Raw genomic sequence first — 72,089 nt, forward strand, 5'->3', positions numbered from 1 at the left:
CTACTACTATTGCTATTATGGTTTAAAACTTAGTTAATGGATTTTATAAACTATTTAATGTTGGTTTGGGCCTTGATGGTTCCAGTTTGTTTTAATGACCATTAGCTATTTAATACATTATGAAAGTTAGTTAAATTCCGCTGCATAATTCTGGTAAATAGTCTTAACCGTTATCACGGTGGCGGTAATATCTGGGTAATTCCTTCATTTTAAGTTAGAAATGTTTTATAAAAAGCAAGGAATTATTAGGGTGTTACATTTAGAGTCCGATAAGATAATTTTATCTAAGGCTGGTTCCTTCTCGTTACAATGGATCACAACCTTCCCTTCCTTAAAAGTTACACTTCTTAAAAGATCAATATCAGATCACTGTCCGCTTCTCGTTCACTCTCATGAAAAGAATTGGGGGCCTAGACCGTTCCGTTTCCTCAACTGATGGCTTTCCCATCCTGGCTGTGCAAAAATCATAAAGGAGTCATGGATAAAACCCAGATAACGATCGAACTAAAAAATGTTAAAGAAAAAGTAAGAAGCTAGAATGCAACTGAATTTGGTCAAACTGATGGAAAAATCAGTGCTTTGGATCGAGAATTGGATTCATGATATTGATCGAATTGCAAGTGAAAGAATTTTACATGACACTGACATTCAATAAAGAAAAGCTGCACAGTTGGATTTATGGAGTTGGTTAAAGAGAAAGGATTCCTACTAGACTCAAATCTCTCCTACAAAGTGACTCAATGAGGGAGACAAACATACAAAATTCTTTCATAGAATGGCAACAACGAGGAAGCGGAAAAATAGCATTAACAGTGTCATGGTCGGAAACAATTCTATTGAAGATCCTATTGCAATAAAAATGAAGCAGTTAATTTTTTTGAGAATATCTTTAAAGAAGATCATCACCATAGACTAGTCTTTCAAGGACTCCACTTTAACACTTTGACCCCCACACAAGCACAACAACCAGTGGCGGACCCAAAAATTTTAGAAAGGGGGGTCCAATTTTTCTCTTATTTTATAATTTGCTTATGCAATCTTTCTAATTTACCTTTTTTATTAAGGAAAAATAGAAATAAAAATAAATATATTATTCCAAATTACAACCACAATTTACAACGATTCGTTTATATGAAAAAAATATTACGAGTGTACATATACACCGAGTTTTTTTACGATAAAAGAAATTTGATTCTTTACAATTACACTTGACAAGTAGCAAAAAAAATGACAAAACTACAGTACAAAATATTATTATTTTGAAGAGTGCTGCTGTCGAGAATCAAACTCAAGACCTTTGTGCTTGAAGGCTTTATGTTTAAGCAAGACCACTAACCATTGAGCTACAAGATTCTTTGTTGCTCTAAATAGATATTAATTACTAATATATACTTTTGCAGTTTTTTCCCAGAAAAATGGGGGTCCCTTTGATCCCCTCAGAGGACATGTAAGTCCGCCCTTTACAACAACTTGTTAAAAAATTCTCCCTGGATGAAATAGATGAAGCAGTGGCTTCATGTGATGGCCCCACCGACTGTTTCAACTTCAAGTTTGTCAAAAGATCATGGGATGTGAGTAAATCTGATGTATATGACCTATTCTTGGAATTTTGTGAATAATCCCGCTTGCCTCGCGGATGCAACACTGCTTTCATAGCCCTTGTCCCAAAATCAGAAAAACTAAGTGGCTTCAAATATTATCATCCTATTAGCATGGTAGGATGTATGTACAATATAATTGCCATGATTCTTGCTCGCCGACTCCAAAGATTTATAGATTCTCTCATAGGTGCTCAACAATATTCTTTCATCAAGGGCAGGAAAATTCATGATGGAGCCCTAATAACAAGTGAAATAATTGGCTCGTATAGAAGGAGTAAGGCACAAGCAACCCTCCTAAAGCTCGATTTCCACAAGGCTTTTGATATTATCTCATGGGGTTATCTTGACTGGGTGCTTGCGCAAATGAATTTTCCATCTCAACGGAGACAATGGATTCGGTCATGTATTATGTCAGCTTCAACATTAATGGATCCCCAAAGCACATATTCAAACTTCAAAGAGGGGTCCGCCAAGGCAACCCCCTATCCCCTTTTCTCTTCAATCTAGCAGTTGAACCACTAAATTTATTGTTCCATAAAGCTCTCTCTCTCTCTCTCTCTCTCTCTCTCTCTCTCTCTCTCTCTCTCTCTCTCTCTCTCTCTCTCACTTGATTTATGGCACGGTATTGAAATTTGCAGGAATGGCTCGATAATATCTCACTTCCAATATGTGGATGATACAATAATGTTTTGCATCGACATTTTCAACTTTAAGTTTGTCAAAAGCTCATGGGATGTGAGAAAATATGATGTATATGACCTAGTCTTGGTATTTTGTGAATCTTCTCGCTTGCCTCACAGATGCAACACTGCTTTTATAGCCATTGTCTCAAAATCAAAAAAAGCAAGTGGCTTCAAATATTATCCCTATTAGCATGGTAGTATGTGTGTGCAATATAATTTCCAAGATTCTTGTTCGCCGACTCCAAAGAGTTATAGATTCTCTCATAGGTTCTCAACAATCTTCTTTCATCATGGGCATGCAATTTCTTAATGGAGCCCTAATACCAAGTGAAATAATTGACTCGTGTAAAAGGAGTATGGCACAAGCAACCATCCTAAAGCTCGACTTCCACAAGGCTTTTGATAGTATCTCATGGGGTTATCTTGTCTAGGTGCTTGAGGAAATGAATTTTCCATCTCAATAGAGACAATGAATTCGGTCATGAATTATGTCATCTTCTGCACTAATGGATCCCCAACGCACATATTCAAACTTCAAAGAGGGATCTTCCAAGGCGACCCCATTTCCCCTTTCCTCTTAAATCTAGCGGTTGAACCACTAAATTTATTGTTCCATAAAGCTCTATCTCTCTTGATTCATGGCATGGTATTGAAATTTGCAGGAATGGCTCGAAAATATCTCACTTGCAATATGTGGATGATACAATAATGTTTTTCACCCCTGACTTGCACTCACTGTTGAATATCAAGAAGACACTTATCCTATTTCAACTTTCTTCGGGTCTGCAAATTAATTTCCAAAAGATCTCTATTTATGGATAAACGTAGACCCAACATGGATACATAGGGCGCTGCCGACGAACTCCTGTGAAAAGTCGGATATCTCCCATTTACATACCTACACCTTCGATTGGAGGTAATACATCGAGAATTAAAACATGGGACCCTGTCATGCACCAGATGAGAAACTTGCTACTTGGAAAGGGAGCCTTCTCTCTCTTGGAGGTCGGGCAACCGTTATTAAATCTTCACTCTCAAGTCTACCCATGTACTACATGTCCATTTTCCAACTCCAAAGGGGGTAATTGATAAGAAAAGAAGGATCCAAATGCAATTCTTTTTGGTGCGGAAACACAGATAAAAACCACTTCCCTCAAGCTGCGTGGCACCTCATTGAACTCCCTAAATTTCTTAGGGGATTGAGCTTTGAAAATGTACAACTCAAAAATCTTGCTTTTCTTGCAAAGTGGATATGGAGATACTTGACATACCCGCAACCTCTATGGCGGAAACTGGTTTAAGAGAAATTCAAGTAGGGGCCTCTCTTTTTTATCCTTTATCTTCAAATTGTTAGGTTATGAACAATCCAATGTCATGCGGAAAAACCATAAATGCCAGAATCCAAATTAAATGCACATAATCATTTAGCATAATTTAGTGAACACACTTTGTGATGTGTGCCTTCCCTAGCTGCTCCAGAACCGAACAAGAACAAGTTAGAACGCCAAACGTTGTCCCTCCGTAGAAAGTCCATAGTACGTTCGGATCCGCCTTAAATCGTACCAACTAGGATATAATATAAGGTTTATGATTTCGGGATCTCACTTTTAGGTGATAGGCAAATTGTATTGAATTTTATTTCAATTAATGTGTTTATTCATGACCATAGGCCATGTATTTATAGGAAATAGGAAAAAGCCTAGGAGCCAAAACCCTAAAACGTTTTAGGAAAGTTTTAGGAATTTACCAAAACCAAAAACCCTCAAACACTAGGGTTGGTCGGCTGCATGCAAGGAAAGCAAACCGACCAGCTACGGCCTTGCATGCACGGCCTTGTGCACACGGCCCAACAGCGCTGGCCAAGCACAAGCCAGCATCGCTAGCTGACCCGCGAGCAAGGCACAACTATGCTGGCTCATGCGCGCTGGTCAGCAACGCTGGCCTTGTGCCTTCCGATTCGTTTAATGGGCCATTGCTTCGTGTAATGGCCTGTCGCTCGTTTCGTGCTTCCGATTCGTTTTTCCGATTCCGGAATTTATTTACGTTTCCGATAATATTTCCGATTTGGATAATATTTCCGATTTCTACAATATTTTCCATTCCGGTAAAATTTTCGATTCCGGTAATATTTCCGATTTCGGCAATATTTCTATTTCCGATAAAATTTCCGATACGAACCATATTTCCGTTTCCGGCAATATCTTCGACTTTGATAATATTTATATTTCTGTTATGAACCATATTTCAGTTTCCGGTAATATCTTCATTTCCGGACAATATAATTTCTTTCCCTTTTGACAATTTGTTTAACTCCCACTGAAACCAACATCTGTCATTTCCGAATATCCATAATTAGACTATTCATTGAATATAACATTCAACTAAATACTTGATACGTTCACGTACTATTTGTATGACCCTACGGGTTCTGTCAAGAGTAAGTTGTGGCATTAATTATACTAATTCCACTTGAACTGAAGCGGCCTCTAGCTAGGCATTCAAATCACTTGATCTCATGAATAACTAACTTAATTGCTTCATTAATACTGAACCGCATTTATTAAACTTAGCATTAAATGCAAACTTGGACCAAGGTCATTATTTCCTTTAGTCTCCCACTTGTCCTTAGGGACAAGTGTGCATTTCCTAATTCCTTTGTTGTTCGATGCCTGCTCATAAACATAAGGTAAGACTGGTCATCCTTATTACGTTCAGAGGTATTTCTCGGCGTCAGAGTTCAACTGGTCAAATAAACATATAATCATAGCATACGATTCATCTGAGGACGACCATGCATTTTACAGTTTCTAGCTCTCCGAGTGGCCTCTATACAACTTTTGGCATCTCTTCCCGATTTATGGGAGGACAATCCCAATCTTGTGATCTTGATTTTAGACTTCATTTGATAGGTGATTACCCGAGCGCTGCCGTTATGGTCTCCTTTTACGGTGCGACGGTTGACAGCGTCAAAGCAACCAGTTCTCAAACAAGTAAGCTCAAATCACTCAGGTATTGAGGATTAGTGTCTAATAAGATAATTAAATTTAGTTATGGCAGATTTTGATCTCTTACAGTAAAGTGTCATAGGTCTTGTCCGATACTAGTCTTGTCAAGTAAGTATCTATGCAAATGATTTTGACATTGTCATGTCTTCATAGTTCAAGAAACAGAACTACTAGTCATCTTGCATTCTAATCGTCTACCGTTTTCTATGCGTCCACCTTTATAGAAAACTTCCAACCAGGGACCATTTTCAACTTTTTACATTCAAGTTCAGTTGATAGACATTTCTTAGACACGTGACTGGTCCTGAAAGTCTAACTTGAATATATTGTCAACTTGAAAGGACTCATCATTTAATACTAAACCAAGAGTGAATGGAATATGAAAATTCATTTTGTATATGATAAATGTTCAACCTAGGTGTTTTATAACCATGAGCCTCCAACCAATCTTTAAAACAATTAATGGAATTCAAAACTATGTTTGACTTCCAATGCCACAATGTGAGTGTTTCATCTCACTTGTTGCATAGGTTTAGTTATCATGCTTTGCCAATCTGAATATCCTTTTTATCGAATGTCTTTCGATATAGAATGATAAGATCTTTTGAGTATGTTTATTTTGTGATCTAGTCTTTCTTGCTTAAATAGTGGTTCTACACATTTTTCAATGAAGAACCATCAAGTTAGCAGAAATGTGATTCACATAAGTTCAGTGAATAACTCTTTAACATAAACAACTCTATTTTATTGCTTCTTAGGAAATAAGTACTTTACTTCAACTGTGTAGGTTGTTAGTGATGTTATGTTTGATTTTGCTTATCCAAGAAGTTCACAAATATGTGGAATACTTTCCAGCTGTATCTTAGAACATAGAAATATTTAATTTCCCAAGCAACAACTCATGGTCTTCAATCCATGTTGCCATTTCAAAACAAGATGCATTGTAGCTCGTCCTTGCCAATGGTTAACTCCAAAGGGATCTTGCTTGATCCTTTCCCAGTGTTTATGCGTGTAGCATCAATAATTAGCATATCTTCATTTCCTAGAGTCAAGAACTATTCCTATTTACCTTTTCAAGTACCATAGGTTTCTCTTGATCTCAATCTAGTTGATCTTTACTTATATCAACAGAGATTGGTACATGTTCGTCATGTCTAAAGACATATGATACATTTTTGATGATCCTTATATTATATCATACATGATAAATTATTTTTCAGAATAATTCTCAATTGAATTCTATCCATGTAACTTTGATATGTAATGTAGGTGAAGAATCTCATTTATATTCTTTGATGTTTAACTTAGTAAATGCTTATACATAGTTCAAACATTCATTACTTAGATTTATTCACATGGGTCGAATATCTCTAGTAGAGTCTTTCGTGTTTGATTTAGTAAATACCATTACTTAATCCAAAATAATATTCTAAGATCTTTATAAATAGATCTTAATACCCAGTATGTACTAAGTCTCGCCTTGGTCCAACATTGATAAATAATTTCAAATCTAAGTCATTAGCATTTGAATGTTATTTCACAATGGTGAGATATGTGTGATACACATAGGACCGATTGAGTTTTACGTACTCCCACTAAACATCTTATACATCCATAAGAATCATGTATATTTTATTAAACTAAAATACTTATTAGCTCCATTAAAATACAGTTCCAATTCCCAATTGCTTGCCTAAATTCATACTTGGATTTCATAAGCTAGCATTCATTTCAAGCATTATTTGGATCCCTATTCCTATGACATTTCATGTACATAGTTTCTTCCAACATTTGATTGAGGAAAACGTTATGTCATCCAATTTCCATATGTACCAATATGCAATCATTGCTTGATTTATAGACTTGAGCATTTCGATTGTGCATGAGATTTTAACACTATCCACGTCGTGAATTTGCTTGTAACCTTCAGGAACTAATCTAGTTTTGTGTGACAACATAATTCCATTTTTTGATGGTTTTTATCCTAAAACCAATTTGCAACCAATAGCTGTAAACCATTCTTGCAAATCAACAAAAAAAAATTAATTTTGTCATCAAAACATTGAGTCTATATATGGTCCCTAACCATTTTAGGGAATTTGAGTTTCGTCATAGCTTTCTTACAAGTCACAAACTCAATAATGATAATAGTTTGACTGCAAGTTGTTGGTTTCTTCGTTATCTAATAGATAGCTTCCGTTACCTGAACTATATGTGTAGACACCTAATTTGTGTCTCCCCTTTGGGATGATGACGATACCATTATCCATGTTAGGCGATTGGAGTAACTCCAGGCGGAAATCCCAATTGCTAAGAATACCTCCGAAATCCAAAGTCCAAAATCCAATCCCCGAGACCGTTCCCCTCCCGGTACTCGGTACAAAATACAACTTCCAAAATCAAATTTCAAAATCCAAGTTCAATCTCAATTAGTGGACCATCCCATTGGTCTTACTAGGCCTTTTCCACTCAAAATCATATAAGGCAAGTCAAATTCGGGCACCGACCCACAAACCGAGCGTGTCGGGCCACGCCCCGTAAAACCGGAATTCAAAAACCCGAGAAAGGTTTGTTTTTAGACGCAAATTCAAGCCTTAACCTCCAAGCAAACACTACGTGCCAAACATCGTAATATTCGTACGAAGGTACACCAATACAAGACAAATCAAGGACGGCATCTTTCCGTCCTTTTTGGCGGCATTCAGCCCACGTCAGCAGCGCCCAGCGCTGGCCTGGAGCCAGGCGCTGGCGTGTGCTGGCGCTTTGCACCATTTCCCTCCTATAAATACCCCTCATTTCCATCGAAAAAAGGGAGAGCACAACACATACAACGTCGTAATTTCGACATTACTCCTCACAATACAAACTTCAAAACTCTTCAAAACACATACAAAAATTCCAAAATTCAAGAGCAATTGGGAGCTCGTGCCTAAGCCTAAATAGGTAAATCCGAATCCCATTTCAATCAATCATGCTATTTTGATTTCAATTGATTAGCAAGTTGGTGTTTTTTTGTCATAAAAAACACCACTTGCAACAATCATACATGCTTTTTCAAAAATACAAACTTTTTCAAAATACAAAATACAAATTTTCAAGATTCAAGGATGTTCAAAGTTGTTTGCATTCATCTCTTTGGACTAGAATCACCTTCAAGTGTGGAGTAATCAAAGATGACACCTTTTAGCATTTAAAGGTTTAATCTTTTGAGATTCAAAACTCCATTTTTCAATATACAAGTTCAAGTCTTCAAATTTCAATATACAAGTTCAAGTTTTCGAATTTCAATCATTTCAAGTTCAAGATTCAATCTTTTCAAGTTCAAACCTTTCAATATTCAAGATTTCAATTTCAAGTTAACTATACAAAATCTAGGACATTTGGGTTGAGCAACCTCTCCCAAGTTGAGATTTTTGGCTTTGAATTCGTGTCGGGCGCACTTATTTTTAAGGAGCCGCTTGGCGTTCGAATCTCATGTGCCCAAGTACAAATTTCAATTATGCACCTTTCAATATCGCAATTTCAATATCGCAATTTCAATATCGCACTTTCAATATCGCACTTTCAATATCGCACTTTCAATACCGCAATTTCAATGCCGCAATTTCAATATCGCAATTTCAATTTCGCACTTTCAATTCCGCACCTTTACTTGCCTTGTCCATTTTTAGGCAATGTGGACCTACTCCCTAGTCCTTTTCTAGGGGGTCTTGTATTTACTAATTCCGCACTTTATTTAGTATTGTGATGTTGCTTTATGTGCTTTATTGCTTTCATCACCAACATGCTAAATACAACAAAATACAAAGGTTACATCACGCTTAACGAAGATATTTTTGGACAAAACCGGCCTTAGGTTCCTTAAATCAATCTTTAAAGCAAAGTGACCACCGTACAATTAGAAATTCTATTTTGTTCTAAATTTCAAACCCACATAGTCTAATCTTAGGGTTTATTTTTGAAAACAATGTTGTGCCAACGTACTTGAATATTTCTAAAGCTCGCCGAATAAGAATTTTCGTTCCCGAGCCCGGATCTCACCCATCCGTTTCAAGGATTCAAGCCCTTATCCAAAAATAGAGTCATTGTGCGGTCTTCCCAAACAAGACCTAAAACAAGTTTGGTGGCGACTCCTTCGAGGTGCAAAAACAATTCAACGGTTCTCTAAACGAACCGCAGCGTGCCAAACCCCCCATTGTAAGAAACGGGAAAAAAAGATCCAAAAAAAACCCCCCTACAATTCTTGGCGACTCCACTGGGGAATTTTCTAATTTCAATTTCAAAAATGAGAGCAGATTTCGAGCAACCAGCCACTCATCTGCCGAAGTACTGGATGCCAGCATTGGCGCCAGGCGCAGCCCCTACGCTCAACGCCGCTGCCTGCATCCAGGACAGTGGCTCACAGTGGCTTGTCGCCCACTTTTGCTCAACTTTTCGTGTTGGGAGTTAGTCTGTTTTTGCATCTGGAAGGACGCTCCCAAGCCTCGTGAACGAGTGCCGAAAAACGGGCTTTACAAATACAAATTCAAGTACGATTTCAATTTCAATTTCTAGGCATTTCATGCATTTTTCGAAGACCATATTGTGCAAAATGAATTTCTACCTTTGCCCAAACGGATGTGTTCTACATTCGGGCTAGCCCCGGGGGCAACGAAATGGTGACTCTCCATACGAGTGCCGAAAAAAGGGCTTTACAAATACCAAAGCGTGTGACCATTTCCGCGCCTACCGAAACTTGGCATTTGCTTGACATTCCCGATGTCAAGTATGGAGGCCGTCTTCCGACACACACTTTCCTTAGGCGGAACGTGAAAGCTTGTCGCCGGATCCGTCTCTCAGCCAAGTACCTTTTTGACACCCAAAGCCGACCACTTGCATCATACAAAACTTAGACCGACCTTAGGTTGAGAACTTTGCATGTCGCATTCATATTCATGATTAGTGTGACAACGTGCTTCTTGTGCATTGTGTGGGCGTCTTTGCAAGCGTGAATGGCTAACCTCGAGTTCTAGCTTGCCAAAACCAATTAGCCTCCAACTAGGAAACCAAACCCCTAGGAGCATCATTCAAACCTCATGCATCTAAATAGCCGATTTTAGGGTCTTTAGAAGTGTCACTCCATTTGATTCAAATCCCTTAAACACGCCTCACGCACAAATGCCAAATTCAAGTTAAATCCAACGGCGTCATAATGCCGGATTTTCCATTTCCAAATTCCAAGCTACAAATTCAAAATTCAATCCAACGGCGTCATAATGCCGGATTTTCCATTTCCAAATTCCAAGCTACAAATTCAAAATTCAATCCAACGGCGTCATAATGCCGGATTTTCCATTTAAAAAATTCCAACTTTCAAATTCAAAATTCAATCCAACGGCGTCATAATGCCGGATTTTCGAGTCAAGATTCCAAGTTTCAAGTTCAAAATGCAATCCAACGGCGTCATAACGCCGGATTTTCTATTTTCAAAACCTCAATTTTCAAGTCCAAATCCAACGGCGTCATAATGCGGATTTCCTAGTCTTCAAGCTTCAAGTTCAAATTCAAACATTCTAGTCCAAAACTTCAATTTTCAAATACAACCCAACGGCGCCATGATGCCGGATTTTCTAGTCCAAATTTCAAGTTTCAAGTTCCATGTCAAGACTCAATCCAACGGTGTCTTAATGCCGGATTTTCTAGTCCAAATTTCAAGCTCCAAACTTCAAATTCGAATACCACAAATCCAACGGCGTCATGCCGGATTTCCTATTTCAAACATTCAAATATTCAAGCATCGAAGTCAAGTTGCCGATTCCAAGTCTCAAAACCTCAAAGTTCAAATGCCAAAATTCATGACCGGCGTAATGCCAACTTTTCAACCCCAACTTTCAAACCTCAAAGTCCATGTCAATCTTTCGAATTTCAAGTCCTATGCTCAAAACTTCAAATTCCAAATATATGTCGTCGTAATGCCGATTTTCCGTTCCATATTTCAAACCTCAAGCTCGAAGTTCAAAAATTCCAAACCTTCAAATTTTAAATCCTACACTCCAAGTCCACGGCGGCATAATGCCGGACTTTCAAGTTCCCAAATTCAATGTCTCAAATCCACGACAATATAATGTCGGATTTTCCAAATACGAAGCTTCATGTTCTACATACAAAATGCATCCCTTTCTGTGAGGGGGTCGAAAAAGCACGAGGCTAATGCATGACCTCGTCCCTCGTGGGCGTGACGTTGTCAGATCAAGTGTAGTTAGATTTCCTGTGAGTTTACACCCAATCGACTAGTAATATAGGAGTCACCATTCAGTTTTTAACGACAACGAGAAAAGCTGACAAAACCCGGTTATCGTGACATAAAGGGAGTGCAATTATGTTCGACCACGACGGCCATAGGTTCCCTTGTGATCCCTGGTGTGGGGATCGCTCAACGTACACCCGCAGGGCAGAGATTGAGAGTTCGGGGGACTGTAACTACCGAGAGGAGTGCTCATCGATAACTCCAGAGGCAGGTTATCCTTACTAGCTCAGCATAAATAATTGAAGGGACATGCGTTTAAACTATTAAGCTACTGTGAATTGATTTTAGCAATATGCAACACATAATACTAGATCGATCGTGATTATCTTATTTAGATTGATTTAAGGTACCTAGCATGATAGTTCAATTGTCCAAGATATTATCTTTATTAGGCGTGATAGATCAATCAAATTAATAGTTTAACAATTTTATAAAAGGGTGATGGAAGCGATTAAATCATGCGAAGGGACAAATTACAACGCACCCTTGAGAGGTGCATCACGGTTCTCAGAAAACTAACCACTTGGCTTTGCTATTTCTCCTTTTATTTAACGAATCTCGGGTTTCTGAGCAGTGTTCCAGTATTTAGGCTTAATACATCAGCTACAAGGGACAGGATACGTTCTGTTCGACTTTTGGGTCGATTGCGACAGAACGCGGGATCAATTTCGCAGCGTGAGGCTTAGGCTTAGGGTTGGAGTCAATAGTCAGCTTATAAATTGTGTCCTTTTTTCGTCGATTATGAGGCTGTATTTATAGGGAAAGAGTTGGTGGAAAGATAGAACTTTTAGAATCCGAACCCAAAGAGAATTGGGAGACAACACGGCCCAGGTATTTTCAGCGCCCAGACACAGGCGTTGAAAATTGGGTCTGAGCCGAGCCTTTTGTCAGATTTGGACTCTTAATCACGGAGCTTTTGAGACTAATCCGAGTTTCTTAGTGCGTATCAACTTATCACGGAATGCGTCTGGGCCCGTTACGAACTCTAGGTTCGTTAGGAATCTAATCAATACGTAACTCTTATTTTCGAATTATAACAGGAATAGAATTCCTTTTGCCAATTCTATCTCTTTTAGGACTTATGTTGGAGTGCAAAACCTAATTCTGACAGATTTCTATCTTTTATGTCTTGCCACTTTTAACAACTACTTCTTACGGCAGTTACCATTTTTAGCAGGATTCTATTAATAGCAGGTTTGGCTGAAATGAAAAGGGTGATCGAGATTCGTTATTTTATAGGAGATGCATTGCCAAGCGGAGATTTATGTTCTCATCATCGAACCTTCTGTTAGGTTATGATACATATGACAGTTCATAAATCATGCGGAAAATCCATAAAGCCAGGAAAGCATATTATTTACACATAATCATTTAGCATAGTTTAGATGCATACACTTTGTTGCGTGCCTTCCCTAGCTGCGCCCGAACCGAACAACAACAAGTCTTTAGGACTCCAAATGTCGTCCCTCCGTAGATAGTCCATAGCACGTCCGGATCCGCCTTAAGCTTGACCAACTAGGATCGCCCTTAAGGTACTTAGAATTTTCGCATAATATAGGCAATTGTATGACTGAATTTTTGCTCTCAAAAATCACTTTGAATACTTGAATACACTATAAAAAATAATGACCCTAGGCCTTTATTTATAGAGGTATGGAAAGGGAATTGTAATCCTATTAGGATACGAATTAATTAAACTAGAATCCTAATAGAATTCTTATTTAATTAATTCATCCTTTTAGGTTTAGGAATTTAATCATATGTCGAAACCTGATAGCTTTAGGATTCGTATAGCACACCAACACACACACGCACGCACAGCAGCCCACGAGGGGCGCCATGCGCGCGCGCGCAGCCCGCGAGCTCGCAGCCCATTGCCACGAGGCCCACACGCTGCCGCAACCTTGGCGCGCGCTGGGCCTGCCTTGCGGTGGGCCTGGCGCAGCCTTGGCTGGTGCGTTGTGGCGCGCTGGCTTGTTGGGCGATGGCCCGGCTTCGTGCTGGGCCTTCGTCTGGCAGGCCTCGTCCGATGCTAATTCGTACGATACGCTTCCGATTAATTTCCCGATTCCGGAATTCATTTCCGATACGAACAATATTTAATATTTCCTATTCCGGAATTAATTTCCGTTTCGAACAAATATTTAATATTTCCGTTTCCGGAATTTTTTTCCGATTCCGATAATATTTCCGATTCTGACAATATTTCCGTTTCCGGCAATATTTCCGATTCCGGCAATATTTCCATTTCCGATAATATTTTCCGATACGTACCATGTTTCCGTTTCCGGCAACATCTACGACTTGGATAATATTCATATTTCCGATACGATCCATATTTCCGTTTCCGGCAATATCATCGTTTCCGGAGTATTCATTTCTTTCCTGTGACGATCTCAGCTCCCACTGAAACCAAGATCCGTCGATTCCGAATATCCATAGATGGAGTATTTAATGCCATTAAATACTTGATCTGTTTACGTACTATTTGTGTGACCCTACGGGTTCAGTCAAGAGTAAGCTGTGGATTAATATCATTAATTCCACTTGAACTGAAGCGGCCTCTAGCTAGGCATTCAGCTCACTTGATCTCACTGAATTATTAACTTGTTTAATTAATACTGAACCGCATTTATTAGACTTAACATTGAATGCATACTTGGACCAAGGGCATTATTTCCTTCAGTCTCCCACTTGTCCTTAGGGACAAGTGTGCATTTCCTAATTCCTTTGTCGCTCGATGCTTGCTCTTGAACATAAGGTAAGAGTTGTCATCCTTATTATGTCCAGAGGTGTTCCTCGATTTCAGAGTTCAACTGATCAAATAGACAGATAATCATAGCCTATGATTCATCCGAGCACGGCCATGCATTTCACAGTTTCTAGCTCTCCGAGTGGCCTTGTACAACTTTTAAGCATCTCATCCCGATTTATGGGAGGACAATCCCAATCTTGCGATCTTGAGATTAGACTTCGTTTGATAGGTGATTACCTGAGCGTTGCCTTTATAGCCTCCTTTTACGGTGCGACGGTTGGTCAACGTCAAAACAATCAGTTCTCAAACAAGTAATCTCAAATCACTCAGGTATTGAGGATTTAGTGTCTAATAATTTTAATGAAATTTACTTATGACAGATTTTCATCTCTTACAGTAAAGTTTCATAGGTCTTGTCCGATACTAGTCTTCCCAAAGTATGTATCTATGCAAATGATTATGATATTTCCATGTCCACATAGTTCAAGAAACAGAACTACTAGTCATCTTGCATTCTAGTCATCTAACGTTTTCTATGCGTCCAATTTTATAGATAACTCCGACTAGGGACCATTTTCAACTTTTGACATTCAAGTTCACTTGATAGACATTTCTTTGTCACAGGACTGGTCCTGACAGTCTATCTTGAATATATCGTCAAATTGAAGGGACTCATCATTTAATACTAAACCAAGATTAAATGGAATATGAAAATACATTTCATATATGATAAATGTTCAACCCCAATGTTTTACAACCATGGGCCTTAAACCCATCTTTAAAACAGTTCATGGAATTTCAAAGCTATGTTTGATTTCCAGTGCTACAATGTGAGTGTTGCTTCTCACTTGTTGCATAGGTTTAGTTATCATGCTTTGCCAATCTTAATATCCTTTTCATCGAATGATTTTCGAGATATGATGATAAGATCTTTTGAGTTTGTTACTTATGTGATCTAGTCTTTCTTACTTAAATAGTGGTTCTACGCATTTTGCAATGAAGAACCATCAAGGTAGTAGACATGTGGTTCTACGCATTTTATTGCTTCTTAGGCAATAAGTACTTTTACTTCAACTGTATAGGTTGCTAGTGATGCTTTGTTTGGATTTACTTATCCAAGCAGTTCACAGATATGCGGAAGACTTTCCAACTATATCTTAGAACTTAGAAATTTAATTTCCCACGCAACAACTCATGGTCTCCAATCCATGTTGCCATTTCAAATCACGATGCTCTATGGCTCGTCTTTGTCAATGGTTAACTCCATAGGGTCTTGCTTGATCCTTTGCCAGTGTTTATGCGTGTAGCATCAATATTTAGCACATCTTTATTTCCTTGAATCAAGAACTATTCCTATGTACCCTTTTAAGTACCATAAGTATTCTTGATCTCAATCTAGTTGATCTTTACTTAGATCAATAGAGATTGGTATATGTTCGTCATGCCTAAAGTCATACGATACATTTTTGGCGATCCTCATATTATATCATACATGATAAATTCTTTTGCAGAATAATTCTCAATTGAATTGTATTCATGTAACTTTAGCTCATTCAATTTCAGTAGATACTGAATCCAGCTAAATTCTTTGACATATAATATAGGTTAAGAATCTCACTTAGATCCTTTGATGTTTTAACTTAGTAAATGCTTATACATAGTTCAAACATTCTTTTACTTAGATTTATTCACATGGGTCGAATATCTCCGATGGAGTATTTCGTGTTTGATTTAGTAAATGCCATTACTTAATCCAAAACAATATTATAAGATCTTTGTAAATAGATCTTAGGACCCAGTATGTACTAAGTTTCGCCTTGGTCCATCATTGATGAATAATCTCAAATCTAAGTATTTAGCATTTGAATGTTATTTCACAATAGAGAGATATGTGTGTGATACACATAGGACCAATTAAGTTTTATGTACTCCCACTAAACTTCTTATATATCTATAAGAATCATGTACATTTTATGAAACTAAAATACTTATTAGCTTCACTAAAATACATTTCTAATTCCCAATTGCTTGCTTAAATCTGTACTTAGATTTTATAAACTAGCTTTTCTTTTCAAGCATTTATTTGGATCCACAAATCCTATGACATACCATGTACATAGTTTCTTCCAACATTTGACTGAGGAAGATGTTTTGTCATCCAATTGCCATATGTACCAATATGCAATCATTGCTTGAATTATAGACTTAAGCATTACGATTTTGCATGAGGTTTCAACACAATCCACATCGTGAATTTGCTTGTAACCTTAAGCAACTAATCTAGCTTTGTGTGTGAACACAATTTCATGTTTGATGGTTTTTATCCTTAAAACAAACTTTGCAACCAATAGGTGTGAAACTATTCTTGCAAATCAACAAAATTTCAATTTTGTCATCAAAACATTGAGTATGTTTTATGGCCTCTAACCATTTAAAACATTTGAGTCTATATATGGCCTCTAACCATTTTAGGGAATCTGGGTTTCGTTATAGCTTTCTTACAAGTCACAAACTTATTAATCTACATGATAATAGTTTGACTGCAAGTTGTAGGTTTCTTCACTATCTAATAGAAGAATTGCATAGTTTCAGTGACCTGAACTCCATGTTTCTTCACTATCTAATAGAAGAATCTCATAGTTTCAGTGACTTGAACTCTATGCCTACAAGGGTATAGAACATCAAACAACAGAATATCAATAGCCACTTAAAAGTCCTTTGAATATTCTGTTCTCCTTGAAGCACTTGTAAAGTCTTCTAAGAGATGTCTATTCTTTAAAGCTACTTCTAAAGTCCTTAAAGAATACGTGTTCGGGTTTTCTAAAGAACTTCGAAAAGCCTCCGGAATGTCCGTTTATGTTTGTTGTTCGCCTCGAAGACTTTCGAGGTCTATTTTTCTCCCACTTGTCATTTTGGAAACGAATCTCCAAAAGGACATTATTTCGAGCAAACAAACATTATGTTCTCAAAAATTCGTGGTAGAAACAATACCCTTGTGTCTCATTTGAATAAATCACAATGAAACATATATCTATACTTGGGCCTTAGTTTGTCGAATGACAAACACTAAGCTCCCACTGAGTTTTGCAACTCTCTAGATTTATTTTATGAAAAGTTATTCTGAAATTTCTTTTCAATAGCTTTGACGAATTTGGTTTAGTTTGGTGGTAGTTGAGCATTTTGTTTTAGAAATTTTAGGAAAAGTCTTTATGATTCATCATTGATCGAATCAAGTACTAATTGACTTCGATCATTCCAACGTAGATATGCCATATCTTATGGAGCTAGATTGTGAAATTACAACACACAATCATTGATGATCATATTTGGTCTCAAGTAATCATCAACATGATCTAACCTAGATCTTTATGATTTCTTGCCAAGTGGATTTTATACTTCTGAATCTTGGAACTACCCAAACAGATTCAACTTATATCACATTTGAGTCAATAAACCTATATTCACTCAAATCCATGTGAAATAATAAAGTCATAAAATCTTTCTTTAGCTTTGAACTCTATTGTCTAGGCGTTCTAACAATAGTTCATATCTTTTGTTACTTTCAACAAGTAAGACTATTCGTCTTAAATTGATCTAGAAATCAATGAACTTTCAAAAGTCCATTAAAATAGAGCTTTTGAATGTTAACTTGTTGATATGGTCTAAGCAACAATGCCAAAGATTAGTGGAACTCAAATCAAGGGTTTGATTTGAACCTAGTAAAGTTTTTTAAAGAGTTGTTTGTTTTAATCAAGCATATTGACTCAACCTGTAATTGACCTTTTCATTCAAATAAACAAACAAACATTGTTTTTGTTTTTCTTGAATGTGAGTCTTTCTGTGTTTGAAAACAGAAATTTTGGTATGTTGATTATGGAACAAAATAGCCATTAAGTTCCAGCCTTTGAAAGGACTTAAAACAAACTAGATGACCCTACAACTAATGTAGCATTGCCATGCTTCATTTCCCACGTGTAGGTCATTAGTGTATCCTAGCTTCCATTATTTTGAGTTATTACCGAAGTAAGAACCTCAAGCGGTATATGATACCAAGGAAGTTTGATTGCTAGGTCACTTCTCTTTAAACATAAACTTATAGGTAGAAACGGAATCGTAAATTCCTTTCATTTGTTCCTTGTTTTCCTATTTCTTGTACCCTTTCTTATAGTCTTAAGAATTGAATTCTATAGTGTTGACTTTTATACTTTGTTAGACATGTCCGATGTCATTCCAACATAGTTCTTACCATTTTATTTATGTTGAATATTCTGTTTCAACTAGATGATCTTACCAGAAGCTTCTAAAGTTCTCTAAGCATCAATCTTATTCGACTGTCTAGGGACTAGACTCATTCGAGAATTAAATGGAAAAAGATATTAGGTTGTTAACCATTGGTAAAGCTGAGTGTTTAAACTCAATGCTTTATGATCTCAAAACTACATTGTATTTTGAATTCACAAGCACCAATCGGTTTCCCATTCGACTTTGATACTCGAAAACAACCATAAAAGTCGCTAAAAGAAACGTACATTTTAAATCGCTCATTTTCTCTCATTTCCGTGAATCGTTCTTGAATTCACTACCAATCGAGGAAATTTACTGTTACCTTTCTAAAAGGATTTACTGCAGTGCAAGATATTTAATTATAAACAATAATTAAAACATACATTGAAGCATGCAAAGTCTAAACATTTATCATGAATAATAACTTGAAAATGAAAGCAATCATGCAATTTAAACAAGTCATTAGCATTTTATTCGAATTATGTGTTCCGGAGGTGTGAATAAAATGATTCCAAGACCCTAAAACCATTGAAGAATTAAGCACAGTTTGTCGACTCAATTCTAAAACATTTTAGGTAAGCAAAAGCCTTTTGCTAATAGTCTAGAAACTACTCTTGGTTGATAGGTACGTCTAAGAACTTATTAGGTAAACCTATCGATTTTGCCACGACATAAAAGGACTCCTTACTTATATCGTTGAGTTTCACCAAAACTAACGTGTACTCGCAATTATTTGCGTACCTTGCCCCTTTAGGACCAATAAGTAACACCTCGCTGAGCGAAAACTATTACTAGATTGATGTAAAGGATATCCAAGCAAGTGTATATTTTGGCATGGCACCTTTTAACTCAATTTTTTAAGTTTGGAACTTATGGCTCTTACTATGTTGGTTAGATTTTAAGTGAACTAAAATCCTTAATCATGCAACATAATCAAGCTTTGATCTCATGCATTTTAAGACATATTTAAAAGCAATAAATAACTTAAAACATGCATAAGATAAATGTGATCTAGTATGGCCCGACTTCATCTTGAAGCTTTAACTTCAAAGTCCGTCTTGAAAATCTCCGTGGGAGGCACCATTTTCTTCAAATAGGATAAGTTATAATTAAAACTAATTACAACTATTTGATGGTACGCAGACCATATTTGAATTGAAAAACAACTTTGGTACTTTAGACCAATTACATTCAAATTAATGGTTCGCATACCATGTTTTCTATCCTATTTGGGCCATACTAGTCACTTCATAACCTGCAAAACAGTACATATACAACATATACCATTCACCCATTCATTATCATGAATGGCCCACATAGCTGGTTAGTAAAACACATTATGCATCACATAAACATTTGCAGCAATTAATCAAGGGCACCAATAATCTACAAATTATTCAGTCCTTATTAATTCTAATCAAGTTGTTTTAACCTTAAGGATTTGTAGACCTAATCAAGAGTATATGACTAAAAGGGCTCCCACTTAAACCAATAAATTCATATGCTTTACTAATTTTAAACATAAAAATGTATTTCTAGTCTAACCGGAAACATACAAATTTAATTAAAATTTAAAGCTCATATAAATTTATAATTGAATCCACAAATTTAATTTAATTTCAGTCGTATTTAAATTAATTCGTGATTTTAATTTTAGTAAAATAATTAGAATAAATAAAATTTATTATAATTACAATATTCAAAATTAAAATCATGGAAAATAATTTAAATTATTAATTTTAAAATTAATTAAAATTACGAAAACTGAAAATTTCAAATTAAAATTCTAAAACGATCTAATCGTAACGTAACAACCCCACGCAACGCACGCCCATGGGCCACACGCACACAGCCATCGCTGGTTATGTGCGCGCAGCCCATGCGCTGCGTCGCATCGCTGCTGCTCACCATCGCAAGGCATCACGCGAGCTGGTGCTCGCTGCGCGCGCCAGCGCTCTACGCAACAAGCATGCTGCCGCAGCCCATCGCTGGGCGCAGCGCTCGCCGCACGTCGCAACAAGCAAGCTGCTCGCCATCACTGGGCGCAGCACTCATCGCACGTCGCAACAAGCACGCTGCACGCCATCGCTGGGCGCAGCGCTCGTCGCACGTCTCAACAAGCACGCTGCACGCCATCGCTGGGCGCAGCGCTCGTCGCACGCACACTAGCGCTCGCTGCGCGCGAGGCTCCGCATGCTTGCGCGAGGCAGTGCGCGCTGTGGCGCAGATCGTTGCTGCCCACACGCGACTGCTCATGCCTTGCTCTCGCCCTCGCCCATTCGCCCATCGCACACAGCCCACGACACAAGGCAGGGCTGCTGCCTTGTGCTCGTGCACAATGGCCTTGCTCATTGGATTCGTACCGCATGGGCGACGAGCTCCCTTGCTCGTCGTCACATGCCCGCACTATACAACTCCCCTTAAGGGTAACACGTAGCGTCCATTGCTTTGTGCGTGCAAGTTATATGAGCGAATCGCATAAAAATTTAAAATATATATTTAAAACTAATGACAAATTAATAAATAATATTAATTTCATAATTTTAGGGCGAAAAATCGAAAATTTATTATCTAATTGATTTCCGATTAACATGGATTCAAGTCTATGTCATAAAAATTTAAAATTTAACATAAATTTACAATTTTTATGGTGGTTTTTAATCATAGGTATCTAATTAAATTATAACTAATTATGAAAATCAAATTAATTCTAAATTATTCCAATTTTCAACAAATTAATTATAATTACAAATTAGATTGCATAATTAACAAGGCTAGACATTCAAACTTGTTAAACATATACAGTAGGTCAATCAAAAATTCAAGATTTATCAACAAGAATCGCAAATATTTAATTTAACATCTTAAATTTACGAAATTTTGCATTCGAAAAACTAAAACCTCCGAAACGTCATAGTTAGGCTTCGAATTTGAGAATTCTGGGTTAGGCCGAAAAGTACTTTTTTTTGTCAAAATTTTAGAATGCCTTTTACATGCGGAATTGACACAAAAATCACTCGATTTGGATGAGTAACGAAGAAACTGCCGAGAAACTGCGTACGTATAATTAAATAAACGCAATTTGCAATTAATTAACAATTACGAAAATTAATCACCCCTTTTAATTCTTGCAAATTTGTAATATTTAACCATGTTCATGCAATTTAGATTATGAAAATAATAAGAGGCTCGTGATACCACTGTTAGGTTATGATACATATGACAGTTCATAAATCATGTGGAAAAACCATAAAGCCAGGAAAGCATATTATTTACACATAATCATTTAGCATAGTTTAGATGCATACACTTTGTTGCGTGCCTTCCCTAGCTGCGCCCGAACCGAACAAGAACAAGTCTTTAGGACTCCAAATGTCGTCCCTCCGTAGATAGTCCACAGCACGTCCGGATCCGCCTTAAGCTTGACCAACTAGGATCGCCCTTAAGGTACTTAGAATTTTCGGCTAATATAGGCAATTGTATGACTGAATTTTTGCTCTCAAAAATCACTTTGAATACTTGAATACACTATACAAAATAATGACCCTAGGCCTTTATTTATAGAGGTATGGAAAGGGAATTGTAATCCTATTAGGATACGAATTAATTAAACTAGAATCCTAATAGAATTCTTATTTAATTAATTCATCCTTTTAGGTTTAGGAATTTAATCATATGTCGAAACCTGATAGCTTTAGGATTCGTATAGCACACCAACACACACACGCACGCACAGCAGCCCACGAGGGGCGCCATGCGCGCGCGCGCAGCCCGCGAGCTCGCAGCCCATTGCCACGAGGCCCACACGCTGCCGCAGCCTTGGCGCGCGCTGGGCCTGCCTTGCGGTGGGCCTGGCGCAGCCTTGGCTGGTGCGTTGTGGCGCGCTGGCTTGCTGGGCGATGGCCCGGCTTCGTGCTGGGCCTTCGTCTGGCAGGCCTCGTCCGATGCTAATTCGTACGATACGCTTCCGATTAATTTCCAGATTCCGGAATTCATTTCCGATACGAACAATATTTAATATTTCCATTTCCGGAATTATTTTCCGATTCCGATAATATTTCCGATTCTGACAATATTTCCGTTTCCGGCAATATTTCCGATTCCGGCAATATTTCCATTTCCGATAATATTTTCCGATAGGTACCATGTTTCCGTTTCCGGCAACATCTACGACTTGGATAATATTCATATTTCCGATACGATCCATATTTCCGTTTCCGGCAATATCATCGTTTCCGGAGTAATCATTTCTTGCCTGTGACGATCTCAGCTCCCACTGAAACCAAGATCCGTCGATTCCGAATATCTATAGATGGAGTATTTAATGCCATTAAATACTTGATCCGTTTACGTACTATTTGTGTGACCCTACGGGTTCAGTCAAGAGTAAGCTGTGGATTAATATCATTAATTCCACTTGAACTGAAGCGGCCTCTAGCTAGGCATTCAGCTCACTTGATCTCACTGAATTATTAACTTGTTTAATTAATACTGAACCGCATTTATTAGACTTAACATTGAATGCATACTTGGACCAAGGGCATTATTTCCTTCACCTTCCCTTTCGGGAATGGGGACAAAATTAGGTGTCTACAGTTAGCCCCCACTTTGACTGAGTCTTGGAGTAAGACGATGGTCAAAGTATTAGACGGAGTGCGTCATACAAGGAATGCTGTATGTGACCTATTTTGCTAAGGTCTCACGAGCCCCCGAGTGATAACATTTGACTTAAGGGTCATCACTTGAAGTGTTAACATATTCCTCACATGTCATTGGAATTTGTTAAGTATAGGAACTCCCTCACTTTGTCATTGGAAGTACCTACAGATGTATAGAAACTCCCTCACTTTTTCATTGGAAGTATCTACATACGTTTTCGAAATCAAAGCTATCAAGTGCAACCAGGCCTGGCCAAGCCCGATCACGAGGTTAAAAAATGTCTTTAAAGATTCTCATTTTCAGGGTTAGCTAAACGAGAAAACCCCTTTTGTTTTTATAAGACGTAAAACGAAGGAAAATCCAGCACATCGCTCTTTTTTGGAAAAGCGTAAAACCAATCCTTTGATTTTTGGAAAAGGGAAACCATCTTTTGATTTTTGGAAAAAGATAAACCATCTTTTGATTTTTGGAAAAAGATAAACCACCTTTTGATTTTTGGAAAAAGATAAACCACCTTTTGATTTTTGGAAAAAAGATAAACCACCTTTTGATTTTTGGAAAAAGATAAACCATCCTATGATTTTTGGAAAAGGATAAACCGAGAAAAGTTATTGCTGCGACAAGTAAGGATCTGCGCGGTTAGTGGCGCAGACCCCGCCCGCTGAAGGTGGGCGAGCCTGTTTTTCTTTTTTTTTGAATATTTTATTTTTGAAAACTGAGGACCTGCGTGGTTAGTGACGCAGACCCCGCCGGCTGAAGATGGCGAGCCTGTTTTTTTGTTTTTTGGAGAATTCATTTTCTTTTTTCTTTGCCTATATATATTTTTTATAAAAGGCTTTCATGATTTCGACCTATTTGTGGGTCGCAATATTTTCCAAGTGGTCGTGTCCTATAAGTGGGTCCACGCCGTGTATGTCTCTCGTTAATAAATAACGAGATTTTTGAAATACCGTTGTTTTTCCGCGGGAAAGGAATATTAAGACAACAGGTAATTCTTTCAAAGGGAAACTTGCGCATGCCCCGACAGCGAATATTCGCTGTCTGGGGAAACATTTTCAGCGCCCAGAACTGGGCGCGAGAATTTCTAACGCCCAGAGCTGGGCGTTGAAAGTGCAAGGGGGAGGCTGCCCTTTAAAAGCGCGGTCCGTCTCCTTCTTCCTCCATTCTTTCGCCATTTTTGTTCAAGCTTCTCACTTAATTTACTCATTTTCCACTCGTTTCTTTCACTTTTCTTCACTAATTCTACTCCAAGTCACTTCCTAATCCTCCCAATGTAAGTAATTTTCAGCAATTTTAAGCTTTTTGTCAATTTCAAGCATTTTTTGTTGAGTATTTTTGAACTTTAAAATTGATTTGGGGGTTTTTGATTTCGTGGCCCTTTCTTTCAATTAGATAGCTTAAAATATTCTATATGACATGTTAATTAGTTTGTGCATGTTAATTTTTGCAAGTCTGTTGGTTTTTGTTGAATTTGAGCATATTTACACTAGCCCCCAAGTGCACCTACGATTCTAGTGTTTTCTTGTAATGTAGGTGTTCTTGGTATACGGCTTGCGTTCTTCATAATTCATGAGTGACAAATTATGAAAGAATTTTGATTTTGTTGGAGTTAATTTTGTTTAGGGAGGTATTTGCTCAATTTGAACTTAGTACCATGTTTTTAGGGAACAAAATTGTATGACTCCATTTTATGAGCGGGATGCACCATTTTAGGGATGGTAAGTGCCATCTTGTCAAAGGTATAATGCCTTATTGTTGTGTCGTTGACCAGCATGTCCCGCGAGTCATCGCCGTCCTCTGGTGACCATGCGGAACGTGGCATGACACGTCAGTCCATTGGTGGGGGACCCCTATGGGTGGGTCCGGAGTACTACGACGGTCGGGATCTGCACTACGACCTGGAGCATCACGTGACCACCCGTCTTCACGCGAGGAGGGATACTACAGTCCGTGGTTACGGTGCGTCGATGAGCGAGACCGTCTTTGGTTTCCTGAGCTCGGACGCCCAGGCTCTGGTGAGGGAGAGTTCGCTATTCCCGGTAGTTGAGACTTTCTGGGAGGTACTGCGACTCAACATCTCCCTATCTTTCTTGCGGTCGTTCATGAGATGGTGGTGGGATACCACCAATACTTTCCACTTTCCTTGGGGCGAGATGACGATTACTCCCGAGGACTATACTGCTTTGACGGGCTTGACCTTTACAGGGATTCCCGTTCGTCTGAGGTCTGATGGCCCGCTGCCGACTGTTGCTGAGGGCACTAGGCTCATGGGCTCGTGGCTAGGTCAGAGATTGCCTTCGTACCATGCCCGTGGGATACCCTATGCTGACTTGATGTGGGGCCTGGAACGTGGGGTGGAGGAGTCGCCTTTGAGACAGGCCCGACTATTTTACCTCCATTTCATCACTTCTACCTTTCTGTCGGGTCCTACTGACACCTTTGACCCGAGGTGGATAGACTGGGTGGAGGACGTGTCTTTGCTAGGCGCCTACTGCTGGGGCGATTTGGGCTATGCGACGCTCGTGGGCCAGATGAGTCTGGCGGTGCGAGAATCGGACCCCCGTAGACATCATTTCGTCATCGCATTGGCGGGGGTGCCGCGCTTGATTTAGGTATGTGCCTCGCTCTCTTTTTTTGCTTTCATGTCTTTATTGGTCTCTTTGATATACATTTTGTTTTGCTGTCCATTTTCTTTCTTTTATAGCTTTGGGCCTTTGAGCATTTACCTTGGCCGGCTCCCCGAAAGGGGAAAAGGCCTTTGGAGTACCCTGCTGGTCGTCGTTGGGGCTGGAAGAAGAGGTTGACGGCGCGTCCGCCGCCTGATACCGTGTGGGATCTCATTCGGGACGGGAACCCCGAGCATGTAAAGAACCTCTTCCCTATCTCGTTTATTTATTTATTTTTTTGTGCGAGATCTGATTGTGTTTGTTATTCACAAATAGGTGGTCTGGACCCCATGGCTCTCTTTTAGGGGTGCATATGCTTCGGTCAGGGATAGTTATGCCCTGAGCCAGATGCGGGTTTTATTCGTTGGTCGCCGTGACCCCGTCTGGTACCTGGGAGAGCGGGTACGTATGCAGACCGTTGGAGTCTTCTCGGTGCCTCATCCTCCACCTGCGACCATGTTGGCCACCCGTTCGATAGGCGAGGCATGGAGGGTTCATTCGAGGGCGGGCGTCCCGACGACGGAGTTGGTGATAGCGGGAGCTAGCTACCATCAGTTCATCCTGGATTCTCTTCGTCTCCCGGAACCTGGCGCTGTAAGTCCCTCTTTTTATTCTCATTATTTTTGTTGTATTCCCACGCTCGTGCCCATGTATTCATGTTTCGTGTTTCGTGCAGGAGCATCCTGATCCTTTGTTAGGGGGATGGGTGCCTCCCGATGCTCGGATCTCTTACATTGGGGAGGGTGGATCCGAGGTTGTGGAGATTATCCCGGCCAGGTTTTCCATGCTCCGCTCCCTGAGGGAGTACAGGCGGTATGCACCTTTCATTTATTCATCTTTCTTGTTCTCTTTTTGTTTTCTTTTGTTACTGACATTCCCATTTCAGGTCCCGACCCGTACGGCCAATGCGATGGTGGGGGTGATCAACCGGTTGAAGTCTGCATTGGTTCGGGCCCGATCCGCACTTTCTTGCAGGAGCCCCCGCTCTACTCAGATGATGTGCCTGTTTTTGTACATTTTCTTTGGTTGTCTTATTCTTGTCACTTATTTTTTTCTTTTTGTTTCTACAGACGGAGACAGGGCGAGCCAGGGCCGATGACACAGGGCCGCCGGGGTTCGGGGGACGCGGCCCCGAGGAGAGAGAACGGGAACGGCACTCGCCCTTACGGCATCGCCGTTCTGACGTGGGGACGAGTACTTCTGGGGCACGACCTGAGCGGGAGCGTTGACGGCGTTCCATGTCAGTGGCTCGCGAGTCTAGCCCCGAGTTGCAGCCGCAGCCTCAGCGTTGGGAAGGTTCAGCCTGGGGGTCCTTGCACCATGGGGGGTGGACGGGATGGACCGGTGAGGCTTGGAGGGGTGAAGCCGAGGACGAGCCTTAGGCTTACTTTCACTTTTGTATTTTATTTATTCTTGTATTTCGCATGTACATACGATTTATTATATATATATACGTTTTTTTTTTGGGAATCTTTGGTGCAAGAATGTTTGAGCCTTCATTGGGCTTGCTAGGTTGCCTTTATCACATGAGGTCTCAACACGTAGCATTATGACGATACTAAACTTTCAAACCAACGAAAATTTTTGAAAAAAGAAAGGATTCCATATCTTGTAAACAAAAATGAGTTTGTACAAGAGTGCACACGTACTAGACTAGCCGACTACTTGGGGGTATTACATATGTATATTTTTTATGTCTATATTTGGGGTTTTTGTCCTTGTCAACTCGTGTCATACTCCTCTGTTGGGTTTGTGCCTTCATAAGTTTCTTTTGGCTATCCTTTTCTATGTATCTTTGGACTTTTAGCTTTGCTCGTGCATGGGTCGGGGTATAGTGCCCTTTGTAATGTCTTTCCCTCTCGATGACTTTATTATTCCCTTTTTTTTTATTGGACCGAATCCTTGGTAAGGATTGCCTACGTATCTTTGTCATAATCAGGTCGTGCGTAGTTCTTCCTATATATGCTTTTTTTTTTTGAAAAGGGTGTTTATTACACGTCTGCTACCCCCCCAAGTGTTCGTGATTCTTTTGGTAATTCGAGAAAGAAGTACGAACACTTGCAGAAGCGGCAGCACTGGTGACAGAAGAGAATGACGCCCAGGTATGGGCGTTGGAAAGGATCGGCGCCCAGGTCTGGGCGTGACAAATTATGGCGCCCAGCCCTGGGCGTTGAAACTCAGTTCTTGCGAGCTTCTCGTTTTCGTTTTTTTTTTTTAATTTTAGTGAGTCTTATGCCGTTTTGCTAGAGTAGTGTGCAGAATGCTTGCTTATGAGTTTAATGTATATTATTAAAATGCCTTAACTCCGGACTGAACTTTATTAAATATAATATTTTTTCAATTGGTCTAAATTCGTGAGGTTAGCGAATTCCGCTCCATCTATGTCAGCCAATTGGACTGCACCGCCTGGCAGGATGGTTTTTACAAAGTATGGTCCGGTCCAATTAGGCCGGAATTTTCCTCGGGGGTCCGTCGTAGGTGCACGGACCTCTTTTAACACGAAATCACCTTCATTTGATATTTCGAGGTTTGACTCTTTTATTGAATTTCCTTGCGATACGCTTTTGATACACTTGCACGTGATTTAAAGCTCTCAATCTCCGTTCGTCTAAAAGGACGAGCTCATCGTACCTAGCTTGGGCCCAATTGGCCTCGGGTAGCTTGCTTTCTAGGACGATCCGGAGGGAGGGAATTTCCAACTTGATTGGTTGGACTGCTTCCATTCCGTATACCAGGGAGTAAGGTGTTACCCCAATGGAGGTGCGGATTGAGGTTCGATAACCCCATAATGCAAAGTGTAATTTGTTGGGCCAGTCTCTATAGTTTTCGGCCATTTTTTCAATTATGACTTTAATGTTTTTGTTGGCTGCCTCTACGGCGCCGTTCATTTGTGGCCTGTAGGGAGAGGATTTATGATGTTTGACATGATATTTTTCGAGTAGGTCTTGGACTTCGGCCCTAAAGTGGGAACCTTGGTCGCTTATGATTTCGTGTGGAACCCCGTACCGACATAATATGTTCTTTAAAGCGGGCTACATGCTTGGCCGTTAATTTCGCGTAGGAGACGGCCTCAACCCATTTAGTGAAGTAATCAATTGCGACTAAAACGTACTCGTGTCCCCCTACACCTGTGGGTGTTACTTTTCCAATTATGTCTATACCCCAGGTAGAAAAGGGCCATGGGGAAGTGAATGTGTATAGCTCTGAGGGAGGTAAGTGGTTAAGGTTACTGAAAATTTGGCATTTTGGACAGGTTTTCACAAAGTGATGGCAATCGGTTTCCATGGTGGTCCAATAATACCCTGAGCGGGATATTTTTCGGGATAGCATTTTGCCGTTCATATGAGGTCCGCACACGCCGTTATGGTATTCTTCCATTAGTTTTTGAGCTTGGTTTTGGTGAACACAGAGTAGCTTGATTTTATTTGGTGTGTATTTGTACAATTCTCCCAAGATTACCCTATATTGTGATGCGAGGAAGCGTAGGGCCCTTTGTGCTCGCGGGGAGGTGTTTGGGGGGAATTCCCCACTTGTTTTATAACGAAAGATGTCCGTATACCATGGTTCTTCTTCGGTATTTTTAGGTTCGGAGTCTATGGCACAGCAATAAGCCGGCTCTTTTCTTCGTTCGACCCGAAGGGTCATTCCGTCCCACTCATTCGGGATGTTGAGCATCGAAGCTAACTTTGCTAGTGCATCCGCAAATTGATTGTCGTCTCTTGGTAAGTATGTATACTCGATTTTTTCAAATTTCTCGACTATTTGGTCTAAGTGAGCTTGGTATTTTGAGAGACTAGTGCTTCGGACTTTCCATCTTTTGGATATGTGGTTGATTATTAGGGGAGAATCCCCGAAGACTTGTAGATGTTTGACTCCGAGGCTAACCGCGGCCTCTAGCCCGACTATGCAGGCTTCATACTCGGCGGCATTGTTTGTGGCCTCGAAGTCAAGTTTGACGGAAATTGGTATATGGGCCCCTTCGGGACTGACTAGGAGAACTTCGACTCCGCATCCCTTTTGATTGGATGCTCCATCGAAGTATAGTGTCCAACAGTCGTCTCGTACCATCAAAAGTTCCTCGTCAGGGAGGAGGTAAGCTTCCGTGGTTTCCTCATTTGTAGCATGTTCGGCCAGGAATTCGGCTACCACTCTTCCTTTGATCGTTTTTTCTGGCATGAATTTTAGATCGAATCTGAGAGCATGACTAGCCATCTAGATAAGCGACCGTTTAGTGCGGGCTTTTCGAACATGTATTTTAAGGGGTCTAGTTGTGACACTATATGAACGGTGTGGGCTAATAGGTAATGTCTGAGTTTTTTGGACGCCCAAGCGAGGGCGAGGCAGGTTTTCTCAAGTTCTGTATATCTCGTCTCGTACTGTGGTAGATGGCTCAAGTAGTAGATGGCTCGCTCGGATCCATGTACACACTGTGAGAGCATAGCTCCCGCTGCAGTATCGGTGACGGTGAGGTATAGACGTAAAGGAATTCCGGGCAAAGGAGGGGAAAGGACGGGTGGTTTGCTTAGGTATTCTTTGATTTTATCGAAGGCAGTTTGGCATTGTTCATCCCATTCAGCTTTTTCTTCTTTTCTTAACTTTTTAAATATTGGCTCGCAAGTCATGGTAAGCTTAGAAATGAACCTACTAATGTATTGCAGCTTTCCTAGGAAACCCCTTATCTGTTTATCAGTTTTTGGTGGGGGCATTTTGGTAATGGCTTTAATTTTGGATGGGTCAATCTCGATTCCCCGTGTACTAACCACATATCCTAGTAGCTTTCCGGAGGTTACGCCGAACACACATTTTTGTGGGTTTAGTCTCATGTTATATTTTAGGATTCGGGTGAAGAATTTCCTAAGTGTCAGGAGGTGACCGCGCCGGTCTTTAGATTTGACGATCATGTCGTCTACATAGACCTCGATTTCTTTGTGTATCATGTCATGAAGTAACGTGGTGGCTGTTCTTTGATAGGTGGCCCTCGCGTTTTTCAAACCAAAAGGCATTACAGTGTAGCAATATGTACCCCAAGGGGTAATGAAGGTTGTTTTTTCCATATCTTCTTATGCCATAAGTATTTGCTAATATCCTGCGTACCCATCCATAAAGGAGAGAAGCGCATGTTCCGCTGTGTTGTCTACTAATATGTCAATGTGAGGTAGAGGGAAGTCATCTTTGGGACTGGCTTTGTTGAGATCTCGAAAATCTACGCACATTCGCACTCTTCCGTCTTTTTTAGCTACGGGGACAATATTGGCCACCCATTATGGGTAGTTGGAGACTTTTATGAAGCCCGCGTCTAGTTGTTTAGTGACTTCTTCTTTTATTTTCAAGGCTATTTCCGGCTTAAGTCGTCGTAGCTTTTGTTTTACTGGCGTCATTTTGGGATCCAGCGGAATCCTATGCTCAGCGATTTCCCGATCTATTCCGGGCTTGTCTTTGTAGGACCAAGCAAAGACACCCTCGAATTCCCGTAAAGTGGAGATTAGATCGGTTTTTTCAATGGGAGTTAAGGTGAGGCCGATTTTAATGATTTTAGGATTTTCTTCTGTTCCAATATTTACCGATTCTGTATCCTCAATTATGTGGGTTTTGAGTTCTTGTTCATTTACAGCTTTTATTCATTCGGTATATTCTTCTTCTGGCTCTTTTTCGTGCTCATTAGTGGCGAGGCATTCTGCATTACTACTCGAATTTTTAAGCGGCATATACTCAAAAGTTTTGTTCATCTTATTAAAGTCGTGAAGCATTACATCAAAAAGATCTCCCGGAGTGGATATTTCCGGGTCTAGACTAGTTTTGGGAGGGATTACAATTTTATTAGGTTCAGACTCGGATTCAGACTCGGATTCTTCACACATTGGGCCTTCTCCCGCAGATATCTTGAATTTCATTCCACGAGCATTAGTCCATTTGAAGGGCTTGCGCCACCCTTGTTTGGTTTGGTCGATCTTTAGGGGTGATGGGGCAATCAGTTTAGTGGGATCAAATAATTCATCTTGAAGGACCAATGCCATGATTTCTGTTTTGCTCCTTGTTCTTTTCTTCTCTAACCCAAACAATAGCCCAAAAGCATGTGTGTTGGGGAAGGCTTTTGGCATTGTGTAGCTCTTTGAGGCGAGTAGCCTTTTAGAACGTAGAGGGTCGTATCCCAGAGCATGCATCTCTTGGGTTGTGCGACCTCTAGGAGTGGATGTTCAGGATATGCCACTTCCATTGTGATCTTTGATGGCTATCAAGGGTAGGTATTTAGGGACTCTGTATTAACATTATGGAGTAGGAGACACATTAGTTTATTTTATGAGTTGGTCTTCTAGACACTTTATGACGACCCTTAAGTCGGACTAGTACATTTGGACTATTGTGTGTGCACTCTATATTTTCGAAAATCTTTACCCGTGTGACATTCAAAGTTATTTTAATTAGCTTGCTCGGTTTTGGTGCCGAACATTGCCGTCATAGGAGGCCTAATGACGACACAAAGAGTCGTTTATTTCATAAGTCGTTCTTAGAATCGAGTGCTTTTTCATACGTCCTCGTAGAAAATTTGTTACGAATTTTTTATTGCTACGTATATTTTGTGTGCGGGCACCGAGGCTGCGGTGCCTGGCCAAAAGCCCAAACAACAACTTCAACGCCCAGCGCAGGGCGTGAAAATGTTTGGCGCCCAGCCAGGGGCGCTGAAAATGCGTCCCTGACTGGTACTCGTATTCTGTTCGCGTATTTTTTCGTACATGTGACTTAATTTTGCGTGTTTGCCTAATGACGTCCTTTACGCATTGTGCAGCGTTCTGGGATCCGTCACAGGCCATCCTAGGCGTCGCTTATTTTTGTGGCGATCGCCCGGGGTTGCCTAACACGTATTTTGGTATAACTCTTTAGCCAATTGGTGTTTATGAATGTTTGGGCAATTTTTAAGGTCGTTGGTTTTCTAGCGTTATTTGTCACACATAATCACAATATAATCACATAATTCGCTACACATAACTAGCATTACAACATGAAGCAAAAATAATATGTCACGTAGTTTATGATAGGCTTCTATGGGTAATATTTGCGCCTGGCTTGGTACCGCTTCTATCGTAGATCCAACACATGGCCCGGTCGAGGTAGTGCATTCCACAGACGAATTTCGTCCCAAGAGGCCAATCACGATGTAAGCCAAGGGGGCATGCACCAATGAGAGGGACCTTAGTGGGCGAGCGATTGGGTTTGGGACGGGTGTACTACAAGCGACAAGTGCCGAGTGGACAACATTCGAAGCGTATGCACCCCCCGGTAGGCGATGGGTATCTGTTGGGGAATACAGTTAAACATAATAACATGTGCGGAACAATCCCCAAAGCCAGGAAACATGTATAAAGCACAGATTAAGCAAACTTACATTCGAAGCGTGTTTTCCACAATAATCCGTCAACGAACACGAACAAAGAACTCCACTTGTCGTTCCTCTACTTGGTTCATCGACACGATCAGATCCGTCTTGATTATCGTAGCTTAGACAATTGATCAAGAGATTTACTTTTTGGGATGAACACACTATGGAGGCACTGAGAGAATTAGGGTTCTCTGTTTTCTCCTAGGGTTGTGTGTAATCTGAATTGTGATTGCAGTAATTTGGAAATTAGGTCATAAGGTTATTTACATAACCTTACTAACCGACCAAGCCATAAGGCAAGGCCGGCTAGCAAGCCCGCGCAGCATCACACGGACACGCACAGCGAGCTGGGCCGTAAGCCGCGCTGCTGCTGCTGTGTCGTGGTCTTGGCCCGCGCACGCACACAGCTGCTCGGCCATGGGCCAGCGCTGTTGTGTCGCCTTGCTTGCTTGCCTAGCGCGCGCGCCCATGGGCCTTGAGTGCTTCGTGCACTCGGCTCGTGGGCCGCTCCTCGTATCCGCGTTTAATATATTTCCGATATATTATTTATCGTTTCGTATACGACGAATCACCGTCGTACGATACGATTTATTCGTTTCGCCTAGCTTACGAATATTCGCGATACGATATACGATTCCGACGCAAGGTCGTATCGTATAATACGTTTCCAACTTAAATCCCGAAAAGCTATTAAATGAATTTCCGATTCATTTAATCCGGTGATCTGTTACGTGTCATTGGTGTGACCTTGTAGGTTCAGTCAAGAGTAAGTTGTGAGTTCAATATCCATTAGAACTCACTGATCGGAAGCATTGCTCCAGCTAGCTGTTCCGATCACTTGATCTCACTTAATTAATTGTTCGCAATTAATCTGAACCTTGGTATTAGACTTAATGCATCTTGGGTGAAGGACATATTTCCTTCAATCTCTCACTTGTCATTCAGACAAGTGTGCATCCACATTCCTTTGTCGCTTAGTGTTACTTACTGAACATAAGGTAAGATCCAAGTCATCCTTATTAGCTCCAGAAGTGTTTCTCGGATTACAGAGTTCAACTGTCAAACTTTTGCAGAAGGTTAAGCCTAACCATTCTGAGCACGGCCATGCATTTTACAGTATCTAACTCTCCGAGAGGCCTTGTTACACAACAACACCATATCCTATCAAAGACAGGAGGACAATCCATTCTTGCAATCTATGAACACTCACTTTGATTCATAGTACGCCCAATAACTGCTTTTATAGCCTCCTTTTACGGTGCGACGTTTAGCTAGTATCAAAGCGAACTAATTCTCAAACGAGCAGACATAATCGCTCATGTTGTGAGGAACGGTTTCTAATCGCCATTAATGAGAACTACCTATGACATGAATTTAATCTCTTAAAGCGTTCTCATGGTCAATCCGATACAAGATCCAATAAGTATCTATGCAAAAGATTCTGACATCTAGTCACTCTAGTTCAAGAAACAGAACTAAGTAATCTACTTGCAATCTAATCTTCATTAGTCATTGGTCGTCCACCTTTCAATGACCTGGATTAGGGATCCTTTGTGACTTCAATATTCAAGTTCACTTATGGGTGTTTCTTTGCCAAAGAATCCATCTTGACATCCCATTTGAATGATTTGAATCACATGGACTTATCATTTAATTCTAAACCACAATTAAATGAATATGAAATAATAAATTTCATAAATATGAAATGGTTAAACCAATTGTTTAAACATAGATCTAACAGATGTTCTAAAACAATACTTAGAAAATCAAAGCCATTCTCCAACATGCTTGATTCCCATGGTTGCTACATGTGCGTTGTGTTTCACTTGTGGCAACGGTTTAGTCAACGGATCCGCGACGTTGTCGTCAGTTCCAACCTTGCAAATCTCGATTTCCTTTCTTTCAACGATCTCTCGAAGTATATGAAATCGCCGCAGTACGTGCTTGGATTTCTGGTGGCTCCTAGGCTCCTTTGCCTGGGCAATGGCTCCGCTATTGTCATAATATAAAGCCACTGGTCCTTTAATGGAGGGGACAACACCAAGTTCTTCGATGAACTTCCGAATCCAAACAGCTTCCTTTGCTGCTTCTGAGGCAGCAATGTACTCGGCTTCAGTTGTAGAATCCGCAATAGTGCTTTGCTTAGAACTTTTCCAGCTTACTGCTCCGCCGTTGAGGCAGAACACAAACCCAGACTGTGATCTGAAATCATCTATGTCGGTTTGAAAGCTTGCGTCCGTATAGCCCTTAACAATCAACTCATCTGTACCACCATAAACCAGAAACTGGTCCTTAGTCCTTTTCAGGTACTTTAGGATGTTCTTGGCGGCAGTCCAATGCGCCTCACCTGGTTCTGACTGGTGCGCCTCACCTGGCCTCTCTTGGCTTCCATCATATTGAACCTAGCTAGCACTTTGTCAATGTAAGTGCTTTGGCTTAGTCCAATCATCCTCTTAGATCTATCCCTATAGATCTTGATGCCCAATATGTACTGTGCCTCTCCTAAGTCCTTCATTGAAAAACACTTCCCGAGCCAAGTCTTTACAGACTCCAACATAGGAATGTCGTTTCCAATAAGCAGTATGTCGTCAACATACAAGACTAGGAATGCAATTTTACCCCCACTGACCTTCTTGTATACACAAGATTCGTCCTGGTTCTTGATGAAGCCAAACTTATTGACTGCTTCATCAAATCGTTTATTCCAACTCATTGATGTCTGCTTTAGTCCGTAGATGGACTTCTTAAGCTTGCATACCTTTCCTTGGTTCTTTTGATCGACAAAACCCTCCGGATGTGTCATGAACATAGTCTCTTCAAGAACACCGTTCAAGAAGGCAGTTTTGACATCCATTTGCCATATTTCATAATCATGAAAAGCGGCAATCGCAAGGATTATCCGAATAGACTTAAGCATCGCGACTGGAGAAAAGGTTTCATCGTAGTCAACGCCGTAAACTTTCCTGTAAACTTTTGCTACCAATCTAGCCTTGTATATGTATACAATTCCATCTTTGTCTTTCTTCAATTTGAAGACCCATTTGCATCCGATAGGTGTGAACCCATCCGGCAAATCAACCAAATCCCAGACTTGATTTTCAGACATGGAATCTATTTCAGATTGCATGGCCTCTAACCATTTAATGGAGCTTGGGCTCGTCATAGCTTACTTGTAAATCAAAGGTTCATCACTATCCAATATGAGAACGTCTAAGTTTTCAGTCAAGAGGACGCCTGTCCATCTGTCCGGCTGAAAAATAGTTCTATTTGACCTACGAGGGGCAACAACGTTTTGAGCAACTACTCCCACTGGCTCTTCTAAAGACCTTGGAGGTTCATCAACTTGAACTGCTTCTAAAGAATTCTGAGTTCGTTGTTCGTCTCGAATCTCTTCGAGGACTATTATTCTTCCACTTGTCAATTTGGAAATATGATTTCTTTCCAAAAAGACACCGTCACGAGCAACGAATACCTTGTTGTCTGACTTGTTGAAGAAGTAATACCCCATAGTTTCTTTTCGATACCCAACGAAGAAACATTTGTCAGATTTAGGTTGTAGCTTGTCCGAAATTAATCGCTTGACATATGCTTCGTAACCCCAAATCTTCAGAAAAGACAACTTTGGAAGTTTCCCAGTCCATAATTCGTATAGAGTCTTTTCAACAGCTTTTGACGGAGCACGATTCAGTGTGAGTGCTGCAGTTTGCAACGCATGTCCCCAGAACTGTAAAGGAAGTTCGGCCTGACCCATCATTGACCTGAACATATCGAGTAAGGTCCTGTTTCTCCGTTCCGAGACTACATTCCATTGAGGTGTCCCCGGAGCAGTCAATTCAGAATGAATACCGCATTCTTTTAGATGGTCGTCAAACTCGTGGCTAAGATATTCACCTCCTCGATCCGATCTTAGAGCTTTGATTTTCTTGCCATGTTGATTCTCTACTTCATTTTGAAATTCTCGGAATTTCTCAAATGATTCAGACTTGTGCTTCATTAAGTAAATATAGCCATATCTACTGAAATCGTCCGTAAACGTTATGAAATAGCTGAACTCACCTCTAGCTTTCGTACTCATAGGCCCACATACGTCTGTATGTATTAGCCCTAGTAGTTCGCTTGCTCTTTCTCCCACCTTTGAGAAAGGTTGCTTTGTCATTTTGCCAAGTAAACAAGATTCGCATTGATCAATCTTCTCTAAGTCGAATGATTCTAGAATTCCTTTCCGTTGAAGTAATTCCATGCGCTTTATGTTTATATGGCCTAATCGACAATGCCACAGAAATGTGAGATTCGAATCACCAGTTTTAGCCTTTTTGGTATTTATGTTATAAATGTGTTTGCTCGTATCTAGCACGTAAAGACCGTTTTCTTGTTGTGCTGAACCATAAAACATTCCATTCAAAGCAAAAGAACAACTATTGTCTTTAAATTGAAAACTAAAACCTTTAGAATCCAAACTTGAAACAGAAATGATGTTTCTGGTGATACTAGGAACATAGTAACACTTTTCTAGTTCCAAAACAAACCCACTAGGCAAAGAAATAAAATAAGATCCTACGGCTAATGCAGCAATCCGTGCTCCATTTCCCACGCGTAGATCCATCTCGCCTTTATCAAGCTTTCTACTCCTCCATAGTCCCTGTGGATTGGAACGTAAGTGTGAGCCACAACAAGTATCTAATACCCAAGAAGTAGAATTAGCTAGATTACAATGTATAACATACATACCTGAAGTAGAAGCAACGTTCCCGTTCTTCTCATCTTCCTTATTCTTCAAGCAATCCCTCTTCCAATGCCCCTTCTTCTTGCAGTAGAAGCATTCAGAGTCGGCAGGAGAACGAGTCGCCCTTTTTTGTTTACCAGAACCGGCGCCATTGGACTTGGATGAGGGCGAAGCCTTGCCCTTTCCCTTCTTGCCCTTTTTCTTGCCTGATTTCTTGAAGTTCTTGCCCTTACGCACCATAAGAATATCATGCTTATTCTCTTGCTTGAGCGTCTTTTCAGCGGTTTTCAGCATACCGTGAAGCTCAGTAAGAGATTTCTCCATGTTGTTCATGTTGTAATTCAACTTGAACTAATCATAGCCATTATGAAGCGAATGGAGAATGATGTCAATAGCCATTTCATTTGAGACGTCAGAATCTAGAGCTCTCATGTTCTCAAAGAGTCCAATCATTTTAAGAACATGTGGGCTCACTGGTTCTCCTTTCTTGAGTTTAGTCTCAAGGATCAACCTCTGAGTCTCGAATCTTTCAATTCTGGCTTGGTCCTGAAACATGTTCTTCAACTCCGAGATGATTTGGTAAGCATCCGAGTTAATGAACGTTTTCTGAAGTTCAGGACTCATGGATGCAAGCATCACACATTTGACATCCCTGTTGGCCTGAATCCAACGATTAAGGGCAGCTTGAGTTACCTCCGGCCCAGCCTCTTCCGGTAACTCTTCCTCAAGGACATATTCTTTTTCCTCATGCATAAGAACTATTTGTAAGTTCCTTTGCCAGTCGAGGAAATTGTTGCCATTCAACTTCTCTTTGTCGAGAATTGAACGCAGGTTGAAATTGTTATTGTTTGCGGCCATTTTTTATTACTACAATCGAAAAGAATTTGCAATAAATAACCATTCATACAATTCAATAACTTTGAAGTAAAAGCAAAAACATGCAATCATTAAAGCTATTAAAACATTTCATTCATGCAAAAAGCAAAAACATGGTCCGAAATGAATGAAACGATTACAAGACCCTAAAAGTCCTAAATCCTTAAGCAGCTTTAGCATGTCTTAAGTATTTTAAGATTTTAGGTAAGCAAAACATATTGCTAGTAATCTCCAAATTACTCTTGGTTAATAAATTAATGCCATAATTTATCCCATTGCCACAACTTAATGCCATTGTTGTTTGAGTTGTAACCACAATCAACGTGCTCCTTTAGGACGCCTTACCATTAGAGTCAACTAAAATAGCACCTCGCTTTAGCGTAAACCTACTATCTTAGATCCCTAGATTTTTGTAAGTGTTGATTTGGAAGGCAATTTTTAAAACTCAATATTACTTGGACCTAGTTGTTTCTATGTTGGTTCGATTATTTAGTGAACTTAAAACTAATCGATTAATAGGAAACAACCTGTTCATGCAAAGCATACATACATTCATACATTCACGCATAATATATATATTAAATTGCATAAATAATTGGTGATCTAGTATGGCCCAAAACTTCTTGTCTTGAAGCATCCAATCTTCATCACCTCCTTGTTAGCTTGGCATCGTCTTGAATCTTCGTTCAAATGCTAACTTAAAGTTCTAAAATTAGAAATACTTGAAAATAATAAATTACATCAAAATTTCCATGGTACGCATACCATATTTTAAAACTTTACATTCAAAGATAGAACGGTGCGCAGACCGTATTTAACTATCCTAAATTTGGCCATACTAGTCACTTGGAGTACCTGCATTGCATAAAATATATATTCTACGCATTCACCCATTCGTATCCTAAAACGAATGGCCCATATTATTATGCAAGTATTTACGTGAATTAATTAAAATTCACGTTCACATAAACGCGTCCTAAAAGATTAATCAATTTCCAAATTATTAATCCTTAGACTTTACTCTAATTAAAATTGAACTTAATTAAAATAATGCGACCTACGAAATAATTAAAATAATTATTTCATTTTAATTTCATTTAGTGGCTCCCACTCAAACCAATAATTATTCCGGATAATTAATTTTGAAATATTAAACTAAAACTCGCGGCCCGGCCCAAGCAAATAAAATATTAAATTAAATATCCCGTTAGCCCAAATTAATACAAATAAGTCAAGCCCAACAAAAAAAATTGTCATGTGCTTACTTGGGCTAGGCTTGCGCCCAGCCCATTTGCATTGCGTGGCCTACGATGCATACGAGCATAGCCCGCAGCCATCGCAGCCGTCGCATGGCCTACGAGGCATGCGAGCATAGCCCGCACCCATCGCATGCCAGCGGACGCGTACCCGCAGCATCGCTGCTGCCCTACGTGCCGTGCTCGACTCGTCGTAGCGCATCGCTGCACCATCGCAAGGGCTTGCGCCCTGCAATGCGCGCAACACACGCCCTTGACCTCTCGCCCAGCGCGCGCGGCACGCAGCGTGCATGCTGCTGCCCGCGTTGCTGCGACTCGATTGCGCACGGTAGCTCGCATGGCTCGTCGAGCCACACGCCCACCAGACACATGTGTTCGTGCCTTTGGTTCGTGATACGGACCAACTTAATTAAAATTAAATTTAATTTCACGAACTTGCATTAATTTTATTTTTCAAAAAAGTTACGATTTTTATTTTCGAAAAACAACGATTTTTAACGATTCAATAAACTTTAACGACAATCCAATTTCGTAAAATTATTAAATCAAGGGCTAACAATATTCAAACTTTTAAGAACGAACGAATCAACATTTAAAGTTTTAACTTTTAATTAATAAAATCCGAAACTTTATATCGTTCATAAACAATTAAATTTCAGATTATTAATAATTTGGTTTAAGTGCGATTAAAATTAACGAAACCATTCAAAATTTTAATCCAATAATTTTTAAAATTAGCCACTGACCCATGAAATTATACCCCCTTCCCCAATTAACCGAATTATTAATCCAAAATTAATTAAAATTCAATTAGGGTTGTAAAATTTACGAATTGGGGAAAGGAAAAATTAGGGTTTATACTTATCGGAAAAATCTGAAATTTTTACCATAGATCAAGAATGTACCCAGCAACATTGTGTCAAAATTTCAAGCAATTCCGAGTAGTTTAGGTCGACCTTTTAATTAAATTACTGTCCGACACATTTAATTTTCAATAAAAAATTAACAAAAACGCCCAAAAACTTATGCTTCGAGGCCTTTTTTCGCAATTCTATTCTCATGAGTTGATCTTAGAAAATCGTTTTCCATCAGATTAGGGTTTTAAAAATCGAAAAAGCGAATATTTTTTATTTCGGAACTGCCAATTTAGCAATTAATCGCATAATTCGAAAAAATTCCGAAAAATCAACAAAAATTCCAAAAATTTCGACAATGCAAAAACAATAATAATCATGCTAATTCATGCTTTGAATACATAAGGCTCATGATACCACTGTTGGGGAATACAGTTAAACATAATAACATGTGCGGAACAATCCCCAAAGCCAGGAAACATGTATAAAGCACAGATTAAGCAAACTTACATTCGAAGCGTGTTTTCCACAATAATCCGTCAACGAACACGAACAAAGAACTCCACTTGTCGTTCCTCTACTTGGTTCATCGACACGATCAGATCCGTCTTGATTATCGTAGCTTAGACAATTGATTAAGAGATTTACTTTTTGGGATGAACACACTATGGAGGCACTGAGAGAATTAGGGTTCTCTGTTTTCTCCTAGGGTTGTGTGTAATCTGAATTGTGATTGCAGTAATTTGGAAATTAGGTCATAAGGTTATTTACATAACCTTACTAACCGACCAAGCCATAAGGCAAGGCCGGCTAGCAAGCCCGCGCAGCATCACACGGACACGCACAGCGAGCTGGGCCGTGGGCCGCGCTGCTGCTGCTGTGTCGTGGTCTTGGCCCGCGCACGCACACAGCTGCTCGGCCATGGGCCAGCGCTGTTGTGTCGCCTTGCTTGCTTGCCTAGCGCGCGCGCCCATGGGCCTTGAGTGCTTCGTGCACTCGGCTCGTGGGCCGCTCCTCGTATCCGCGTTTAATATATTTCCGATATATTATTTATCGTTTCGTATACGACGAATCACCGTCGTACGATACGATTTATTCGTTTCGCCTAGGCTTACGAATATTCGCGATACGATATACGATTCCGACGCAAGGTCGTATCGTATAATACGTTTCCAACTTAAATCCCGAAAAGCTATTAAATGAATTTCCGATTCATTTAATCCGGTGATCTGTTACGTGTCATTGGTGTGACCTTGTAGGTTCAGTCAAGAGTAAGTTGTGAGTTCAATATCCATTAGAACTCACTGATCGGAAGCATTGCTCCAGCTAGCTGTTCCGATCACTTGATCTCACTTAATTAATTGTTCGCAATTAATCTGAACCTTGGTATTAGACTTAATGCACCTTGGGTGAAGGACATATTTCCTTCAGTATCCTTAGTCCCAACTCCCGAGATGAAACATGCCAAGGGAGCCGAGATTCGTTATGCGGTTCTGTCCGTTCACATTAATATGCTGATTTTCAGGTCGTCCCAACTTGATAAGGAAATAGACGCGGAGTAGGATCGTTTCACCCTTTCGCTATTTTGACTACCTACGAGCACGAGTATTTCATTAACGTTCCCCAGTGGAGTCGCCACTGTGAGGGGGTCGAAAAAGTACGAGGCTAATGCAAGACCTCGTCCCTCGTGGGCGTGACGTTGTCAAATCAAGTGTAGTTAGATTTCCTGTGAGTTTACACCCAATCGACTAGTAATATAGGAGTCGCCATTCAGTTTTTAACGACAATGAGAAAACTGACAAAACCCGGTTATCGTGACATAAAGGGAGTGCAATTATGTTCGACCACGACGGCCATAGGTTCCCTTGTGATCCCTGGTGTGGGGATCGCTCAACGTACACCCGCAGGGCAGAGATTGAGAGTTCGGGGGACTGTAACTACCGAGAGGAGTGCTCATCGATAACTCTAGAGGCAGGTTATCCTTACTATCTCAGCATAAATAATTGAAGGGACATGCGTTTAAACTATTAAGCTACTCTGAATTGATTTTAGCAATATGCAACACATAATACTAGATCGATCGTGATTATCTTATTTAGATTGATTTAAGGTACCTAGCATGATAGTTCAATTGTCCAAGATATTATCTTTATTAGGCGTGATAGATCAATCAAATTAATAGTTTAACAATTTTATAAAAGGGTGATGGAAACGATTAAATCATGCGAAGGGACACATTACAACGCACCCTTGAGAGGTGCGTCACGGTTCTCAAAAAACTAACCACTTGGCTTTGCTATTTCTCCTTTTATTTAACGAATCTCGGGTTTCTGAGCAGTGTTCCAGTATTTAGGCTTAATTCATCAGCTACAAGGGACAGGATACGTTATGTTCAACTTTTGGGTCGATTGCGACAGAACGCGGGATCAATTTCGCAGCGTGAGGCTTAGGCTTAGGGTTGGAGTCAATACTCAGATTATGAATTGTGTCCTTTTTTCGTCGATTATGAAGCTGTTCTTATAGGGAAAGAGTTGGTGGAAAGATAGAACTTTTAGAATCCGAACCCAAAGAGAATTCGGAGACAACACGTCCCATGTATTTTCAGCATTCGGCGCCAAGACACAGGCGTTGTAAATAGGGTCTGAGCCGAGCCTTTTGTCATATTTGGACTCTTAATCACGGAGCTTTTGAGACTTATCCGAGTTTCTTAGTGCGTATCAACTTATGACGGAATGCGTCCGGACCCGTTACGAACTCTAGGTTCGTTAGGAATCTAATCAATACGTAACTCTTATTTTCGAATTATAACAGGAATAGAATTCCTTTTGCCAATTCTATCTCTTTTAGGACTTATGTTGGAGTGCAACACCTAATTCTGACAGATTTCTATCTTTTATGTCTTGCCACTTTTAACAACTACTTCTTACGGCAGTTTCCATTTTTAGCAGGTTTCTATAAATAGCAGGTTTGGCTGAAATGAAAAGGGTGATCGAGATTCGTTATTTTATAGGAGATTCGTTGCCAAGCGGAGATTTATGTTCTCATCATCGAACCTTCCCTTTCGGGAATGGGGACAAAAGTAGGTGTCTACACTTTCCATTTCAAAAGTCAAACTTCGAGTCAAACTCAAACTTCAATCGGGTTGAAAATCCCCTGAAATAATACAAGTTCAAATTCGACGGGTTGAAACTCCCCAGAAATAATACAAGTTCAAGATTCAATCTACGGGTTGAAAATCCCCTGAAATAGTACAAATTCCAATGGGTTGAAATTCCCTTCAAATACTCCAATTCCAATGGGTTGAAATGCGCCTAAAATATTGACGGGTTGAAAATCCCCTAAAATAATACAAACCCCATTCCAAATATTTCCAACGGGTTGAAAATCCCCAGAAATAATACAAGTCCAATTGTTCAATCGGGTTGAAAATCTCCTGAAATAATACAAATTCCAATGGGTTGAAATTCCCTTCAAATATTCCAAGTCCAATGGGTTGAAACTCCCCTAAAATATTGGCGGGTTGAAATTCCCTTTTAAATAATACAAAACCAATTCTCTTTCAATCGGGTTGAAATTCCCTTCAAATGCTCCAAGTCCAATGGGTCGAAATTCCCTTGAAAATTCAATTTCCTAGTACGAGTCCAATTTCCAAATCCTAGAGCGGGTTGAAATCCCCTTCAAATAAGTCCAATTTCCAATAGATCGAAATACTCTTTTTCGACATTCCAAATTCTAAGAGCCAACTTTCACAAAAGAATGAACGCTCCTCTCAAACATTTCCAACGGGTTGCAGATCCCGAATACAAGTACAAAATCCAAAATCCCGAATCTTCGGAGTGGCACTTAGAGTCAAGTCTAGGTCTCATTCATTGCATGCATATAATATCATGTGTTGGGAAGTTCAAGTTCTAAAATTCAAAATCATGTCCAAACTAGGTGCTCGGATTCCTCTTCTCAAGATCCTACTCAAGATGACTTCACTAGCAGCAGCTGCAGCAGAGCTCTATGAACGTGTTGAGGAAGCTGAGGCTCGCATAAGGGCTCTCGAAGACAATCAAGAAACTCTTTTCCATGCTATGGGCCCATTCGAGGTAGAGGAAATATTTCATAATCAAGGGTCTGTACCAAACTTTGTGCAGCCAAGTGAAAACTCAGAACCTGGGTTACCTCAAGGAGACATTTGCGGGATCTGGGCCAGCGATGATGAAGACACATATCAGGACCCTCCTGTTGAAAACATCTCCGACGATGAATGCAGAGAAATTGTAAGCGCTGACTGGTACTTGGACCCTAAGGCAGAAAACAGTGTTCAAGTCATGACTAGGTCTGGTCGAATTCAAGAGCCAGCCAACAGAACGACACCAGCAACATATGCTCCTCTACCCGCCGAGGAGAACCCTCTAATCAAGCAATTGAAGCGCACTAAGGCAGAGGTCAATATTTAGCAACTCATGGCTTCCTCTGTAGAGCACCGCACTGCTCTTATCAATGCTCTGGTCAAACTGAATGTCACCCCATAAGTCATTCCTGACGAATTAATCGGGTTGCTTACAAATCTGGAAGAAGGAATCACCTTTACTAATGAAGACCTCCGACCTGAGGGGGCGGGCCATCACAAGGCTCTCTATCTGACTGTTGAATACAAAGACAAAATCATCCCCATGACTCTGGTGGACAATGGATCGGCCATCAATGTCTGTCCTCTCCGCACTGCCGAAAATCTGGGTTTCACCCCTAGTGACTTTTCTAGTTCCACCCAAGGTGTTCGTGCCTATGACAACACTCGTCGGGAAGCAATGGGAACTCTCACTCTACTACTCCGCACAGGGCCAATCGAGCGGAAAGTGAGCTTTCAAGTGCTTAACATCAAAGCAAGTTTCAATCTCCTACTAGGAAGACCTTGGATCCATGACCTCAAAGCAGTGCCATCTTCACTTCACCAGAAAGTCCAAATGGAGGTCCAAGGAAATGTCATTACCCTGCACGCGTCTCATCCAAGGACCAAGATAGCCGACAAGGCTCTAATATTAATCGAACATGATGACAGGGACGAAGACTTCTGGGGATTCAGTGCTGAAGTTGGAGCCATCGAATCCGGAATAAATCCCTTGGCAAAGCGCATGATGATCAAGCGTGAGCGTTTCTTGGGGACTACTCTGCCACCACCCACTGAATCTCCTTTCAAAGCCCAAGGACAGACCAACTGTTGCGGTCAGGGATACAAGCCGACTAAGTTCGATGACAAGCAGCAAAAGGCTAAGCTAGAGGCCCGTCGAGCTGGCAAAGATCAATTCAAAATACCTCCTCATCAACTCACACTCAATGGGCAATTCGTGAAAGAAGGAGAGGATGACTTATACTTTGACTTCCCAGAACCATTCTATGACTCTTAAAAGGGGGTTCTCTACCCCGGATTCGAGATCTTTCAAGACTGTCACTTTCTAGAGGATGCTCCTCCAATACAAGACAAGGCCTCCCCTGAATGCCTTGATTCATCAGCTTTCGGTCTATTGTTTGGCCAAGAGATGACCCCTACCATTTCCGAAGACACCATGGTTCAAATGATCACTCAAATCGAAGACTTCGACCCATCTAAGCTGATTACTCCAAGTGAGAAGATGGTCAATAGCTGGAGAAAGTCTCTCAAGATAACAGCTCCAAATGGCAAAATGTTCAAGATTACTGTGGGCGAAGGATCTATGATGAGCGAGTCCGAGTCGGAGGATGAGTCTGGATCTGAGTCTAGCAACGAGTCTAAGTGTCTAGAACTAGAGTCTTGCATCAATCAAGTGCCTCTAAAGGCCGAGCTACAAGTCAAAACAGTCGATGTAATGATTGTTGATTTCAATAACACTTAAATTTCTACTTACTCTTCAAGTCCTAATTCAAAATCAAATCCTAATCCACACAACTTTGCTTCACAAGAAACTGACTTTGAATTTCTAAAATCTATCGAAAATCATGAAAACAGGACGCCCATAATTGAGGAAACAGAAAAAATCAACCTTTCTAACAATAGTGATTCAAAACTAGTTCAGATTGGTTTAACTCTTTCTCAAGCAGAGCCGGACGATCTTATCAAGCTACTTTCAGAGTATGTAGACGTCTTCGCATGGTCCTATCATGATATGCCAGGGGTTGATCCAAGCATCGGTTAGCATACAATTCCCCTTATTCCATGGTCAAAGCCCATCAAGCAGAAGCTCCGTCGCATGAAACCGGATGTTTCCCTCAAAATTCAAGAAGAGGTCTCCAAGCAGTTAGAGGCCGGGTTTATTCGAGAAGCAAAATATCCAGAATGGATCGCAAATGTCGTCCTAGTTCCAAAGAAAGACGGAAAAGTATGAATGTGTGTGGACTACAGGGATCTTAACAGGGCCAGCCCTAAAGACAGTTTTCCATTGCCTCACATCGACGTCCTGGTCGACAACACCGCAAATCATGCCTTACTCTCTTTTATGGACGGGTACGCAGGCTACAATCAGATTCCCATGGGAGAGGAAGACATGGAGAAAACAACCTTCATCACTCAGTGGGGTACATATTGCTATAAGCCGTTCGGACTAAAGAACGCAGGAGCAACTTATCAAAGAACAGCAACGGCCATCATGAGCGATATGATTCACAGGGAAATTGAGGTATATGTCGACGACATGATTGTCAAATCCAAAGAACGGCACGAGTATACCTCAGTACTTCGAAAGTTTTTCAACAGGCTCAGACAATACAATATGAGGCTCAATCCTCAAAAGTGCGCATTCGGGGTAACGTCAGGCAAGTTGCTCGGATATGTTATCAGCTCTCGAGGCATAGAGGCTGACCCTTCAAAAATCAAGGCAATTCTCGAGATGCAACCACCAACGAATGAAAAAGAAATTCGGGGTTTTCTCAGGAGACTACAATATATCAGCAGGTTCATTTCAAGACTCACAATGATCTGTGAGCCGGTATTTCGAAAGCTCCGAAAAAGCGAGCCCAAAGTGTGGGATGATGATTGTCAGCATGCGTTCGAAACAATCAAAAGCTACCTGTCCAACCCACCAGTACTAAAACCAGCAATGCCAGGGATTCCCCTCAGGCTCTACCTCACAACAACAGATTCAGCAGTGGGGGCTATGCTTGCTCAAGAAATTGAAGGCAAGGAGAACGCCGTATACTACATAAGCAAAAAACTGATCGAGTACGAGACCAAATACACTCAGCTCGAGAAACTCAGCATCGCCTTGGTTTGGGCCACAAAGAAACTACGGCACTACATGCTCTCCCATACAATACATGTGATCAGCAAAGCCGATCCTCTTAAATATCTATTCGAGAAACCAGCACTCAACGGACGTTTGTCCAGATGGTTGGTCATGCTAGCAGAATTCGACCTCAAATACATTCCACATAAATCTATCAAGGGTTCAGCAGTCTCAGATTTCCTAGCCGACTGTCCCGTCGAGGCAGAAGAGGAGGATTACGACTTACCCGACGAGCAAATCTTGATGACCAGTGATGACAGTTGGTCAATGCATTTCGATGGTGCCTCTAATCAGAACGGATGTGGTGTTGGAGTAATTCTAGTAGCCCCAGACGGCACACACATTCCTATTTCAGCAAAACTGCAATTCAATGTCACAAACAATGCGGCAGAATATGAGGCATGCATCATGGGCCTGGAAGCCGCCTTAGCCCTAGGTGTCCAGAAACTTCGAGTGTACGGGGATTCCTCCCTAATCATCAATCAAATTTCCGGCAAATGGAAACTAAGGAGCGAGAGCCTGGCTCCATACCAGTCTTACCTTGAGCAGTTGTCCAAACAAAAAGACGAGCTCCGCTATACATACCTCCCGAGAGCGGAGAATCAATTCGCCAATGCACTGGCGAAACTGGCCTCAATGATCAACATTCCAAGCAGCATGGCTGAAATGCCACTTACAATTGAAACACGTCAAGAAGCAGCATATGTCCATGCTATTGACAACGTCGAGCAAGACGAAGATGAACCTTGGTTTACAGACATCCAAAGGTATCTACAAATTTCGGAGTATCCCCCACACTTTTCAAGCAAGAATCGAAGGGCTCTACGACTACAATCAGCCAATTTCGTCATAGAAGGCGGCATTCTATACAAAAGGTCCCTTAATGGTCCTAACCTCTGATGTGTTGACAAGCACGAAGCTCAAAGAGTCATGGACGGCATACATGCAGGAGTCTGTGGCACCCACATAAATGGGAAAATGCTAGCTCTCAAGATCGTCAGGGCACGATACTACTGGACTACCCTCGAACGGGAATGCTACCTCTTTGTCAAAAAGTGTCCCACATGCCAAAAGTGTGCGAATCTGAAGCACATTCCTCCTTCAATACTATACTCTCAATCATCACCGTGGCCATTCTCAGCCTGGGGTATCGACGTCATCGGCAAAGTCACTCCAACAGGCATCGGGGTCATGAGTTCATACTGGTCGCCATCGACTATTTCACCAAATGGGTCGAGGCCATATCCTTCAAAATATTGGGTTCCAAGCATGCGGCCCAGTTCATACAAGAAAACATTATATGCAGATATGGCGTTTCCTCACTAGTTCATCAACGACCAAGGAACCCATTTTCAAGGAGAGTGTGAAGATCTATTCACCGAATACAAGATTAAACATCATCGCTCTTCACCTTATCACCCACAAACCAACGGGGCAGTCGAAGCAGCCAACAAAAATGTCAAGACCATCATCATGAAAATGACTACCAATTACAAGGACTGGCCCCAAAAGCTGCATTTCGCATTGTGGGGATATCGAACTTCAATTCGCACTTCAACTGGTGCAACTCCGTTCTCATTGGTCTATGGAATGGAAGCAGTACAACCTATCGAATTGGGGATACCTTCTCTAAGGATAATCCTAGAAAGCAAAATCCCAGAAGCTGCATGGGTACAAGCAAGATATGACGAGCTAGTCATGCTCGATGAGCGACGGCTTCAAGCCGCTCACCATGTACAAGTCTTTCAGCGCCGAGTGGCTAGACATTTCAACAAAAGGGTCAGAACCCGAAACATCAAGGAAGGCGAGCTTGTCCTGAAAGCCCTTCGTAAAAGCACCATGGACCCGAGGGGAAAATTCAAACCCAACTGGGCAGGCCCATACATCGTCAAGAAGATCCTCTCCGGGGGAGCAGTTGAACTAACAGACATCGACGGAACAGAATTATGATCTCTTACCAACCTCGATCAACTCAAGAACTTCTATGTCTAAGTTCCATGTTCAAATTCAAGAATCCAAATTCAGGTCTTGTAAGGTAGTCAGAACTACGTCCGGCCTGATTCCCTAACGGGACACGTAGGCAACCTCAGTTCGAGGCCCGGCCACTTTAATACAAAAAAAAATTCAAAGTTTCCTCAGTTAAGGGAATCCTAAAAATTAAATCAAATTTCAAAACTCAAATGTTGTTGTCTTTATTCCAGATGTGCCAATTCAAAGCAAAGCATGTTCAAGCGGAATTTAACACAATAACTCTTTATTTGGCCCTAAGGCCTTCAAAGCTAATTCAAATACAAAGTCAGGATCAAGTGAAGCAAAGTTCAAAAGCCTTTTCACTTCCTAAACACATTTTCAAACACATCTTCCTAAACACATCTTCCAAACACATTCCAAACACAATTCACTCCAAACACATTTAGCCTACAAATATCTAGGGTCGGGCGACTATGCTCTCGAGTCTTGTCACCTTGATCCTCCCGCAATCAATCATCAATCTTCCCCTTTGCCAAAGCGGCGGGAGAAGGAACTTGCAAGCCTTCCAAGACGGGAGGACGACGAACCTCCTTTGGATTTCGAACGGTCAAGCACTGGATGGGCCACACTCCCGTCACCTTCCTCATAGTCAGTTGATGCAGGACGTCTAGCTCCAGAACCTCGGACTCTAGCTGGTCCGGAGAGAGAAATGTCCCTCTGGCTTAGGCCTCTCATCCATACAATGTACCCCGCAGACAGAGTAACTGGCTCAGGTGGAAAATGAATACTCAAGAACGGTTTGGCGACCCAATACCGCCTCCAAACATCAAGTCGATTTGCATTTAGCGCAACAGGTCTCGGGTTCTCTTCCTTGCAATCCGGGATCTCCTGTTTCAAGCCATATTGTCTCATCACTCGAGCAGGCGAGTAAAAGACCAGCATTGTGAGGCTTGGCACCCTCAAAGCAGTAGAACCAGGGGCATGTCTCATGGCAGCAATTCCCCACCAAGGAACAACCCACCTTATACAAGACTCAATCCCAGAGAGTGTGCATCTCCACTCGTCCAATGAAAGCCGGCCATACACCATGGGCCGCACAGTGAATCCCTTTCTATTATAGCTCGCCATGTTCTCCGGTGGTGCCACCAACATGAGCCTCTCCATAAGCTAAACCTTGGGGAGTATACAAGAAGCACATTTCAAAATTCAACATTCAAAATTCAAATACAAGTATAAGTTCAACAATACAAAGAAGGCTCCAGATCCGTACTTGGAGTAATGCCGGACTTCCCGACGGTAATGAAGAGGGGTCCGACTTCAGCATATCAAGGCCCATCAATGTTCCGCCAATCACGAGCGGCATTGGGTCCCGACCATTAGCAAACTGCTCTACAATCTCGATTAGGGAGGCATCGCCATTACCAAACCCCTACTTCGAAAAGAGAAAGCGAGCAAATATACAAAAACTCAAGGCTCTCAAGCGGAAAACTTTGGGAACATCAAGCCCAGCCAAGTAGGTGACAAAGAGGGACAAATCCACCCCTCTGCCATATACTACAGCACTCAAAAGTGGGGGCTTCAAGCCCAAATACCTTTCAAAACTCGAGAAAACGTGTTTTTCAACACTAGGCATACATGGCTCCAGCATCAAGGGCCACCCCAATATGGCACTAAATTCCTCAGGGAGGGGACATACCTCATTATTTCCGAAGCGGAAGACATGATGATTCGGGTCCCAAGCCTCCAGAGCAGCAAGAATGAAGTGCAAATCCAATTTTACAAACCGGAAAGAGACGATTACCCCAAGATGCATGCCATCAAGCTCCCTTTTCTCCAACTTGCCTAGCGAACCAAGCCACGAGTTCAAGGCACTTTAAAAAGACACATCCATATTTTCTTTTCTTTTCGAGAGGAAGAAGTATGCTATGATAGCAGGGAAGGATTGATGCAAGAAATGATCCAACAAGCTCCCTATTTATACAAGAGTCAGCTTGCACGACAGCTAACAGGCGCCAGGCGCCAAGCCTGCGCCAGGCGCAGGGGCCTGCATCTAAGGACGAGTCCACCGTCCTCTCTTATGACTCCGAGTACACACTCTTTAGTGTTTCGGACAGCAGAGTACAATCTCCATTATTCAAGATTCCAAAGCCGCAAGCCGCGCAATTTCAAGCAGTCCGGATCAACGCTTCGGAAAGATTTCGGGTCGATTTTTCAAAATTCAAGCATTCTAGTCCTAGATCGGCGTCCTAAGTTGAGTCTGCATATGCATAAGCAAGAGTTGAATATACTTTGACTTGCGCTTTTCCTAACCAAAAAGCCTCAGTCAAAGTGGGGGCTTATAGTGGGTACATACACCCGAAAAAATGGGCAAAATTTTCCAAAATTTTTCGCAAAATTGTCATGCATGCATATAGCTACAAAATTTCAAGGCACACACAACGCATACCAATTTTGAGCATTCAAACATACAAAAGCCAATCTTCAAATTTCACAAATCAATTCAAGTTCAAAATAATACAAACCATACAAACCATACAAAAAATTTCAAGTTTCACGCCATACAAACACAATACAATACAACCCACACAAAATCAACCCAGGCAAGCTGGAACTCGCTACCATGCAGGGTCAGTCTGAGTCATCATCAGCAGCGATATCAACCACAGGCGCCTTGTCCCTGTTACGCCTCCTAAAGCGCTCCAGCTCCGTCCCAGGGGTACTAGGATCCTGCTCCGAGATACGAAGTGTGCCAGTGGAGGGATGAACTACCTACTGAGGAGAGGAATACTGATAAGGCGGCGACATCGGCATATACGGGTACGACCCAAACATCTGGGCCTGGCGCATCCTATCCATCTCCGCGTAGCAAGCCCATGAACCGGCACCCCAAGGCTGAGGACCACTTCCTCTGAAGTAGTAGCCGGAAGGAGGAACAAAGGGCCGTGAACCGCTAGCACCTCCGAATGAATGCCTGGTGGGGTCAACATGTACAAAAGGGGAAGCTCCCCACTCAACATCAGAATGCCTCTGATGAGCACCAGCACCGGACCCCTGTCCCAGCTCCAAGCTCGGTCCCTCCTGTCTCAAGGACGTCTCCGCCTGAGGCTCTCTGTCAGTAGAGTCTCTACGGTCTCGACGGCGCTCCTATACAAGATACAATTTCAAGAATCAATTTCCTAGTTGGAATTTCCGGTATACAAGTTTCAAGATCAAGTGAGGTACCTCTCTGTTCCGGCCAGAAAGCTTCCGGGTCAGCTTGGCGCATTGCCTCTTCCAAGAATCAAGCAAGAGCATCCAGCGACGCACTCTCGCCCGAGGCGCCTGCATACAAAATTCAAGGTCAATTTCCAAATACAAGTTACAAAAAGTTTAAAAAATGCAACATTACTTACAGGGGCGTAATACTCGGGTACAGCATCATATGATTTCCGGTGCGGAGGAGAAGCCCAAGGAATGGTCTCCACCACCTCTTCCCCGTCCGAGTTCTCATAGCGGAGGACCCTATCAGCATGAGAAATGTCCTCAGGATCAACCTCCTCCTCCTACATACAATCATAGAATCATTCAATCAATAGAAGAGTACAAGAATACAAGGATACAAGAATACATAATACAAAGTTCAAAAGCTCACCGGCCGTACGAAGCGTACTGGTGGAGCCAGCCTCCTCAGGAAGTCATCATAGCTCCCCTTCCTGTGTACATACTCCCTCCAAGAGCGGCAAACAGCCTCGCCCCTAGCCTCCGCATAGAGTCGGGCTAACTCTTCATCCAACACCAGCATGGACTCCGGCGGATCCTTGGGGACAAGCCTATCCCCTCAACTGTGTTGAAGGGACACTCGCTCCCCCAGATACCACATATGGCGGTACAGTCCTGGAAGCAAAACCCGCCGCCCAGACAGGAAATGGGCACGAGCAGCTGAGGCAGGTACAACCGCGTTGGAAAAAGGACGCCATACCACCTACAAAGCAGACAACTCAGGCAACAGTGCAAATACAAATACGAGAAAGCAAAACAGTACAAGAATATTACCCTATCAGCAGGAAAAACTCTCCAAGCTCTGCGAGAAGCCGCCAGGGACGCACCAACGCGCACCGCTCCTATCCAAGAGGCAGCATACGGGTAAGCCGCATCTCTAGTACGCTCCGGCGCCAAAGTCGGAAAGTGCTCATAGATCAAAATCTTTCAAGTAACAAATAAAACATCAGTCAAGTTCAAGATACAAGCATACAAATACAAAGTACCAAGTATAAGGAGTCTCGAATACCTCCAGCACGCTCCACAGAGCAGCCATGCTCGGGTCACTCCCCAGTGCAGTCCGGGAAGCCCGCCCCATTTCATACAAGAGGTGGCTATAGGCCAAGCCACCCTAGTTGTAACTCGGAACAGCTCTCAAGTCCCTCAGAGCTGACAAGAAGCGAATATGAACCCGACTGTTCCTACTCGGGGCAATCACTCTGCTAACCAAGACAAGGAGGAAGAGCCTAACCCTCTGCTCCGCGGACACACCCTCACCACAGATCGCATCCACGAGCACCGTCACAGAAGCGTGAGAGTCGTCCTCTGACAAATCAACAACATGGTCGGGCAAGTCCCTGGCAGCAACCGAGCGCCATGTCAGCTCGGAGTCAAAGGTCACATTCCTCTCAGAAAAAGGAAGACCTGTAATCAAAGAAAACTCAAAGGGGGTAATAGTAATCTCCCCCCATGCCATGTGGAAAGTGTTGGTGGTATCCCACCACAGCTCTAACAAAGCCCACAAACGGTTTTTATTCCCCGTTCTCCTCGAGGAACCTCCCATGGTGCGCCAGAAATCGGCCAGTCCCATCTGCGACCAAAACCCCATAGCCTCCTCATCAGCACGAAGAGCTTTAAAGGCCCTCTGAAGCTCCACCAAGGACCAGTAAGTACGGAACGGCTTTCCGTCGGCCTACAGGTGAACGAGTTAGCTCAAGACCTATACAATTACAAAGTACAAATTCAAAACACAATACAAGACTCACCATGCCAGCGCGAGGCCGCTGATACAAGTGTCGATCCGGCCGAAACACCATGTCGGAAGGGGTCCAACCAGCACCAGGGAAAGCAAGTGCATCTCGGGGAATCATACCCCCACCTGGCGCATTTATTGCAGCCGCTTCATCATCCGAAGCATCTTCCTCAGCAGCTCGAACCACAGATGATTCAGCGAGCTTTCTCCGAGTGTGATGAGGCATACTAAATCAAGCAGCATACGAAGTGTCAAAATTCTAAAGTGGGGGCAATCCTACACTGGCCCACACAAGGTCAAACGATGCAAAACAAAATCCCCAGTGGACCTCTAATTCAAGATACAAGTTCTACACCAACGCCTAGGCTACCCACGCCGAAACAGGTATTCGAATTCTACACTAACGCCTAGGCTATCCACGCCGAAGCAGGTATTCAAGTTCTACATCAACGCCTAGGCTATCCGTGCCGAAGCAGATACGAGTTCAAAAATTCAAAAGTACAAGTTCCAACAGTTCAAGTTCAAGTGGCTATCAAACAGTTTTCTACAAGATACAAGAAGCTTAAGCATACAAGCATGATTTCAAAGTACGAGAAAATCAAAACTACATGCAATCCTAGAGTTATTTCATAAGCAAAAACATGAAAAACTTACATGGACAAGGCAAGAACAAGACCAAGGGGAGAAGCTAATCGACCTTTGAGAGAAAAGAAGCAAGAATTTCAAGTGAATGTGCCTCAAAATGGCACGGCAAGGGGCACTTATATAGTGCAGCCCAGCGCCGTGCGCTGACCTGCTGCATGCGCAGGTCTGCGGCGCGCGCGGTCTCCCGTGTTGATTGCACGTCCTTTGCTGCTAAGGTCTTCCGCACCAAGCATCAAACGTCGCATCGAACCATCCATCGAAAATACGGGTATACACCTGTAGCTCCAAGTACAAACAGATGAATATTTCAAGAATACAAAGTCCAAAAAATACAACGACTCAGGCGCCCAACTCCCAACGGACCCAAGCTCCGGGAAAGTCAGTCAAAATTCAAAATTTTAAGGGCCAGTAAAAAGCTCTTATCCCCAGCAAAGCACATCCCAACGGATTAACTCCGGGTGTCAAAGTTCAAAATTCAAGATTCAAAAATTCAAATTTTCGATGCCAAGCTCCGTCCTGAACTGAAGGCGGAAAAATACAAGTACAAGTCAGAGTCATCACCAACCGCACCGAGGTAGACTCTATCCTTTTTCTAACGCCTGTTTTATGCAGGTACCGGCGTACAAAAGTGGTCTCGATTGCAGAACATCTTGACCATTCTCCGTCCCTTTAGAAATACTTTGACTTGCGCTTTCCTAACCGAACGCTCAGTCAAAGTGGGGGCTTCTGTAGACACCTAATTTGTGTCTCCCCTTTGGGATGATGACGATACCATTATCCTTGTTAGGCGATTGGAGTAACTCCAGGCGGAAATCCCAATTGCTAAGAATACCTCCGAAATCCAAAGTCCAAAATCCAATCCCCGAGACCGTTCCCCTCCCGGAACTCGGTACAAAATACAACTTCCAAAATCCAATTTCAAAATCCAAGTTCAATCTCAATTAGTGGACCATCCCATTGGTCTTACTAGGCCTTTTCCACTCAAAATCATATATAGAAAGTCAAATTCGGGCGCCGACCCACAAAACCGAGCGTGCCGGGCCCCGCCCCGTAAAACCGGAATTCAAAAACCCGAGAAAGGTTTGTTTTTAGACGCAAATTCAAGCCTTAACCTCCAAGAAAACACTACGTGCCAAACATCGTACTATTCGTACGAAGGTACGAAGGTACACCCATACAAGACAAATCAAGGACGGCATCTTTCCGTCCTTTTGGCGGCATTCAGCCCACGTCAGCAGCGCCCAGCGCTGGCCTGGCGCCAGGCGCTGGCGTGTGCTGGCGTTTTGCACCATTTCCCTCCTATACATACCCCTCATTTCCATCGAAAAAAGGGGGAGCACAACACATACAACGTCGTAATTTCGACATTACTCCTCACAATACAAACTTCAAAACTCTTCAAAACACATACAAAAATTCCAAAATTCAAGAGCAATTGGGAGCTCGTGCCTAAGCCTAACTAGGTAAATCCGAATCCCATTTCAATCAATCATGCTATTTTGATTTCAAATGATTAGCAAGTTGGTGTTTTTTTGTCATAAAAAACACCACTTGCAACAATCATACATGCTTTTTCAAAAAATACAAACTTTTTCAAAATACAAAATACAAATTTTCAAGATTCAAGGATGTTCAAAGTTGTTTGCATTCATCTCTTTGGACTAGAATAACCTTCAAGTGTGGAGTAATCAAAGATGACACCTTTTAGCATTTAAAGGTTTAATCTTTTGAGATTCAAAACTCCATTTTTCAATATACAAGTTCAAATCTTCAAATTTCAATATACAAGTTCAAGTTTTCGAATTTCAATCATTTCAAGTTCAAGATTCAATCTTTTCAAGTTCAAACCTTTCAATATTCAAGATTTCAATTTCAAGTTCAATATACAAAATCTAGGACATTTGGGTTGAGCAACCTCTCCCAAGTTGAGATTTTTGGCTTTGAATTCGTGTCGGGCGCACTTATTTTTAAGGAGCCGCTTGGCGTTCGAATCTCATGTGCCCAAGTACAAATTTCAATTATGCACCTTTCAATATCGCAATTTCAATATCGCACTTTCAATATCGCACTTTCAATATCGCACTTTCAATACCGCTTTTCAATGCCGCAATTTCAATATCGCAATTTCAATTTCGCACTTTCAATTCCGCACCTTTACTTGCCTAGTCCATTTTTAACCAATGTGGACCTACTCCCTAGTCCTTTTCTAGGGGGTCTTGTATTTACTAATTCCGCACTTTATTTAGTATTGTGATGTTGCTTTATGTGCTTTATTTCTTTCATCACCAACATGCTAAATACAACAAAATACAAAGGTTACATCACGCTTAACGAAGATATTTTTGGACAAACCGGCCTTAGGTTCCTTAAATCAATCTTTAAAGCAAAGTGACCACCGTACAATTAGAAATTCTTTTTGTTCTAAATTTCAAACCCACATAGTCTAATCTTAGGGTTTATTTTCGAAAACAATGTTGTGCCAACGTACTTGAATATTTCTAAAGCTCGCCGAATAAGCATTTTCGTTCCCGAGCCCGGATCTCACCCATCCGTTTCAAGGATTCAAGGCCTTATCCAAAAATAGAGTCATTGTGCGGTCTTCCCAAACAAGACCTAAAACAAGTTTGGTGGCGACTCCTTCGAGGTGCAAAACCAATTCAACGGTTCTCTAAACAAACCGTCGCGTGCCAAACCCCCCATTGTAGGAAACGGGAAAAAAAGATCCAAAAAAAAAAACCCCTACAATACTATGCCTACATGGGTATAGAACATCAAACAATAGAATATCAATAGCCACTTTGAAAGTCCTTTGAATATTCTATTCTCCTTGAAGCACTCGTAAAGTCTTCTAAGAGATATATTATTTAAAGCCATTTCTAAAATCCTTTGGAGAATAAGTGTTTGGATTTTCTTAAGAACTTATAAAAGCCTCCGGAATGTCCGTTTTTGTTTGTTGTTCGCCTCGAAGACTTTCGAGGTCTATTTTCTCCCACTTCACATTTTGGAATCGGAAAACGAATCTCCAAAAGGATACTATTTCGAGCAAACAAACATTATCTTCTCAAAATTCGTGGTAGAAATAATACCTTTGTGTCTCATTTGAATAAATCACAATGAAACATATATCTATACTTGGGCCTTAGTTTGTTGAAAAACAAACACTAAGCTCCCACTGAGTTTAGGAAATTTTAGATATATATTATTGAAATTACTTTTCAATAGCTTTGACGAATTTGGTTTAGTTTTGGTGGTAGTTGATTATTTTTTTTAGAAATTATAGGAAAAATCTTTATGGTTCATCATTGATCGAATCAAGTACCAATTTGAATTCGATCATTATTTTAATATATTTCAAAACTTATGACAAATTAATAAATCCTATTAATTTCATAAAATTTTAGGCGATCAATCGAAAGTTCATTAATTAAAATAATTTCCGATATATTTTTAGGGATTAAATAAGTTTCATAAAATTTTAAAGATTCAAACTTTAACAAATTTTAGTTGGTGTTTTATTCATAAGATCCCAATTAAATTACTAAATAATTATGAAAATTAAAACAAATTCGGAATTATTTGAATTTTAACAAATTAATTATAATTACAAATTAGGTAGCATAATTAATGAATTAAAAACTTAAAATTGTTAATCTTATGAAGTAGGTCTTTTATTAACTCAAGATTATTAAACAAGATTCGCAAATATTAATTTTCACGGATATTTCATGAAATACCCCCGAGTTTTAGCGTAATTCACTAAACGCCCATCAAGTTTCAGAAATACATAAAATACCCCTCACAAATGACTTAATACCCCAAATATCCCTTGATGACGTCATCATCCTCATGATCAACCAATTACAATTTAATTACCCACCTAATCCTTAATTAACCCCCTAATCCCTAATTACCCACCTAATTCCCCATTAACCCAACCATTAACCCATTAACCCACCCATTTCTTTTTCTTTTCTCTCTCCCCTTCCTTCTTCTATTAACCCACCGGATTTTTATTTTCTTCCATTGAAGCCAAGAACCCGCTCCGGCCCTGCCGTTCGCCAACCCACCACCACACAAACTCCATTACCAAAAATGGAGTCAGATCCCCTCCATTTTTCGGCCAACCCACCACCACCCTGACTCCAAAACCGCACTCCTTCGCCGTCTCCTTTGCCTTCTTCACCTTCACTACCGTCTACCACTCTACCCGTCCCCTGTACTCACCGCTTTCACTTCACTGCCCTCCGGTCATGACGCTCGCTGCAGGAGATTTATACACAATATCTCAGCTCCCTGCAGTCTAGACTTTGTTGACACTTTGTCTAATTTGGTTATGGTTGTTCTAGATCTGCAACCTCCGACCACCATGACCTCGTTTTTTGATGAATTTCGTTGGGTGGTTACAGCATTGAAGTGAGGAATCTTTCCTCAACGGCGGATGTCGGGAAGAGGGGAGGAGGTGGCGTTCGTGGCGTTGAGGAGGAGAGAAATGGTGGGATATTCCGGTATTAGTGTTCGAAAATATCCAGATGGTGGTGTTCATGGGAACAAGGTTAGAGAGGGAGGGCTTCCATGGGGAAGCTGTGAACAGAGGGAAGGTAAGAACTTAGGGGGAATTGAAGAAAAGAAACAACAAGTGAGTGAATAAATTTTGAGGGTAAAATGGGTAAGAATGGAGGAGAGATCGGGCATGGCGGCGGGCAGGGCGGCGATGACCCAATTGTCGGATTTATTTTTTTTTGGTAAGGATGGAAGAGTGAGAAATCTTGAGCTTGGTTTTAATGGTGGTGGAGGTTGCTAGTGTTTGAAGGGAAGTGTTCATGGAGGAAATGTCAGGGAAGAATGAGGAGGGAGATGAGAAACGGAAAACAAAATTAAAAAAGAAAAAAATGGGTTAAAGGGTGGGGTTTAAAACATGGGTTAATGGGTTAACAGGTTAATGGGTTAATTAATTAGATGTTAATTGGGTTGATTAAGGGTGGATGACGTCATCAAGGGATATTTGGGATATTAAGTCATTTGTGAGGGGTATTTTATGTATTTCTGAATCTTGATGGGCGTTTGGTGAATTACGCTAAAACTCGGGGGTATTTCAAGAAATATCCGTAATTTTTAATATCATTAAATTATAATTATGCTTCAGAAAATCTAAAACCTCCGAAAAGTCATAGTTAGGCTTCGAATTTGTAAATTTTGGGTTTGGCAGAAAAACAATATTTTTGTCAAAATTTTAAAACGCCATTTACATGCGGAATTCACTATAAAATCATAAGATTCCGATCATTGTTGACAAAACTGCCGAAAATCCTGCGAACATATTAAGTAATAATCGCATGAATTTGCAATTATTTATAACAAATTAATTCACCCCTGTAGACACCAACTCTTGTCCCCGTTCCCGCAAGGGAAAGGTTCGATGATGAAAGCATAAAACCTCCACTTGACAACGCATCTCCTATAAAATAAACGAATCTCGATTCCCTATTTCATTTCACCCGAAACCTGCTATTTATGGAAACCTGCTAAAAATAGTAACTGCCGTAAAAGGTAGCGTCTAAAAGTGGCAAATCATAAAAGATAGAAACCTGTCAGAATTAGGTGTTGCACTCCAACATAAATCCTAAATGAGATAGAAAACCGCGAGAATCCTATTCCTAATAGGATTCGGAAATAAGAGTTACGTATTAATCAAAATCCTAACGAGCCTAGAGTTCGTAACGGGCCCAGACATATTCCGTCATGAAATTGATACGCGCTAAAAGACTCGAATTAATCTCAAACTCTACGGATTTTAGGAATCCGAATCTGACTAAACAAAGCTGCCCAGACCCTATTTTCAACGCCTGGCTCTGGGCGCCGAAATCTTCGGCGCCCAGGCCTGGGCGCTGAAAGTACCTGGGTACGTCTCTTTTCCTAATTCTTTGCGGATTAGAACTCTGCAATTCTATCTTTTTACGAACTCTTCCATATAAATAGGCCCCTAGTTTCGACGTGAAACAACACACAACAACACATAATATATTCTGAGTATTGACTCTAAACCCCTTAGCCTAAGCCTCTCGCTGCGAAACTGTTCACGCGTTCTGTCGCAATCGATCCATAAATCGAACCGAACGTATCCTGTCCCATAATCGAGATTCGTTAAATAAAAAGGAGAAATAGCAAAGTCAAAGTGGTTAGTTTTCTGAGAACCGTGACGCACCTCTCAAGGGTGCGTCGTAATGTGTCCCTTTTCGACGATTTAACCGCTTTCCTCTCCCTTTTTATGAACTGTTAAACTAACCTAATTTGAATGTTCTATCACGCCTAACAAATATAATATTTTTGGGAAATCGGATTATCATGCTAGGTCCCTTAATGTTATTTAAATCAGATAATCACGATCGAATTAGTATTATATGTTGTATATTGCTAAAATCAACTCAGATTAGTTTAATAGTTAACGCATGTCCCTTCAATTATTTATGCTGAGCTAGTAAGGATATCCTGCCTCTGGAGTTATCGACGAGCGAATTACTCCTCTCGCTAGTTACAGTCCCCCGAACCCTCAATCTCTACCTTGCGGGTGTATATTGAGAGATCCCCACACCAGGGATCACAAGGGAACCTACGGCCGTCGTGGTCAAACATAATTGCACTCCTTTTATGTCACGATAACCGGGTTTTGTCAGTTTTTCTCATTGTCGTTAAAAACTGAATGGCGACTCCTATATTACTAGTCAATTGGGTGTATACTCACAGGAAATCCAATTACACTTGATTGAATAAAAATAATCGTCACACCCACGAGGGACAAGGTCACGCATTAGCCTCGCGCTTTTTCGACCCCCTCACAGTGGCGACTCCACTGGGGATAGTGAAGGAAATACTCGTGCTTGTAGGTAATCAAAATAGCCGAAGGGCGAAACGATCCTACCCCGCGTTTATTTCCCCATCAAGTTGGGACGACCTGAAAATCAGCATATTAATGTGAACGGGCAGAACATCATAACGAATCTCGGCTCCCTCGGGAGTTGGGACTAAGGATACCTTTTTTCGCCAATAGGGGGGTGCATACGCCGCGCATGTTTCCCACTCGGTACTTGTGCAGGTAGTACACCTATCCCGAACCCAATCGCTCGCCCATTAGGTCCCTCTCGCCTGCCTGCCCCCTTGGCTTGCACTTGCGAGTTGGCCTCTTGAGCGAAATTCGTCTGTTGAAGACACTACCTCGACCGGGGCATGTGTTGGATCTACGATAGAAGCGGTACCAAGCCAGGCGCAAATACTACCCATAGAAGCCTATCATAAACTACGTGGCATATTTAATTTTCAAATCCATGTTTGTAATGTAGTTATGTGTAGCGAAATATGTGATTGTGTGTGAAAAACTATCCTAGAAAACCAATGACCTTAAAAATTGCCCAAACATTCATAGACTAATTTGCCAAAGAATTATACCGAAACACGTGTTCCGCAAACCCGAATGATCGCCACAAAATAAGCGACGCTCGGGATGGCCTGTAACGAATCCCACAAACGCTGTTACGCGTAAAAGACGTTATTAGGCAAGCACGCAAATCGAAGTCGCATAAACAGAAAACAGAAAACGAGAACCAGCCAGGGACGCATTTTCAACGCCCCTGGCTGGGCGCCAGAATTTCTCACGCCCCTAGCTGGGCGCTGAAGTTGCTGCTTGGCCTTCTGGTCAGGCACAACAGCTTCGGTACCCGCACGAAAGGAAAATACGTAGCAAAAAATGTTCATAAAAAGAATTGCTACGAGGGCGTAAGGAAAGCATTCGATTTCAAAAGCGACTCGCGAAAAATAAATAACTCTTTGCGTCGTTGTTAGGCCTCTTACGACGGCAATGCTCGACACTAAAAGTCGACCATGCAAATAATCATGAATGTCACACGGGCAGAGATTTTCAAAAAATATAAAGAGTTCAAAAGTGCACACATAACAGTCCAAATATACTAGTCTGACTAGAGGGTAGTCATGGAATGCCTAAAAAACCGATTCACGAAACAAACTAATGTGTCTCCTACTCCACAACAATAATGCAGGGCCCCTGAGTACTTGCCCGTGATAGCCATCAAGAAACGCGATGGAAGAAGCATATCCCGAACATCTGTACCTAGAGGTCGCGCAAACCCAAGAGATGGATGCTCTGGGACACGACCCTTTACGTTCTCAAAGGCCACTCGCCCCAAAGAACCATGCTATGCCAAAAACGCTCTCCAACTCACATGCTTTCTGGCTATTGTTTGGGTTAGAAAAGAAAAGAGCGAAGAAAGAAACAGAAATTATGGCATTAGCTCTCCAAGATGAAATGTTCGATCCTACTAAATTGATCGCTCCATCACCCTCAAAAGATGACCAAATCCAACGAGGGTGGCGCAAGACTTTCAAATGGACTAATGCTCGTGGGATGAAGTTCAAGATATCTGCGATAGAGGGTCCGATGTACGAAGAATTAGAGTCTGAATCCGAGTCTGACTCCGAGTCCGAACCTAGCAAAATTGTAACCCCTCCCAAAAATAGTTTAGACCCGGAAACCTCTACTTCGGGAGATCTTTTTGATGTAATGCTTCATGACTTTAATAAGATAAACAAAACTTTTGAGTATGTGCCGCTTAAAAATCAGAGTAATAATGCAGAATATCTCGCCACTAATGAGCACGAAAAAGAGCCAGAAGAGGAATATACCGAACTAATAAAAGCTGTAAATAAACAAGAACTCAAAACTCCTATAATTGAGGACACATAATCGGTAAATATTGGAACAAAAGAAAATCCTAAAATTATTAAAATTGGCCTCACCTTAACTCCCACTGAAAAGGCCGATCTAATCTCCACTTTGCGGGAATTCGAGGGTGTCTTTGCTTGGTCCTACAAAGACATGCCAGGAATAGATCGAGAAATCGCTGAGCATAAAATTCCGCTAGATCCCAAAATGACGCCAGTAAAACAAAAGCTACGGCGGCTCAAACCAGAGATAGCCTTGAAAATAAAAGAAGAAGTCACTAAACAATTAGACGCCGGCTTTATAAAAGTCTCCAACTACCCAGAATGGGTGGCCAATATTGTCCCCGTAGCTAAAAAAGATGGATGAGTGCGAATGTGCGTAGACTTTCGAGACCTCAACAAAGCCAGTCCTAAAGACGACTTCCCCCTACCTCACATTGACATACTAGTAGACAACACCGCAGAACACGCGCTCCTCTCCTTTATGGACGGGTACGCCGGATATAACCAAATACTAATGGCAGAAGAAGACATGGAAAAAACAACTTTCATTACCCCTTGGGGAACATATTGTTACACTGTAATGCCTTTTGGTTTGAAAAACGCGGGGGCCACCTATCAAAGAACAGCCACCACATTACTCCATGACATGATACATAAAGAAATCGAGGTCTACGTGGACGACATGATCGTCAAATCTAAAGACCGGCGCGGTCACCTTCCGGCACTTAAAAAATTCTTCACTCGAATCTTGAAATATAACATGAGACTAAATCCACAAAAATGTGTGTTCGGGGTAACCTCGGGAAAATTGCTAGGATATGTTGTTAGTACGCGAGGAATCGAGATTGACCCATCTAAGATCAAAGCCATTACCGAAATGCCCCCATCAAAAACTGAAAAACAGATAAGGGGCTTCCTAGGAAAGCTGCAATACATTAGTAGGTTCATTTCCAAGCTTACTATGACTTGTGAGCCAATATTCAAAAAATTAAGAAAAGAGGAAAAGGCCAAATGGGATGAACAATGCCAAACTGCCTTCGATAAAATCAAAGAATACCTAAGCAAGCCACCCGTCCTTTCCCCACCTTTGCCTGGAATCCCTTTACGCCTATACCTAACTGTCACGGATACTGCAGCAGGAGCTATGCTCTCACAGTGTGTACATGGATCCGAGCGAGCCATTTACTACCTGAGCAAGAAGTTCATACAGTACGAGACGAGATACACAGAGCTTGAGAAAACCTGTCTCGCCCTCGTCTGGGCATCCAAAAAACTCAGACATTACCTATTGGCCCACACTGTTCATATAGTGTCACAACTAGATCCCTTAAAATACGTGTTCGAAAAGCCCGCCCTGAGTGGTCGCCTGTCTAAGTGGCTAGTCATGCTCTCAAAATTCGACCTAAAATTCATGCCGGAAAAAACAATCAAAGGAAGAGCGGTAGCCGAATTCCTGGCCGAGCATGCCACGAATGAGGAAACCCCGGAAGCTTACCTCCTCCCCGACGAGGAACTTCTGATGATACAAGACGACTATTGGACACTATACTTCGATGGCGCGTCCAACCAAAAAGGATGCGGCGTCGGAGTTCTCCTAGTCAGTCCCGAAGGAACCCATATACCAATTTCCGTCAAACTTGACTTCGAGGCCACAAACAATGCCGCCGAATACGAGGCCTGCATAGTCGGGCTAGAGGCCGCAGTTAGCCTCGGAGTCAAATACCTACAAGTCTTCGGGGATTCTTCCCTAATAATCAACCATATATCCAAAAGATGGAAGGTCCGAAGCACTAGTCTCTCAAAATATCAAGCTCACTTGGACCAAATAGTCGAGCAATTTGAAAAAATCGAGTATACGTACTTACCAAGAGACGACAACCAATTCGCGGATGCACTAGCGAAGCTAGCTTCCATGCTCAACATCCCGAATGAATGGGACGGAATGACCCTTCGGGTCGAGCGAAGGAAAGAGCCGGCTTATTGTTGTGCCATAGACTCCGAACCTGAAACACCGAGGAAGAACCATGGTACACGGACATCCTTCGTTACAAAACAAGTGGGGAATTCCCCCCAAACACTTCCCCGCGAGCACAAAAGGCCCTGCGCCTCCTCGCTTCACAATATAGCATAATTCTGGGAGAACTGTACAAATACACGCCGAATAAAATCAAGTTACTTTGTGTCCATCAAAACCAAGCCCAAAGACTAATGGAAGAATACCATAACGGCGTGTGCGGACCCCATATGAACGGAAAAATGCTATCCCGAAAAATATCCCGCTCAGGGTACTATTGGACCACTATGGAAACCGATTGCCATCACTTTGTAAAAACTTGCCCAAAATGCCAAATCTTCAGTAACCTTAACCATTTACCTCCCTCAGAACTATACACCTTCACTTCCCCATGGCCCTTTTCCACCTGGGGTATAGATATAATCGGCAAGGTAACACCAACAGGCGTAGGGGGACACGAGTACGTTTTAGTTGCAATTGATTACTTCACTAAATGGGTAGAGGCAGTCTCCTATGCAAAGTTAACAGCCAAACATGTCGCCCGATTCCTAGAAAAGAACATATTCTGTCGATACGGGGTTCCACATGAAATCATAAGCGACCAAGGTTCCCACTTCAGGGCCGAAGTCCAAGACCTGCTCAAAAAATATCATGTCAAAAACCATAAATCCTCTCCCTACAGGCCGCAAATGAACGGCGTGGTAGAGGCGGCCAACAAAAATATTAAAGTCATAATCGAAAAAATGGCCGAAAATTATAAGGATTGGCCCAATAAATTACACTTCGCACTATGGGGCTATCGAACCTCAATCCGCATCTCCATTGGAGTAACACCCTACTCCTTGGTATACGGAATGGAAGCAGTCCAACCGGTCGAGTTGGAGATTCCCTCCCTCCAGATCGTCCTTGAAAGCAAGCTACCCGAAACTGATTGGGTTCAAGCTAGGTACGACGAACTCGTCCTTTTAGACGAAGGAGGTTGAGAGCTCTACATCACGTGCAAGTGTATCAAAAGCGCATCGCAAGGCAATTCAACAAAAGAGTCAAACCTCGAAACATCAAAGAAGGCGATTTTGTATTAAAAGAAGTCCGCGCACCTACTACGGACCCTCGAGGGAAATTCCGGCCTAACTGGACAGGACCATATTTTGTAAAGACCATCCTACCTGACGGAGCAGTCCAACTAGCCGACATAGATGGAGCGGAATTCGCTAACCTCACAAACTTAGACCAATTGAAAAAGTACTATATTTAATAAAATTCAGTCCGGAGTTAAGGCATCTAATAAAACATATTAAGACTCATAAGCAAACAATCTGCGCATTACTCTAAACAAACGGCATAAAACTCGATAAAGTAGAAAAAGCGAAGGAAAAAACTTCAACGCCCAGGACTGGGCGCTGTTATTTCTCACGCCCAGGCCTGGGCGCCGATATTTCCTTCGCCCTAAATCGGGCATCGTTCTCTCTTGCCACCTACCCTCCCGCTTCTACAAAGTGTTCGTACTCCTTTTTCTAACCCTCAAAAGAACCACGAACACTTGGGGGGGAAGCAGACGAGTAATGAACACCCTTTCAAAAAGTTTTTTTTCAAAAAAGCTAGAACTACGCGCGACCTGATTCTGACAAGATACGTAGGCAATCCTTCTCAAGGATTCGGTCCAATAAAAAAATTAAAAAATAATAAAGTCATGCAACGCATCAAGAAGAAAAGATATTGCAAAGGGCACTCTACCCTAACCCATGCACGGGCAAGACCAAATAAAATGAAAAAGCCACAAGAGTTTCCAGGAACAAGCCCAACAAAGGAGTATGACACGAGTTGGTAAAAAACAAAAAATAGTGAACATGCATATGTAATACCCCAAGTAGTCGGTTAGTCTAAAAATATATGTGCACTCTTATATGAACTCATTATTTTTACGAAAGTCTTTTCCTTTTCAAAATTCGTCGTTGGTTTAGGAAGCTAATATTGCTATAATATGTTAAAACAAAGCCCACGGAAGGCTCAAAACATTCTTGCACCAAAAATCGCAAAAAATATATATATACATGCGGAACACAAGAATGAATATGTATAAAACAGGAGGTAAGCCTAAGACTCGTCATCGGCTCCATGTCTCCAAGCCTCGCCGGTCCATCCACTCCACTCCCCGTGGTATGAGGGACCCCAGCCAGAGTCACCCCAAAAATGAGGTTGCGACTGCAACTCGGGGCTAGGCTCTCGGGCCACCGACACGGAACGCCGCCTACGCTCCGGCTCGGACCTCTCCCCGGAAGAACTCACCCCCGCGTCAGAACGGCGATGCCGTAGGGGCGAGTGTCGTGCTCTCTCTCTCTCTCGCGACGACCGTGTCCCCCGCCCGAGGGACCCGCGTCGTCGGCCCCAGCACGCCCAGTAGCCGTCTGCAAAAAGGGACAAAAAAGAGAGTGAATAACCGAAAGCCAAACCAAAGGTACAGATCAAAAGAAAAAAAGAAAGGGCACATTACCCGAGTAGAGTGGGGGCTCCTGCAAGAAAGTGCAGACCAAGCTCGAACCAACGCGGACTTCAACCGGTTGATCACCCCCACCATCGCATTGGCCGTACGGGCCGGAACCTAAAACAAGAATGTCAGTAAAAAAGAAAGAAAAAATATAAAGAAGAGTACACAAATAAAAGGTGCATACCGCCTCTACTCCCTCAGGGAGCGGAGCATGGAAAACCCGGTCTTCCGGGAAAGTCTCCATAATATCGGATCCACTCTCTCCGGTATACGAGATCCGAGCATCGGGAAGCACCCATCCCCCCAACAAAGGGTCAGGACCCTCCTGCACAAAACACAGTAGGCATAAACACATGGGCACGAACATGAAAACACTAAAATCAATACAAAGAGAGGAGGCAACTTACAGCGCCAGGCTCCGGGAGACGAAGAGAATCCTGCATAAACTGGTAATAGCTAGCTCCCTCTATCACCAACTCTGTCGCCGGCACACCAGTCCTCGAGTGGACCCTCCACGACGCGCCTATCGAGCGAGTAGATAGCATGGTCGCAGGCGGAGGCCTGGGCACCGAAAAAACCCCGACCGTCTGCATACGTACCCGCTCTCCCAGGTACCACACAGGGTCCCGGCGGCCAACGAACAAGACCCGCATCTGGCTCAGGGCATAACTATCCCTGGCCGAAGCATGGGTACCCCTAAAAGAGAACCATGGGGTCCAAACCACCTTTTTTTGTACAAACGCAGTCAGAACTCGCACATAAAAAAAATAATATAAAAGAATACGAGATAGAGGATAAGATTCTGTACATGCTCAGGGTTCCCGTCCCGGATAAGATCCCACACGGTATCGGGCGCTGGACGCACTGTCAGCTTCTTCTTCCAACCCCAACGGCGACCGGCAGGGAACTCCAAAGGCCTCTGCCCCTTTCGGGGAGCTAGCCAAGGTAAGTGCTCAAAGGCCCACAGCTGCAAAAAGAAAAGGGCAATAAAACGTTAAAAAAAAGAGGCCGGGTAAAAGAGAGAAAAACAAAAGAAAGTCTAGGCACATACCTCGATCAAACGCGGCACTCCCACTAATGTAATCACAAAGTGACATCTACTCGGGTCCGAGTCGCGCACCGACAAACTCATCTGGCCGACAAGCGTCGCATAGCCCAAATCGCCCCAGCGATAGTCACCGAGTGTAGACACGTCCTCCACCATGCCTATCCACCTTGGGTCAAAGGTGTCAGTCGGACCCGATAGAAAAGTGGAAGTAATAAAATGGAGGTAGAACAGCCGAGCTTGTCTCGAAGGCGACTCCTCTACCCCGTGCTCCAAAGCCCACATCAGGTCAGCGAAAGGTATCCCACGGGGCTGGTACGAAGGTAACCTACTACCCATCCACGAGCCCAGGAGCCTGGTACCCTCAGCAACAGTCGGCGATGGGCCGTCCGACCTCACACGAACGGGGTTCCCTGTAAAGGTCAAACCCGTCAAAGCTGTGTAGTCCTCAGGAGTGATCGTCATCTCGCCCCAAGGAAAATGGAAGGTGTTGGTGGTATCCCACCACCACCTCATGAACGACCGCAGAAACGACAGGGAGATGTTGAGCCGCAGTATCTCCCAGAAGGTCTCAACCACCGGAAACAGTGAGCTCGCCCTCACCAAGGCCTGGGCGTCCGAGCTCAGATAGCTAAAAACGGTCTCACTCGTCGCGGCGCCATAGCCGCGAACCGTAGTCTCTCTCCTCGCTTGAAGGCGGGAAGTCACATGGTGCTCTAGGTCGTAGTGCAGATCACGACCATCGTAAAGCTCAGGGCCCAACCATAGGGGACCCGGGCCAGTCGACTGACGCGTCATGCCACGCACCTCGTGGCCACTAGGAGGGGGTAACGACTCGTCAGACATGCTGATCAACAATACAACAAGGCATTATATCTTTGACAAAATCGGCACTCATACCGATCCCTAAAAAGAGTGCATTTCACTCATGAAATGGAGTCATACAATTTTTGTTCCCTAAAAACATGATACTAAGTTCATACTTAGCAAAATTCCCTAAGTAAAATTTAACTCCAACAAAATCAAAATTCCCCCATGATTTGTCACCCATGAATTATGAGGAACGCAAGCAACATACCAAGAATACCTACATTATGAAAAAATACTAGGGTCGTAGGTATACTTGGGGGCTAGCATGAAAATGCCCAAATTCAACAAAAATCAACATACTTGCAAAAATTAACATGCACAAACTAATTAACATGTTATGTGGAGCATTTCCAACTATCCAATTGAAGGAAAGGGGGACAAAATCAAAAACCCCCAAATCAATTTCGTGCACAAAAATACTTGACAAAATACTGAAATTGACAAAAAAAAGCTCGAAATTATTGAAAATTACTTACATTGGGAAGATTAGGAAGTGATTTGGAGTAGAATTCATGAAGGAAAGTGAAGAAAACGAGCAAAAGTCAGTAGAGAGAAGTGAAGAAGTTTGAGCGAAAATGGTGGAAATGGGAAAGGAAGGAGACGGTCCGCGAATTTAAAGACCATCCCCCCTTCGCATTTTCAACGCCCAGCTCTGGGCGTTAGAAATTCTCGCGCCCAATGCTGGGCGCTGAAAATGCTTCCTAGACAGCGAATATTCCCTGTCGGGCACGCGTACTCCCCCATTTTGTGTAAGATATCCGTTATCTTGATATTTCTATCCAAAAAAAAAAGAGAAGAGAAAAATATATAAACAAAAATATATTGTTAAACAAAAATATACACAATGTGGACCCACTTATAGGACACATCTAATCAGGAAATATTCCGACCCACCAACAGGTTGTAATCACCAAAAGCTCTTCTACATAGGCAAAATAAGAAATTCAAAATGGGCTCGCCCACCCTCAGCGGGCGGGGTCTGCGTCACTAGCCGCGCAGGTCCTCAGTTTTTCAAAGAATAAAGTCTTCAAATTTAAAATAGGCTCTCCATCTTCAGCCGGCGGGGTCT

Source organism: Spinacia oleracea, chromosome 6 (assembly GCF_020520425.1).
Source record: "Spinacia oleracea cultivar Varoflay chromosome 6, BTI_SOV_V1, whole genome shotgun sequence".
NCBI lineage: Eukaryota > Viridiplantae > Streptophyta > Magnoliopsida > Caryophyllales > Amaranthaceae > Spinacia > Spinacia oleracea.